Source organism: Mytilus trossulus, unplaced genomic scaffold (genome assembly GCF_036588685.1).
Source record: "Mytilus trossulus isolate FHL-02 unplaced genomic scaffold, PNRI_Mtr1.1.1.hap1 h1tg000062l___fragment_2___debris__unscaffolded, whole genome shotgun sequence".
In the NCBI taxonomy this organism is placed as follows: Eukaryota; Metazoa; Mollusca; class Bivalvia; order Mytilida; family Mytilidae; genus Mytilus; species Mytilus trossulus.
Genome location: NW_026963293.1, coordinates 249109 through 312714, shown reverse-complemented (window position 1 = coordinate 312714; position 63606 = coordinate 249109). Strand labels below are relative to the sequence as shown.

Sequence of the window (63606 nt, the reverse complement as noted above, 5' to 3'; positions counted from 1 at the left end):
TCCTTCTTTATTGCATAGGTACACCAGTTTTATTTTTAATTAATATTAAGAAATAAAAAAATGGGTTTGAATCAACCTCCAAACTATCCACGATTCTGTAATGAGGAGTACCCAAATTGCATCCATGCTTAAATTCACATCGTCAAAAGTCTAATAACCGAGCTTCTGCTTAATTTCTTCAAATGATTTGAACAATTGCATATTAGTCCCATGCTTACTCTTTATATTTTACGAAATGGATACTTATAATGTATACTTTTTGTTAATTTTAACCTCAAAAGATAACGTTTTGATGACGTCGCATGGTGACGTTTTCGTACATTTTGCTTTTTCAGTAATACCCAAGTCCCACAAGGCCACGATCGCACTACGATCTGTGAAAAAAATGCAATTTGATGATCGTAGTACGATCATGTAGATCGCAGTAAGGTCGTATCACTGTCGTGGTGAGGTCTTCAAGATCGTGATGAGCGTGGCAAACTTTGAACATGTTCAAAACAATCGGGGTGCGGTCGTGGCGAAATCAGGTCGTTGTAGAAGCGTAGCAAGAGCGCACCTAGATCGTAGTAAGATCGCAAAGGTCGATGTACCATCGTAGTGAGAGCGTAGCGAAAGCGTGATTCTATTCGGAGAAACTGCGCTATGATCTCATTGCGACGTTATTACGATCTCACTTCGACCATCACGTTCTCACCGCGACCAAACTACGCTTCCACTACGACTTTACCACGCTGTTCACGACTATAGTACGATTCTAGCACGCCCTTGCCGTCCTCGTCACGCTCTTCTTACGACCTGACTACGTTCATACTACGACCGTTATTCTCATTGTCATTTTCCCATAACATATATTAATTTTCTCCAGGTTTTGTTTGTCTATAAGTAATTGGGACTTCTTGTCCATTTTCTCTAACGGCTCAACCATAATTCTTGTTTTCATATATTGGTAGATAAGACCATTGGTTTTCCCGTTTGAATGGTTTTACACTAGTAATTTTTGGGGCCTTTTATATCTTGCTGTTTGGTGTAAGCCAAGGCTCCGTGTTGAAGGCCGTATCTTGGCCTATTTTAAAAATTGTTACTTGGATTGAGAGTTGTCTCATTGGCACTCATACCAAATCTTCTTATATCTGTTGACACATCTGTTTCATATCTGCTATCGTTCACTAAAATATCGTCATTTCAGCTTTATGAACCAGCAATAGGTTGTAATTTAGGTCGGATTGGTCGGTCCGACATCTCTACTTGATCAAGATTCGTTACTATCAGAGCTTCATTTGCCTCTTCATCAACCCTTACACCACGCCCATGTGTTCTAGTAGATTTTGGGGGCATGACTGTTTTTTTTTCTTTCGAGAAATCTACGTATTATTCAGAAATAGAACTGAAGGAATGATACTGTATTGATATGGAACACGATGTTGACGTTATTGCTGAGAGCGTAGTAAGATCGCGGTTTGAACGTAGTGTAATCGTGGTAAGAATGTGCTATAATCGCAGTAGAAGCGTGGTAAGATCGTGTTGTAATCGGATAACTCGTGGTATGGTCGTAGTGAGAACGTGATAAGCGTAGAAAGATCTTGATAAGCGTAGTAAGGTCGCAGAATAAGCACGATGAGAACGTGTTATAATCGTAGCGGGATCGTTGTAGTAGCGTAATGAGGACGTAGTAGCATCGTGAAAGCAACGAAAATTTACATTTTCATGCCGCTCATACCGCGATCTCACCACGATCTGAATTTAATTTAGATATCGCGGTGAGCGTGGTGCGATCGTGATCTAGTGGGACAGGGGCTGAAACAGCCATCTGTTGATAAATACAGTGAACGTTTTTGTGTATATCTAAATATGTTTACCTATGTTCAAAGACGTGCATATAGTATCAAATCATAAAAATACAAATTATTTAGTCTCTAGAAAATCTTGTAAGATTTCTGTTGCTATTTCAGTTTCTGAATATGTGCAATTTAGGTACTCGGTGCAATTTGGGTACCCTTACGTTATATATTATATTACATGTATTCGCCACGTTAGCGATGATCATCTTGAAGGACATTGAACAATATGGTCTGATCCACTGCCGGAAAATATTAACTACTATAGAGTTTAGAGGGGGAATAGGACCTTTATCGGGACGCCGGGGTCGGATGTTTTTAAGCTCGGGATTTCGGGATTGACGCTTTCGGGATCCGGGAATTCTTTTTTTGAATTTCGGGACCTCGGGAATTCGTGTTTTTAAGCCCGGGATTTCTGGATTTCGTGTTTTAAAGCCCGGGATTTCGGAATCAGGACCCTCCTACCCTCCCTCAGTTTAGTTAAAACATTATAAAGAAAATGTATTATGATAATAATAAACCCTAACGTTTAAAAAGAAAAGACTTTTAACTCTATGTCTGTTCCTTTGATTAAAATTCGATCTGGCAAATACAGCGTTGAAAACCCAAGTATGTATTAAAACATGAACACTTGAAGAGCTATATGTGTCGTGATTGGTAGGACACCTCAAGTACCTGCTCTTTGTTTGGAAGTGAAAAAGTTTCATCTTCTTTTTTTTGGTGTACATCACCATCATATTATTATGGATAGGAAAATTAAGGTGATCGTCGGTCTTAACCTGTCTTACGAAGTTCTGCTAATAACGTAGACAGCGTTAGTTTGCTTTTATGTTTCCTTTTATTAATTGTACCTGTTTTGTGTCGTATTTGGTAGGAAAGTGCAATAGTAAATTACTGATCTTTTTGCGACATGGGAAAAAGCTGTTAAGAATTTAAACGTGTGTAGGTAGGAAAGAGCGATCGTCAACTTATTTTTTTCCTAAGTAAGCGGTGTATGAGAGATTGACAACATTAAGCATCTTTCGTCCCTCTTTTAAGATCATTTTTGTATTCCGCCTTTTTTTCAGCTTATATCATTGATGCATATCACTATTATATTGCTATGGATAGGAAAAGGCAACCTAAGACTTTTAGAGTTTAATCGTGTGTTGGTAGGAATGAGCGATTGTCATCTTTATTTTTTGTTAGTAGTATGTGGTTAATGACGGCATGGCAACATTAAAAGATCCTTTTCCGCTTTTTTCAGCGTATTCCTTTGATGTACATCACTATCATACTGTTATTGATGGGAAAGGGTAATCGTTATTTTGGGTTTGATTTATTTGTCCGTCCTAATTTTTTTAATATAATTCTGCTTATAATGAACACAGCCATTTTTTGTTTGTTTAATGTTTCTTTGTGTTAATTGTACCCCTTTTTGTGTCGTAGATGATAGTAAACTGCAATACGAAGTTACTGGTAATTTTTACGACAATTGAAAAATGACTTTTAAAATTTAAACGTGCGTTGGTAGGAAAGAGCGATCGTCAACTTTATTTTTTGTTAGTATGGAGTTTATGACGGAATGACAACATTAGGATAATTTTCCGCCTTTTTCATCTTATTTCATTGATGTACATCACTAACATATTGTTATTGTTAGGAAAGGATAATCGTTAGTTTGTCTGTCCTAACCGGTCATATGAAGTTCTTCTTATAATGTAAACAGTGATAGTTTTTTTTTGATTTTCCTTATATTAATTGTCTTTCTGTATCGTAATTTGTAGGAAAGTGCAAAAGTAAGTTGGTAATGATTTTAAGCAAGTGAAAAATGACGTTTAGAATTTCAACCTGTGCAGGTAGAAAAGAGCGATCGTCAACTTAAATTTTTCGAAATAAGGTCTTCATGACAGAATGGCAATACTAAGATCATTTTTGTATTCCTCCTCTTTTCGGTTTATAGCTTTGAAGCACATCGCTATCATATTCTTATTGATAAGAAAAGGCGATCGAAAGATCTTGTCCGTCCTCGCCTGTCTTATGAATCTCTGCTAATGTAGATAGAGATCGATAGTTTGTTTTGATATTTCCTTATATTCATAATATTGATTGTACCTCGTTCTGTGTCGTAATTGGAAGGAAACTTTTTTTTTGGAAGTAAAACATTCTGTTCAAAAGTAAACGTGTGTAGGTAGGAAAGAGCGATCGTCAACTTATTTTTTTCGAAATAAGGTCTTCATGACAGAATGGCAATACTAAGATCATTTTTGTATTCCACCTCCTTTCGGTTTATAGCTTTGAAGCACATCGCTATCATATTCTTATTGATAAGAAAAGGCGATCGAAAGAGCTTGTCCGTCCTCGTCTGTCTTATGAATTTCTGCTTATGTAGATAAAGATAGTTTGTTTTGATATTTCTTTATATTGATTGTACCTCGTTCTGTGTCGTAATTTGTAGGAAACTATTTTTTTGAAAGTAAAACATTCTGTTCAAAATTAAACGTGTGTAGGTAGGAAAGAGCGATCGTCAACTTAAATATTTCTTAGTAAGTGGTTTATGACGGAATGACAACATTACGGTAGGATAATTTTCCGCCTTTTTCATCTTATTTCATTGATGTACATCACTAACATATTGTTATTGTTAGGAAAGGATACTCGTCAGTTTGTCTGTCCTTACCGGTCATATGAAGTTCTTCTTATAATGTAAACAGTGATAGTTTGTTTTTATTCTTCCTTTAATATATTAATTGTCTTTCTGTATCGTAATTTGTAGGAAAGTGCAAAAGTAAGTTGGTGATGATTTTTTTAGCAAGTGAAAAATGACGTTTAGAATTTAAACCTGTGTAGGTAGTAAAGAGCGATCGTCAACTTAAGATTTTCGAAAAAAGGGGTTCATGACAGAATGGCAATAAAAAGATCATTTTTTTTATTCCACCTCCTTTCGGTTTATAGCTTTGAAGCACATCGCTATCATATTCTTATTGATGAGAAGAGGCGATCGAAAGAGCTTGTCCGTCCTCGCCTGTCTTATGAATTTCTGCTAATGTAGATAAAGATAGTTTGTTTTGATATTTCTTCATATTAATTGTACCTCGTTCTGTGTCGTAATTGGTAGGAAACTATTTCTTTTTGGAAGTAAAAAATTCTGTTCAAAATTAAACGTGTGTAGGTAGGAAAGAGCGATCGTCAACTTAAATATTTCTTAGTAAATTGTTTATGGCAGAATGGCAACATTAAAATCATTATTGAATTCCGCCGTTTTCAGCTTATATATCTTTGATGTACATAACTATCATTTTGCTATTGTTAGGAATAGGCGATCACCAGTTTGTTTTGTGATCAGTTTGTTCGTCATAACCTGTCTGATGAACTTCTGCTCATAATGAAGAAAGCAATAGATTGTTGTTATGTTTCCTTATATTAATTGTACCTGTTTTTTTGTGTCGTAATTGGTAGGAAAGTGCAATAGTAAGTTACTGATATTTTTTCAACAAGGGAAAAAAAGCTGTTTAGAATTTAAACGTGTGTAGGTAGGAAAGAGCGATCATCAACTTATTTTTTTCTAAGGGGTGTATGAGAGAATGACAATATTAAGATAATTTTTGTATTCCGCCTTTTTTATGTTATATATTTGATGCATATTACTATCATATTGTTATGGATAGAAAAAGGAGATCGTTAGTTTGTGTTTGATTTAGTTTTTCCGTCCTAACCTGTCTTATGAATTTCTGCTAATAATGTAGCTAGGGATAGTTTTGTTTTATGTTTACTTGTATTGATTGTTCCTCTTTTTGTGTTGTAATTAATAGTAAACTGAAATAGTAAGTTACTGATATTCTTTCGGCACTTGAGAATGACTTTTTGAATTTAAACGTGTGTTGGTAGGAAAGAGCGATTGTCATCTTTAGTTTTTCTTAGTATGTGGTTAATGACGGCATGACGACATTTAGAGATCCTTTTCCGCATTTTTTCAGCTTATTCCTTTGATCACTATATCATATTGTTATTGATGGGAAAGGGTAATCGTTATTTTGGGTTTGATTTATTTGTCCGTCCTAATCTGTTTATATAGTTCTGTTAATAATGAAGACATACATTTTTTGTTTGTTTTATGTTTCTTTGTGTTAATTGTACCCCTTTGTGTCGTAGTTGATAGTTAATTACAAAACGTAGTTACTGGTCTTTTTTTTGGCAAGTGAAAACTGACGTTTAGAATTTAAACCTGCGTTGGTAGGAAAGAGCGATCGTCAACTTTATTTTTTGTTAGTATGGAGTTTATGACGGAATGACAACATTAAGATAATTTTCCGCCTTTTTCATCTGATTTCATTGATGTACATCACTAACATACTGTTATTGAAAAGAAATTATAATCGTTAGTTTGTGTTTGGTTTAGTTTGTCTGTCCTTACCGGGCATATGCAGTTCTGTTTATAATGTAAACAGAGATAGTTTGTTTTAATTCTTCCTTATATAAATTGTTTTTCTGTGTCGTAATTTGAAGGAAAGTGCAAAAGTAAGTTGGTGATGATTTTTAGCAAGTGAAAAATGACGTTTAGAATTTAAACCTGTGTAGGTAGTAAAGAGCGATCGTCAACTTAAGATTTTCGAAATAAGGGGTTCATGACAGAATGGCAATAATAAGATCATTTTTGTATTCCACCTCCTTTCGGTTTATAGCTTTGAAGCACATCGCTATCATATTCTTATTGATAAGAAAGGGCGATCGAAAGAGCTTGTCCGTCCTCGCCTGTCTTATGAATTTCTGCTAATGTAGATAAAGCCTTAGTTTGTTTTGATATTTCTTTATATTGATTGTACCTCGTTCTGTGTCGTAATTGGTAGGAAACTATTTTTTTGGAAGTAAAACATTCTATTCAAAATTAAACGTGTGTAGGTAGGAAAGAGCGATCGTCAACTTAAATATTTCTTAGTAAGTGGTTTATGACGGAATGACAACATTAGGATAATTTTCGGCCTTTTTTTTTTTATCTTATTTCATTGATGTACATCACTAACATATTGTTATTGTTAGGAAAGGATAATCGTCAGTTTGTCTGTCCTTACCGGTCATATGAAGTTCTTCTTATAATGTTAACAGTGATAGTTTGTTTTTATTCTTTCTTATATGAATTGTCTTTCTGTATCGTAATTTGTATGAAAGTGCAAAAGTAAGTTGGTGATGATTTTTAAGCAAGTGAAAAATGACGTTTAGAATCTAAACCTGTGTAGGTAGTAAAGAGCGATCGTCAACTTAAGATTTTCGAAATAAGGGGTTCATAACAGAATGACAATAATAAGATCATTTTTTGTATTCCACCTCATTTCGGTTTATAGCTTTGAAGCACATCGCTATCATATTCTTATTTATAAGAAAAGGCGATCGAAAGAGCTTGTCCGTCCTCGCCTGTCTTATGAATTTCTGCTAATGTAGTTAAAGATAGTTTGTTTTGATATTTCTTTATATTGATTGTACCTCGTTCTGTGTCGTAATTGGTAGCAAACTAATTTTTTGGAAGTAAAACATACTGTTCAAAATTAAACGTGTGTAGGTAGGAAAGAGCGATCGTCAACTTAAATATTTCTTAGTAAGTTGTTTATGGCAGAATGGCAACATTAAAATCATTATTGAATTCCGCCGTTTTCAGCTTATATATCTTTGATGTACATAACTATCATTTTGCTATTGTTAGGAATAGGCGATCACCAGTTTGTTTTGTGATCAGTTTGTTCGTCATAACCTGTCTGATGAACTTCTGCTTATAATTTAGAAAGCAATAGATTGTTGTTATGTTTCCTTATATTAATTGTACCTGGTTTTTTGTGTCGTAATTGGTAGGAAAGTGCAATAGTAAGTTACTGATATTTTTTCAACAAGGGAAAAAAAGCTGTTTAGAATTTAAACGTGTGTAGGTAGGAAAGAGCGATCATCAACTTATTTTTTTCTTAATTAAGGGGTGTATGAGAGAATGACAATATTAAGATAATTTTTGTATTCCGCCTTTTTTATGTTATATATTTGATGCATATTACTATCATATTGTTATGGATAGAAAGAGAGATCGTTAGTTTGTGTTTGATTTAGTTTTTCCGTCCTAACCTGTCTTATGAATTTCTGCTAATAATGTAGCTAGGGATAGTTTTGTTTTATGTTTACTTGTATTGATTGTTCCTCTTTTTGTGTTGTAATTAATTAGTTTGTCTGTCCTTACCGGTCATATGCAGTTCTGTTTATAATGTAAACAGAGATAGTTTGTTTTAATTCTTCCTTATATTAATTGTTTTTCTGTGTCGTAATTTGAAGGAAAGTGCAAAAGTAAGTTGGTGATGATTTTTTAGCAAGTGAAAATTGACGTTTAGAATTGAAACCTGTGTAGGTAGTAAAGAGCGATCGTCAACTTAAGATTTTCGAAATAAGGGGTTCATGACAGAATGGCAATAATAAGATCATTTTTGTATTCCACCTCCTTTCGGTTTAAAGCTTTGAAGCACATCGCTATCATATTCTCATTGATAAGAAAAGGCGATCGAAAGAGCTAGTCCGTCCTCGCCTGTCTTATGTATTTCTGCTAATGTAGATAAAGCCTTAGTTTGTTTTGATATTTCTTTATATTGATTGTACCTCGTTCTGTGTCGTAATTGGTAGGAAACTATTTTTTTTGGAAGTAAAAAATTTGTTCAAAATTAAACGTGTGTAGGTAGGAAAGAGCGATCGTCAACTTAATTTTTTCTTAGTAAATTGTTTATGACAGAATGGCAACATTAAAATCATTATTGAATTCCGCCGTTTTCAGCTTATATATCTTTGATGTACATAACTATCATTTTGCTATTGTTAGGAATAGGCGATCACCAGTTTGTTTTGTGATCAGTTTGTTCGTCATAACCTGTCTGATGAACTTCTGCTCATAATGAAGAAAGCAATAGATTGTTGTTATGTTTCCTTATATTAATTGTACCTGGTTTTTTGTGTCGTAATTGGTAGGAAAGTGCAATAGTAAGTTACTGATATTTTTTCAACAAGGGAAAAAAAGCTGTTTATAATTTAAACGTGTGTAGGTAGGAAAGAGCGATCATCAACTTATTTTTTTCTTAAGTAAGGGGTGTATGAGAGAATGACAATATTAAGATAATTTTTGTATTCCGCCTTTTTTATGTAATATATTTGATGCATATTACTATCATATTGTTATGGATAGAAAAAGGAGATCGTTAGTGTGTGTTTGATTTCGTTTTTCCGTCCTAACCTGTCTTATGAATTTCTGCTAATAATGTAGCTATAGGGATAGTTTTGTTCTATGTTTACTTGTATTGATTGTTCCTCTTTTTGGGTTGTAATTAATAGTAAACTGAAATAGTAAGTTACTGATATTCTTTCGGCACTTGAGAATGACTTTTTGAATTTAAACGTGTGTTGGTAGGAAAGAGCGATTGTCATCTTTAGTTTTTGTTAGTATGTGGTTAATGACGGCATGACGACATTAAGAGATCCTTTTCCGCATTTTTTCAGCTTATTCCTTTGATCACTATATCATATTGTTATTGATGGGAAAGGGTAATCGTTATTTTGGGTTTGATTTATTTGTCCGTACTAATCTGTTTATATAGTTCTGTTAATAATGAAGACATACATTTTTTGTTTGTTTTATGTTTCTTTGTGTTAATTGTACCCCTTTGTGTCGTAGTTGATAGTTAATTACAAAACGTAGTTACTGGTCTTTTTTTTGGCAAGTGAAAACTGACGTTTAGAATTTAAACCTGCGTTGGTAGGAAAGAGCGATCGTCAACTTTATTTTTTGTTAGTATGGAGTTTATGACGGAATGACAACATTAAGATAATTTTCCGCCTTTTTCATCTGATTTCATTGATGTACATCACTAACATACTATTATTGAAAAGAAATTATAATCGTTAGTTTGTGTTTGATTTAGTTTGTCTGTCCTTACCGGTCATATGCAGTTCTGTTTATAATGTAAACAGAGATAGTTTGTTTTAATTCTTCCTTATATAAATTGTTTTTCTGTGTCGTAATTTGAAGGAAAGTGCAAAAGTAATTTAGTTGGTGATGATTTTTAGCAAGTGAAAAATGACGTTTAGAATTTAAACCTGTGTAGGTAGTAAAGAGCGATCGTCAACTTAAGATTTTCGAAATAAGGGGTTCATGACAGAATGGCAATAATAAGATCATTTTTGTATTCCACCTCCTTTCGGTTTATAGCTTTGAAGCACATCGCTATCATATTCTCATTGATAAGAAAAGGCGATCGAAAGAGCTAGTCCGTCCTCGCCTGTCTTATGTATTTCTGCTAATGTAGATAAAGCCTTAGTTTGTTTTGATATTTCTTTATATTGATTGTACCTCGTTCTGTGTCGTAATTGGTAGGAAACTATTTTTTCTGGAAGTAAAACATTCTGTTCAAAATTAAACGTGTGTAGGTAGGAAAGAGCGATCGTCAACTTAAATATTTCTTAGTAAGTGGTTTATGACGGAATGACAACATTAGGATAATTTTCCGCCTTTTTTTTATCTTATTTCATTGATGTACAACACTAACATATTGTAATTGTTAGGAAAGGATAATCGTCAGTTTGTCTGTCCTTACCGGTCATATGAAGTTCTTCTTATAATGTTAACAGTGATAGTTTGTTTTTATTCTTCCTTATATTAATTGTCTTTCTGTATCGTAATTTGTATGAAAGTGCAAAAGTAAGTTGGTGATGATTTTTAAGCAAGTGAAAAATGACGTTTAGAATCTAAACCTGTGTAGGTAGTAAAGAGCGATCGTCAACTTAAGATTTTCGAAATAAGGGGTTCATGACAGAATGGCAATAATAAGATCATTTTTGTATTCCACCTCCTTTCGGTTTATAGCTTTGAAGCACATCGCTATCATATTCTCATTGATAAGAAAAGGCGATCAAAAGAGCTTGTCCGTCCTCGCCTGTCTCATGTATTTCTGCTAATGTAGATAAAGCCTTAGTTTGTTTTGATATTTCTTTATATTGATTGTACCTCGTTCTGTGTCGTAATTGGTAGGAAACTATTTTTTTTGGAAGTAAAAAATTTGTTCAAAATTAAACGTGTGTAGGTAGGAAAGAGCGATCGTCAACTTAATTTTTTCTTAGTAAGTGGTTTATGACAGAATGGCAACATTAAAATCATTATTGAATTCCGCCGTTTTCAGCTTATATCTTTGATGTACATAACAGTTACTATCATTTTGCTATTGTTAGGAAAAGGTGATCACCAGTTTGTTTTGAGATCAGTTTGTTCGTCATAACCTGTCTGATGAACTTCTGCTCATAATGAAGACAGTGATAGTTTGTTGTTTTGTTTCCTTATATTAATTGTACCTGGTTTTTTGTGTCGTAATTGGTAGGAAAGTGCAATAGTAAGTTACTGATATTTTTTCAACAAGGGAAAAAAAGCTGTTTATAATTTAAACGTGTGTAGGTAGGAAAGAGCGATCGTCAACTTATTTTTTTCTTAAGTAAGGGGTGTATGAGAGAATGACAATATTAAGATAATTTTTGTATTCTGCCTTTTTTATGTTATATATTTGATGAATATTACTATCATATTGTTATGGATAGAAAAAGGAGATCGTTAGTTTGTGTTTGATTTAGTTTTTCCGTCCTAACCTGTCTTATGAATTTCTGCTAATAATGTAGCTAGGGATAGTTCTGTTTTATGTTTACTTGTATTGATTGTTCCTCTTTTTGTGTTGTAATTAATAGTAAACTGAAATAGTAAGTTACTGATATTTATACGATAAAAGAGATGATTTCAGCTTTCCAATTGTGAACTTTCTATTTTTATGTAGCAACATTCCAGCAGCGCCTGCATATGGAGAATATATCTCACAGTTGATACGATATTCCAGAGGCTTGCGTTTCCTATGATGATTTTATTGATTGAGGGTTGCTGCTTACCAGAAAGCTACAAAACCTAGGGTTCCAAGTGGTAAAGTTAAAGTAATCCCTGCGAAAATGTTACGGACGCCATCACGAGTTGGTTGACCGTTACAAATGATATGTGATCACCTAATTTGTATATATGCATAAGCAAAACGACGGGTGTCACATGTGGAGCAGGATCTGCTTACCCTTCCGGATCACCTGCGATCACCCTTGTTTTTGTGGGGTTCGTGTGGCTTAGTCTTTAGTTTTCAATGTTTTGTTTTGTGTAGTGCATTTTGCCTTGTCGTCGTTTTTCATTTTTGTCATGACTTTGTCGGTTTGTGTTCGACTTATGAGTTTGAATGTGGCTTTGGTATCTTCTACTTCTTTTTAAATTAAGGCCAACGGGATGTTGTCTTAAGCCCACCTTTGTGTTATTCATAATGATTTTTCAAAGGAGAATCGTATGCATGCACTTATCAATTGTTCACAAATACCGCTATCCCAATGAAACTAGCACCTTGTAAACTTTTCAACATACAATTATTAAATTACATTTGATATGTCAATTAACCTACGTGTTACATAACACTTAAAATGACTAATTTGAATTTCCTAATGTTGTACATCTGCACGCTAAATGCCTAGGAATCCCAATTTAAGAGGAACTAATCGACACCCAAGGGACGTTGGAGCATTTGTTCCATATATTGAAGATTTTGTGAAATTACTGAAGTCGTCTGACATTGCAGTGAAAAGTACTGATTTAAAGCGTATTTACCTTAGATACGTAAGTGCTCGAACTGAGGCTGTAGACCTTCATCATCAAGCAAGTTCGGGATTTTATAGAAGATTCAAAAAGCTTGCAATTATACACAAGATAAAAGAATGTACAAAACCAAGGGGGTATTATGTAAACTTGCCTAGAATATCCAGAAAAACAATTCATTCGGCAACAGAATCAATTTCCGAGAGACAATTTTATGAAAGAAAATTTGTGAACAATAACGTTGGATGTGGGGTTTTCGCTCTCTGCAATATTCCATCGAATTTTCATTTAACAGAATACAAAGGACAATGGATCACACAATCCGAAAATAAAGATCGCGAGAAGGAATATGCAGATAACAATTTGCCTCCAGTAGCAGTATTTGATCCTGTAAAGAGTTTAGTGTTGGATGCTAATCGGAATAAGCTCGGAGATTTGTTTAAGGAAGAAGAAAATTTAGCACGATATTTCAACCATTCGAAACAGTTTCCGAATTGTAAACTTATATCTGTGGTGCATGATAAAGGACAAAGTTGTAAGAAACTTTTCTTAGTGTCTAAAGTTGATATACCAAAAGGTGCAGAATTGGTTTGGGACTATGGAGAGACCAAGAGAGATATGATTCTAGGGAACCCTTGGTTGACCGGATAACTATCGCCTCAAGATTACATGTGAAATCTCAATTATCAATGGGTAAGTAATTTAAGTAGTCGAGGTATAAAATAATTCATCGATTCGTTTTATATATTCAATTTCAATGTTTGGTAAAATTTGTCTAGAGGGTAGGTGGTCGAGTGGTCAGGCAAGCGCGTCGGACACAAGCTTTAAAGTTCAGTGGACAAGTTTCAGGAATTGAATTATAAGGGATGACAGGGATATTTATTTCTATCTATTTGAAGTGTGCACTACACATGTTTGATTTTATTTCGAATAGACAGAAAACAATATTTTTACATTCATTCCTAAAATAATATTAAAAAAAAAACGTGTATAAAATGTACTTAACAGTGAGTGACTATATTGAATGTTAAACAATCACGTGTATTTTTACAAAACTTCAGTTTATGTATTATCTTACTGCATAAATTGATTGAATAAAATTATTTAAATTGGTAATTAATACCAATAAAGGATTTTTGAAAAAAAATCTATATTTTTTATAAAATTTTTGTATTTAAAGGTGACATCTTTTTTTATATTTCAAAATCTGAGATAATTCCTTGGAAAAATAAAAAAAGTTATCAGCATTTTTATTTCGTCCTGGCATTGTCGATGTTGGTCCTGCCATTATCAGCGTTGAGGTCAGGTCACATTTTCTAAAGCTTCTTTGAGTCCAAATAATTATGACGTGACGTAGGACGTCCCAGAAAAAAATTCAAATAGCCGTCCCAGACGTCATAATTATTTGGACTAAAGCTTCTTTAAGAAAAAATATACAATTTTTGTCTTTAATCTATATATTTAATGATTAAATCTTATTATATTTTAAATTTGAGATTAATCCTTTGAGAAATGAAAAAGATATTAGCATTTTCATTTGGTCCTGTCATTCGTTCCGGTCATTCGGTCCAGTCATTAGTGTAACCCCGAACAGACCGGATTGAATAAAACACGCCCCAAGATTTGCTCGAAGATGGTGCCCTTCCTATGTATCCGAGGGGGACTTCTGCACAATATTACAACTAATTTAATGTTCTATGAGGGTCCACACATGTCAAGATAGACTAATACATGTATAGACAAACAAGGAATGCAGGATATAACAACCGACCGAAATTACATTGTATGTATGTATGTATGTACTGGTAAATGCCTCCGATATCCGAAGAACCCCTCGAAAGCTGCGAGGGTACAGTGGCATCCATGTACACTCCCTAACGGGATTAATGGAGATGTGTCACTAACGTATATTTATACGACAATTATTTTTACAAGGACAAACAATCCCCACCCAATTCAACACAAAGGGAGTGCTAGGACACCGGGAAGTCTGTTATTGTGGTGGAGGAAGCCGAAGTACTCGGAGAGAACCACCGGGCCACTCGGTGGAAACAGACAAACCAGAGAGATATCAGAAGATTGATCTCCAGGTCAAAGTAGGGACACTTTGACCAACCGAGGCCCCCAACGTACCCATTCTAGTTTAAACTCCGGTCTGGGTACCAGAGATGTGTGTGAGAGGGTGAAAATTACCCTTCTAATGTACTGATATTTTAAGCACCCCGAGTGAGAATCGAACTCGGGACCTTCAGCACTGTAGCCATCGGTCTTAACCACTAGACCACGAACTCACACTTGTTGTAAGTAAAATTGAAGCGACTTCGTGGTCATCCTAAAACACTAAAAGTTGGTCAAAAACATTATGTTGTCTTGTAAGGCTGTTTTAAATTTTTGGTGTGACGCCTTCCTATGTAAAGCGTAAAAGAAAAACAATATATTAGCCTTTCAAGAAGTCATTATTATTTGGTCTACCTAAAAGTAAAATATGGACAAGTGGAAAGCAAACGCAATCTAAAACGAACCCCAGTAATGATGAACACAGAAACCGGGTCCATTCCCAGATTTTGGTTCGCCCTAGTTTCTGTTCGCCCTGAAACCTGTTTGCCCTGATATTTTTTAGTATAGTGTTGCGTTGTGTGTATATAATTGAATGTGTAGAAGTCGCCGCCTATTGTTGATGTTTCATGTTAACTTGTCTGAAGCTAGTTGCTATACTGTTGTCTTGCTGCTATGAGGATACGTTTCTGTGAATTCAAAGACTACAAAGTATGTGACATAAAACAACTAAAGACTAACATGACTAAGTTATGTATATTCAACTTGAGATTTGCTTATGTACCTAGTGTAAGCGGGATACGGGAATCTGACAAAACAGTAAGCGGGATCCGGGATCAGAACCCCCCAATGAGACCCCCAATTAATGATGGGTACCAGTAATGGAATCCTGGTCCGTTGGCGCCCATTCATGTTTGCACCCTATTACATTCGCCCCCTTTCACTTTCACACCCTACACGTTCAGGACCATGAGATTTACTTTTAGTCGAGTAGCAAGTATCAAGTTGCAAAAAGCGAGTATCAAGTTATGAAAGGTGAGTATCGAGTTATAAAAAGTGAGTAGCGAGTAACAAAAAGCGAGTATCGAGTTATAAAAAGTGAGTAGCAAGTAACAAAAAGTGAGTAGCGAGTTATAAAAAGCGAGTATCGAGTTATAAAAGTGAGTAGTGAGTAACAAAAAGCAAGTATCGAGTTATAAAAAGTGAGTATCGAGTTATAAAAAGTGAGTAGCGAGTAACAAAAAGCGAGTATCGAGTTATAAAAAGTGAGTAGCGAGTAACAAAAAGTGAGTATCGAGTTATAAAAAGTGAGTATCGAGTAACAAAAGCTATCATTTATATTTTTGGTTTTTCAACGAATGATCATCTCATGGTTTGTTTCCCTTTTCATTACTTACTAATTCTGAAGGCTTTCAATACAATTTGATACCATGCTATTTTATATGAATTCATTGCAAAGGATAGTCGTTTTACTTTATTTATAAATCACTCTAAATCAGAATAAATGTTTTTATTTCGTCATCTAACCTGATTATTTGTTTATAGTTTGCTTAGTATCGACCCGATGAGTTAAAACTTAAAAGCTGTTCTCTTCAGAGTTTTACTTGGTTGTTCTTATGTTGTGCTGTACCGGTAATGCCACTGTCCTATGTTAGAGGAAAGGGACAGATACTGCACATACTTTTAACCTCCCTAAATATATATACGGTTTCCTAACTTACCTGTTCCAAGTAAGAAATCTATGATTTTTGTTGTCTCTTGTTACTTTAATTCATATATACATGTTTTAACATTGATGATTTCGTATTTAAATCTGGGTGTTGTTTAATCTCATCTGAATTGTTTTACATGTGAAGTTGGGGGATTACAGCTTACTTTGCGGCACACGCCAATGCTCCATGTTGAAGGCTGTACTGTGACCTATAATTGCTTACATTGAAGAGATTTTGTCATGGATGGAGATATGTCTCATTGGCAACCAAAGAGGGGAGCAAGTGGTTTAACTGTTATGCTGTTATGGGGCAAATTGATTCTTTGTTATCTGTTATTCTGAAAATATATTTGCTGTTAGCTGTTATTGTCTTATTCATTGTTAGCTGTTATTGGACTATTAGGGTTTTTGTTATCTGTTTTTGTGATAATATATTTGCTGTTAACTGTTATTGAAAATTGGAATGTTAGCATTTTTTTTTTGACAGCCCATATTTGGTAGAAATTGAAGACTGTTGAACATTAGGGTCTACCACTAGTAATATTGTGGTCCCGTATTCGGTGAAGGATTTCATTAACATATATACCCATCACAGATCAACACATAAACATATTAATATCAGTGAGGTCAAAGGACAATTCCAGTATAATTCATGAGGATTATCCTTTGTAATAAAATTCATCTTTTATGAACGTGTAGCTTGTTGTTCGGTGTGAACCAAGGCTCCGTGTTGAAGGCTGTTTTTTTTTTACCTACAATGATTTACCTTTATAAATTGTTACTTGGATGGAGAGTCTGTCTCATTGCACTCATATACCACATTTTCCTATATCTATGTATTTAGAATCATTTTTTTTTGTCTGGGGATAATGTTCCTTGTTTCCCGTACGTACATATTAACTTCGAGCATTTCTTTATATGACAAAAAGGAAAATATATGGCCAGGGATATCTGATGAGGATCTCAATTAAGAACTACATGTAGATCCTTACTACCAATATTAATATGCATTTTTTAACAAAACTAATACAGATATAGTGTATGTTTCCTGGATTATTGCTTAACGTTTTGATAAATATTCTCATAATTAGCTAATTTGTAAATTTATTCATAAAAATACAAAATGTAATTATGAAAAATCTTTTATTCAAACACCAATATACAAATTGAAATTAAAGCATCAGTCCTCCCCGGAGTTATGTTGTTTCGTTTTCCAATACAAAGCACTAGCATGTCAAGAAGAATACTAATTAGACTTGTATTATTTTTAATTTTTGTTTCTTGTGTACAATTAGGAGTTGAGTATGGTGTTCATTAGCACTGAACTAGTTCATGTAGTATAGATATTTGTTTATGGGCCAGCTGAAGGACGCCTCCTGGTGTGGGAATTTCTCTCTGCATTGAAGACCTGTTTGTGACCTTCTGCTGTTGTCTGTTCTTTGGTCGGGTTGTTGCCTCTTTGACACATTCCCCATTTCCATTCTCAATTTTAATTCATCTCCAAACAAGCGTTATGGTATGGTTATAAAAATATTCTTTTACAATGGAACAAGTAATGAAATTCATCACCTATATCATTACTAGAGCAAAAATTACAGTCATAGGTTTTGAATCCAAAAATTACTATTTAAAGTTCCAATTGAGGATAACATATTATAAACCTTGTCATAAGTTTACAAATTCAAAATTTAATTTGAAAAGTAAAATTCTTTCCTTGTATCTAATTTCAGTTCCTTAATTGTAAAGAAAAGGTGTATTTTACAGATAGGTTTTCACTATTATTTTCATTATTTTTTTATACTAATTGGAAATTTCAAGCTTACGTACTATTTTAATAAAGATGTCTCTGTTTATAGTTTAATATAGACACATGATCATCTAGGGATAAGGTAGTTGGCTGTGACACAACGAAATGGGCGTAAGCAAACTTAAACACACATGGGGGTCTTGCAAAGTCGTACTGCATTTATAAGAATGATATGTATTTTAGTATATTACTTTAACATTAGTTCTTTCAAATTGGCAAACAAAATATATCAATTTAAATTAATGAATTAAAATGAATATCCTTTGCAATGGACTATGATGCGCTCATATAAAAATGATAAGTACCTTTTGTTACTCGCTACTCACTTTTTATAACTCGATACTCACTTTTTATAACTCGATACTAGGTTTTTGTTACTCGCTACTCACTTTTTATAACTCGATACTCGGTTTTTGTTACTCGCTACTCACTTTTTATAACTCGCTACTCACTTTTTGTTACTCGCTACTCACTTTTTATAACTCGCTACTCACTTTTTATAACTCGCTACTCACTTTTTGTTACTCGCTACTCACCTTTTATAACTCGCTACTCATTTTTTATAACTCGATACTCACTTTTTATAACTCGATACTCACTTTTTATAACTCGATACTAGGTTTTTGTTACTCGCTACTCACTTTTTATAACTCGATACTCACTTTTTGTTACTCGCTACTCGCTTTTTGTAACTCGATACTCACTTTTTATAACTCGTTACTCACTTTTTGTTACTCGCTACTCGCTTTTTGTAACTCGATACTCACTTTTAATAACTCGTTACTCACTTTTTGTTACTCGCTACTCGCTTTTTGTAACTCGATACTCACTTTTTATAGCTCGATACTCACTTTTTGTTACTCGATACTCACTTTTTATAGCTCGATACTCACTTTTTGTTACTCGATACTTGATACTCGACAAAAAGAAATCCTCATTTTTTATTGGTTTTGTGTATTCCTGACCTCTAAGTGAAACAACAAGTTTTTTTTTATGTTGTATAAATCTTAATCTTGTTTTGGTCAAGTGTCAGATTGCTTACTTTTATTTCATTGTTTCAAAATAAAGTGAGACTATGACAACATATTTGTTTGTGTTGAATAAATTTTAATCATGTGTTGGTAAGGGCATTGCTATGATTTTTGTTCCATTTTTTCAGATCAAAGGGGCCAAGCTGTTAAAATCTTTTGTGTTTTTCATTTATAATCTTCAATGTTTTTACTCATTCCAAGCGAAATACAGTATTTATATCAAATCAATTAAAAACAACAATCTTGATTTTCTAATTATTCAACTGGAATTTTTTTTTAAATTGGGTGGGAACGGACCTTGGGTGCGAGGTGCGAATGTGTAGGGTGCAAAACTGTATTAGGCGCGGACAGACCAGATACCCCAGTAATGATGCACTGTAAACAAACCAGTATAAACCATTTGCACCTTTGACATTTTCATTCATTTTGATGATAGTAACTCAAAATTTTTAATCAATTTAATTGGCACCTATACTATATTTTTTTTTCAAATTTTAAATAAAATTGTTAAAAAATTATGAAGGAGATATATTTATTCCATTTATTTGAAGATAAATAGTAATTGCATTCATAAAACAACATTGACAATAATACATTTGTCAGTAAATACTTCATGCATTGAACATGTTGAATGAAAAAAAATCCATAAAGCATAGAAAATTATATAAGCGACAATCATATGATCTACAGTGATTCCCGCTTAAACATAAAACCATATCACATGAAAGTCACGTGATTTGAAAAACTCAAAATGGGGAAGCAGGCGGCAACATATTTTCATTGACTAAAGTGAATTTGGGCCTGATAATCATTCGGGGAAGGGTAGAATTTTTTTTAACTTAATAAGCTGGCAGAAATAAAATGGTGTTTAATAATTCAAGCAATAATAACACTTCTATGCAGAGTTTTAGGCATCTTAGTTGTGGTCAAATGACCTTTACCATCATGTTATGAATAGTAAATGTTGATTACGTCACAGCTTTTTTTTAGAATCATATCTAGTCCTTTTGAGGATTTAAAATATTTCAAAATGCAAGTTCAAATTAATGCTCTTACAGCTCTGTCGCATTTTTTCGCAATTTAACACAAACCTCGCACTAATTTCTGAATTTACAGTACATTGATCATGTTTAAAATATTGAAACAATCATTGATGCAAATAAAAATAAATCAGGTGAGCCTCATGTTTAAAGTTGACTATTTGTGGACCTCCATCAACGTCCATGGATTTTTTAGTGTCACGGTTATGTCCATATTTAATATATTAAGCTAGCCTTTGTTCAAAATACATGTATGTGCGTACCAGGTATGTAAAATAGATGTAAATGATAATACTACAGTATAGAAATTTTTTTCAGAGGCTATAAATTGTACATGTACAGTCATGACAGTGACAAATGACAACAGTGTGAATGTGAAAAATTGTGACCTCTGCACACCTTCCAACAGCAACTTTCATGTCAATGGTCATGCAGAAGAAAGTTATAGAAATAGCCTCCAAGGTAGTGTAAATGATATGAGAATGTATATATATGTAGTTTGGTATGAACTTTAAAGTTAGACCGAATTCTTCTGTTCCTAAAATGCATATATATCTACTAATTTACATTTGCTTTTTATTGATTTTGCTATTTTCTAATTTAAAAAAAATATTTTGCAATATACTGACATGACTGATATTTAAAAAAATAATTAAAAAATAGCAAAATCTATAAAAAGCAAATGTAAATTAGTAAATATATGCATTATAGTGACAAAAGAATTCGGTCTATTTTAAAGTATTCTTGCACTAATCTTGGAAATGAAAGAGCTGGAAATTGACTACAAATTGATCTCAAAATGTGTGTACACCTAAATAATACATGTATATTTGTAATGGCCTCAGGAAAGAACAGTCCTACATGTACAGCTTACTGTGTTAACCTCTTAATAAAAAAAACCCTATTATTTGTATGTCAATGTATAGAGGAAATTGTGTTATAATATGTACATGTACCATTTACAGGGTAAAGAACAGAAATACTAAAATAAATGTATTTTTTCAAATCTATATCTTAAAGCTCAAAATTATGAAAAAAATCATACAAGAGAAGAATAGCATTCATTTTAAGGAAATGAACATTGCATTATTTTTATTATCAAAAATTAAAAAATTAAAAAACTTTCTCACAAATTCTGTTGATAAACTTCACATTTTATGTTATGCTGGACTTCAACAATATTTTATTTTCTCAGATGATTTGCATGATGATCAAATTACAAGGATGTAACTTGTAAGTGTTATCTATAACATGTATAAATTTGTATGCAGGTTTAAAGGAATGAAAGAGGAAACCCAACATCACTATTAAACATAAGACTTCTAAAGATCTACATCAAGTCATAACAACATGAACAATCATAATAATGTTTGTTCCATTTTACATTTATAAATAGTTTGATTTTTTTTTCCATTTTATATTAAAGATCTAAATTTATTTGTAGAAAAGAAATCATCAGAAATTCACATAAAAAGGAACCCCCCTGAAAGAAGAGGCAATTTTGAAACGAAATCAATTAATGTTCAAAAGATTGATGAAACTCATCAACAAAGGACAAACTTAACAAAAACCTTTCTATGTTGTCCCAAAGATACATCAGAGCAAGGAGAGAAATTTACTAAAGGCGACTTTTCAAAGTTAATGCTGGATATAAGCAATATGCATCTAGATATTTTGAAATATATTCAAAATTGTTCAAAAACCATTAAATTAATGCCAAAAATAGGAGATCCCTTGGATAGTTGTGAGGACTACAATGATGAAACTAGGAGTTTGACTGAGGAGCAAAGAACATCACTCACAAAATATTTATGTGACAATTTTAAACAAATCACCTTGCAACACCCTGATGTACCAAGTCTAATTCATGGCACTATTACATTTATTTTGACACACAGACCTTCCAACTTAGATTCAGGTAGGTCTGTTTTTGCTTCTCTTTTATATCTGTCAAAAGAATAGAGATGATTTACATTTCATGCATTTATTTTGGTGCAAATCATGTGTATGGTGCATATGGTATTACTTAGTCTATATATTCAGCTATATAAAAAATTGACACCATACATTCCTTAATCATGTTAATGTATGTAGTGTCATCGGACAAGAAAAACAGACTTGTTTAGGGGATATACATTTTTATGGCCCCTCAACAAAGTTGTTAGTGCCATAAAGTTTTACCCTTGTCCATAATTCCTTCTTTCTGTCATTCCGCAACAAACCATTATACAGAGTTTTTTTCTAAACGCCTTCAGATATTTGGCTAATTTCTGGTATGTGAGTTAACCATGATTAGTAACTGATGAATTTTAGGTTTCGTTCCGCTCCACTAATTTTTGCTAAAATTACGGGCTTTGGACTTTAAGAAATTATTGAAAATCACAGTAATACAGACTTTTTCTCTTTTCCCCTCCAGATTTTGAGCTGATTTTTGATATAGTTATGTGAGGCTACCATCATGTTTAAAATCAATGTCTTTTGACCTTTTTTTACTTTGTCATGTTTGTACAAGATGCCTTATGTTAAAAACATCCCTTCTGTCATATGTCAATTGTGCCTGACCTAATTTAAATGGTTTCATTGACCACTTGAAAAAAAGTTAAAATTTTCTGTAATGTTAATGTTCATGTTATCATGAGCAGTAGGATACTTTACTAGCTATTTGCATACATGTGTCTTACATGATCCATTCTTTTTGAAGATATAAAGAGAAGTGGTACTCTGACTTAATGTACATTGAAAGAAGTAAATTGCGAACGTATAGAATGTTTAAGCAATGTTTTAATAGAGAAAAATATTTATGTATTAATATGCCTGGAAAATATAAGAGTGCATATGCTAAATTTAGATGTGGTGTTGCACCTCTGAGAATAGAAACTGGCCAATATAAATAGGTGTAATACCACCATTGATTTTTCCCTATTAGTCTTTGTTAAATTGGTACTTTTAAAAAAAATGTACAGAATTTACCTTTATTTCAACCAAAGAAATACTTTGCATGAATAAAGTTTAATCCTTTCCAGTGCTACAGTGAAAATTTCACACTACATTTCATTGCATATAAGAAAGTAACCTGCACCGGAAGTAAACAATCACATTTTTACCAGGTTATTTACTGGTTACCTGCTTTGGCAACTATGTAACCTTAACTTTCCAAAATATTTTATAAGACCATCAAATAAAAAAAGAATGATGCTTTCAGACACCCAACATACATGTTTATGACTCAGAAAAATTTAAGTGCATTGAAATGCAGGGTTAATTTTCTACAACTGTCAAATTCAAGGGAATATTTTTTTAGACCTACTTTCGTATGCAACCGGATGTGGCGTATCATGATTTGGTGGTATTACACCTAAAGAACACCTAAATGTCAAATAAACTTAATCTAATTTTTTTCCCTCCAATTGCAAGTTATTTCAAGCATAACTGCCAAGTTTTGTCTCAGTCAGATCTATAGTTTCAGAGAAAATCACTATAATGTAAGGCCATATCCTACGGCAATTTCAGTCTAATTTCTTCGACAAATCCAAATTTCAGTGTATCATTATAAAATGCAGTGTTGACTAATATCTGATCAAAAACTCATGATCTATGCATTCAAACAATTAAATAGAATACAAAAGACAACTTTTAGATGATAAACAATTTTATTGCACCTTTTAGAGTTCATTTGAAGGTCTGTTTTGGTCTGTTTTGGTCCATTTTTCCTCCTTCCTTCCTTTTCATCAAAACTTGATATCTTTTGTCTAAAAAATAAAACAAATGTGATTATTTCCACACAAAAATGATATAAATGTAATGTTTAATCAATAATTAAAGTGTTTTAGCTGAAAGAACTGTCTCTATAAATGTTAACAGTCTACACGGAAGTTTCTAGAAGCCCTTATGTGTAACTCGAGTTTTTAGTCTGTTCGCCTAGTGTGACAAATAACGGTTCCCTTTCAGTCAACCATTTATTGTTACTGGTATCAAAGTCTTTTTATTTACTCATAACAGTATATTTCTAATAGATTTACACATAGTGTCCACTTTCTTGTATTTTACATTAGAAAATGGGGAGAAAGAGTAATAAAAAATACCTCAAAATGTTTTTAAAAAGGGTTATGTCCCTTGGAATGCTGGTACAAAAAATAATTGGTAAGAATTATAAAGTTTAAGTATGTGAGACTGGATTCTGATGTGTATAAATCCAGGGCAAATAAGTGTTTAGATGATTTATTGTCTGTGCAAAATGTAGATGGCACAATGGCAAATTGTAAACTTTTGCGGCCCAAAAAAACACAAAAAAACATGATGATAGTTGATACTTACTTTAATGCTGAAGTGTCATCTGCAGACCAATTCACATATAAGATTTGTCAGCAGAATGCTCTTCAGAACATGTGAACACTGCAATAAAAAATTCACATGTTGTATAAACAAAACTGTTAGGGTATTATTTAAAATTTAACACAGTAAACTAAATACAGCTTTGTCTGTCCACCCATTTGACTTAGAAAACACCCTTAAACCCCTATTTCAAGGCAATTTTACCTCAAACGTGCTTTCTGTGTCTCAATCCATTCCGAATAGTCCATGTTTACAATGTATGAACTGGTTTATTAATAACTTTTAAAAATGAAAGTACAATAAGGTCACGAGTGCACATGTAGTTTCCCTAAATAGGTGTAATACCACCATTGATTTTTCCCTATTAGTCTTTGTTAAATTGGTACTTTTAAAAAAAATGTACAGAATTTACCTTTATTTCAACCAAAGAAATACTTTGCATGAATAAAGTTTAATCCTTTCCAGTGCTACAGTGAAAATTTCACACTACATTTCATTGCATATAAGAAAGTAACCTGCACCGGAAGTAAACAATCACATTTTTACCAGGTTATTTACTGGTTACCTGCTTTGGCAACTATGTAACCTTAACTTTCCAAAATATTTTATAAGACCATCAAATAAAAAAAGAATGATGCTTTCAGACACCCAACATACATGTTTATGACTCAGAAAAATTTAAGTGCATTGAAATGCAGGGTTAATTTTCTACAACTGTCAAATTCAATGGAATATTTTTTTAGACCTACTTTCGTATGCAACCGGATGTGGCGTATCATGATTTGGTGGTATTACACCTGAAGGCATTATGGTTGACAATAGATTATGTTTTAATGAGCAATGTAAGAAAAATAACATTATTGAGGATGAGAAACATGTCTTAATTCACTGCCCAGTATATGCAGATTTACGAGCTATTTTATTTAGACATGCTAGCTCTTTTAATTGTGATTTTGTTAATTTGTCTGATGATGATAAATTCAAACTTTTATTCACTGATGAAAATGTGTGTTACTCTTTAGCCAAAATCTGCTATGATGTATTATTAAAAAGAAAAGGTATTTTATATAATTGTAGATAATAATGTGTTTTGTAGAAATTTTATAGTCTCTCACAACTCTTTTTAGAGTGGCTCATGTTGTTTTAAATATTACTGTAATTTTATAAATGTATGTCAATTTTGAGGTGAGACTCTAATAAAGTATTTGTCTTGTCTTGTCTTGTCTTGTCCATAATAAGGCCTGTCAGACAGTTTTCATTTGGCCTATTCCTACATCATGTATATGCAAATATATCTACAATACCAAAATCACGAAAAATAAGTACCCTGGAAAAAGTATGTGATGTACTGATTAAGATTTTAAAATTGTATTGTATATATTTACAGGACAAGGATTTGATTTAACTCCATTTTTGGAATCTGATGATAATGATGGCACAGATTCGGATTCAGGAAAAATTGAGAATGATGAATTTTCAAATGGTAATTAGCAAAATGATTAGTGTTATTTTACTCTGATTGAAAGTTAGCATGGTTAGTACATGTGTATAATTACATTACATGCATGTTTCTTAGTATGACATGTATGGTGTTTTATTTTAATAGAAAATTCATACAGACCCAGAAACCAGTGTTTGGTTAGCATTTGTAGAAAGAAGTGAGAAACCTAGTATTCATAAGAATACATGTATAAAGCTAGAATTTAGGTTTAATCATTATTAAGATAAGTGTTATAGTTCACACATTTTAACTAAATTGCATAGTCAGCATCATGATAGTTGTACACTGAAACAGGAAGATAAACTGACATGGCTAGAGAATTACTTTTATACTAATGTTGTAATATGTACACAAATGATGTAGTGTGTTGAAAATTATCAACTTTAAGCAATAGGTCAACTCTATTTAGTTTTTTGAATGATTGTAAGGTGTACATGTATTTCTCTTGGTATATATTACCAGTGTTTTCCATTCGGCATTTAAGCCGGGTGTGCCGACCACTTTCTTTTCAAATCTGACCACCTTTCCATTTGAGGAGGTGGTCGGCCTTTTTTTCAAATTCCGGACTTTTTTCGGTTCCGCACCGTAAACATTTAAATACTAATCGCGCCTCGCAGTTTGTTTTCATTGACAAAAAATGGCGGATCGTTAAATTTCAATGTTTTCTTTTTATCAATCGGGGGAATGGAAAGGCGGATGACGATGGTGATTAGGAAATTCTAAGCCATATAAGTCAACTAAAACGGATAGTTGAATTGAAATTGAAAAAAAAAGTATCAAAACAACAGAAAAGGCACACAGGCGATCACGAAGATAAACAGGTTGGGAACAATCCCAAAATCACGAAAAATAAGTACCCTGGAAAAAGTATGTGATGTACTGATTAAGATTTTAAAATTGTATTGTATATATTTACAGGACAAGGATTTGATTTAACTCCATTTTTGGAATCTGATGATAATGATGGCACAGATTCGGATTCAGGAAAAATTGAGAATGATGAATTTTCAAATGGTAATTAGCAAAATGATTAGTGTTATTTTACTCTGATTGAAAGTTAGCATGGTTAGTACATGTGTATAATTACATTACATGCATGTTTCTTAGTATGACATGTATGGTGTTTTATTTTAATAGAAAATTCATACAGACCCAGAAACCAGTGTTTGGTTAGCATTTGTAGAAAGAAGTGAGAAACCTAGTATTCATAAGAATACATGTATAAAGCTAGAATTTAGGTTTAATCATTATTAAGATAAGTGTTATAGTTCACACATTTTAACTAAATTGCATAGTCAGCATCATGATAGTTGTACACTGAAACAGGAAGATAAACTGACATGGCTAGAGAATTACTTTTATACTAATGTTGTAATATGTACACAAATGATGTAGTGTGTTGAAAATTATCAACTTTAAGCAATAGGTCAACTCTATTTAGTTTTTTGAATGATTGTAAGGTGTACATGTATTTCTCTTGGTATATATTACCAGTGTTTTCCATTCGGCATTTAAGCCGGGTGTGCCGACCACTTTCTTTTCAAATCTGACCACCTTTCCATTTGAGGAGGTGGTCGGCCTTTTTTTCAAATTCCGGACTTTTTTCGGTTCCGCACCGTAAACATTTAAATACTAATCGCGCCTCGCAGTTTGTTTTCATTGACAAAAAATGGCGGATCGTTAAATTTCAATGTTTTCTTTTTATCAATCGGGGGAATGGAAAGGCGGATGACGATGGTGATTAGGAAATTCTAAGCCATATAAGTCAACTAAAACGGATAGTTGAATTGAAATTGAAAAAAAAAGTATCAAAACAACAGAAAAGGCACACAGGCGATCACGAAGATAAACAGGTTGGGAACAATCCCAAAATCACGAAAAATAAGTACCCTGGAAAAAGTATGTGATGTACTGATTAAGATTTTAAAATTGTATTGTATATATTTACAGGACAAGGATTTGATTTAACTCCATTTTTGGAATCTGATGATAATGATGGCACAGATTCGGATTCAGGAAAAATTGAGAATGATGAATTTTCAAATGGTAATTAGCAAAATGATTAGTGTTATTTTACTCTGATTGAAAGTTAGCATGGTTAGTACATGTGTATAATTACATTACATGCATGTTTCTTAGTATGACATGTATGGTGTTTTATTTTAATAGAAAATTCATACAGACCCAGAAACCAGTGTTTGGTTAGCATTTGTAGAAAGAAGTGAGAAACCTAGTATTCATAAGAATACATGTATAAAGCTAGAATTTAGGTTTAATCATTATTAAGATAAGTGTTATAGTTCACACATTTTAACTAAATTGCATAGTCAGCATCATGATAGTTGTACACTGAAACAGGAAGATAAACTGACATGGCTAGAGAATTACTTTTATACTAATGTTGTAATATGTACACAAATGATGTAGTGTGTTGAAAATTATCAACTTTAAGCAATAGGTCAACTCTATTTAGTTTTTTGAATGATTGTAAGGTGTACATGTATTTCTCTTGGTATATATTACCAGTGTTTTCCATTCGGCATTTAAGCCGGGTGTGCCGACCACTTTCTTTTCAAATCTGACCACCTTTCCATTTGAGGAGGTGGTCGGCCTTTTTTTCAAATTCCGGACTTTTTTCGGTTCCGCACCGTAAACATTTAAATACTAATCGCGCCTCGCAGTTTGTTTTCATTGACAAAAAATGGCGGATCGTTAAATTTCAATGTTTTCTTTTTATCAATCGGGGGAATGGAAAGGCGGATGACGATGGTGATTAGGAAATTCTAAGCCATATAAGTCAACTAAAACGGATAGTTGAATTGAAATTGAAAAAAAAAGTATCAAAACAACAGAAAAGGCACACAGGCGATCGCGAAGATAAACAGGTTGGGAACAATCCCAAAATGAGGGATATCCCTTAAATAAGGGACTCTCCATCAGGCAAGGGGTCATATTACTGTTGAAGAAGAAAATAGAAAAACTTAGATGTATTAATTAGCTTAAAAGGGGGAAATCGTTTTATTTAGTAAACTTTTCTAAAAGAGTGTCCATGATAATAAAAAGGTCAGAAACAAATATGTCCTCGTTTGTTTCTCTTTAAATGTACCCTACATAAAAGGGATAGTCATTACATGGAGAGGTAACCCCTCATTTGAGGGGTGGTGATAAATATGAACAGGACTTTAAATCATGGATAATCGTCACAGAAGGATATTACTGTTCTTTCTGCCAAAAATACAGCACTAAAGCAAGGAACACAAGAGAAACTTGGTTCGAAAGGCCATGCATGAGCAGACTTCGTCAGAGGAGGGAGTCTTGCAAAAGCCATTATGATCTGCTATCCGAGATGCACAAAACTAATTTGTCAAATCATTTAATGAAAGGCTAGCAGCGATAGCAGAAGAATGGTTCAATTCCATTAAATGTGAATACAATACTAATCCTTCTATTTGTAACACCAACCCACAGTAAAACTGAAAAAAAATAAAACCCGGTTGAAAATGTTAAAAAAAATCACCCGGTTGCAAGTGTTTTTTTCAAAACACCCACCTTACCTTAGTGAAAAAAGGAGAACACTGATTACTATGACCTCATTTTCTTGGATCATGTTAAGTTTATGTGATTGTTGTAGTAAAGCTTTATATTTATATAATTAGGACTATCAACTTTATATCAATGGTTAGATGGTTAGTAAAGAAGGTGAGACATTTCAGTGTGTGCACACATTTGTGTCATGATCAATGAAAACAAAGTTGTTTTAATGAACTTTTTTGTTTTATTTACAGGACAGGTATTTGATTTAACTCCATTTTTGGACTCTGATGATAACATTGGTAATGATGATAATGATGACACAGATTCAGCAATGATTGAGAATGGTGGATTATCAAATGGTAAGTGTGGTATTATTTTATGTTGATGAAAATGTGATATTATCATGATTATGCAAAATTGACACACTTGTTATTGTTTACTGTGTTTTCTTATATCTTAGAATAGAATGGTATATAATGGCATGAATGGTATGTTCTTTATGTTTTGCCTTCAGAAAAAAAGTTTCAAAGTTGCTAATCAGCCTGTCATGCCTGTGGCATTGAAAGCTCCTTTGCATAAACTTTTATATATCAATTGCAGATCCAGAGCTTGCGGTTGGGGTGGTGTCCAACATGGAACTTTCCCTACATATGGTTTGTTACAGTTAAACAGACATTTGCCTGACACCACCTATAGTTAATTCATGATTTTTTGTTAAATACATAAGTTTATTCTTTGTTAAAAGTCCATGTAAATGTAGAGCTTTTGTATGTTGTATTAATGACAAGAATATTGCCAAAGTATGTTGAGGGGAGACAGTTGAAAAGAAATATTTCAACTATATTTGGTGTAGGGGAATATTTTATGATGTGCATGTCAGTTTGGCAGGTTTTATTTGACCTTGACCTCATATTCACGGTTCATTGCTTTGTGTTAAGTTTTTGTATTTTGGTCTGTTTTTTTAAACTATAAGTAACTATAAGTTAACTATATTTGTTGTATGGAAGAATTGTAAGCTGCTCTGGTCTGCCCGGCATGTTTCATCTGACCTTGACCCTAATTTTATGGTTCATTAATCAATGTTTAGTTTTCATGGTTAAGTCTGTTTCTAAGAAACTATAAGTAATAGGTCAACTATCACATGTATCAGGACTATACTTAGTGTATTGAATGATTGTAAGGTGTACATGTATTTCTTGTTTGATTTATATAACTTTGATCTCATTTTTTTGGATCATGTTAAGTTTATATGATAGTTGTAGTAAAGGTTTATATTTTGGACTACCAACATGATATCAATGATTAGTAGAGAAGGCAAGACATTTCAGCATGTGCACTCTCTTGTTATTAATATGACAAAATAATTAGATGAGTTCCATCATAGGAGACTGAATTAAAAATGAGGACCAACAGGTTTTCATTAAGGACATGAAGGACCACTAGGGAAAAGAGATTTCCAGAAACTCTGTCAAATGGTACTTCATACATGTATCTTGTGTACAGGTGCTTTATAATAAGACATTTCTGCTGGCATCTATGACCTTTGTTCTTGGCCTTTATGCTTCACTGATTGTTTTAAAAATGTTTTTATATACATGAATTTTAGCTCACTACTCCCAAATGATATTTTCTGAAAGTCTATAAGAGGATGAATAACTATACAGATACACGTTGATCTCGAAGACTTTAAAAAACACTAGAATTTAATAAAGTTTAGCATAGCAGGACAGGCATCTTAGTGTCTGCACTCTTTGTTTGGTTTTATAGCAATGTAATGTTTAGATTCTACAAATAAATTCATATCCCTAAGCTTTATAATATATTTGTTTAATTGTATGTCATATTTTGAGAAAAGCTGCATTGAAGTGACTATTCTACTATTATATATTTATTTTACAATGTAGAAAATGAATATTACTCAATATCTTGTCTATATCATGGCATAATGGAAATTTTGCTTACTTATTCATGTCACTTTAAACAGAATGGTTAAATTGTAAGTTTTTTATTTTTCTTTATTTACAAGTATTTGATTTAACTCCATTTTTGGACTCTGATGATAACATTGGTAATGATGATAATGATGACACAGATTCAGCATGTTCAGCAATGATAGAGGATGGTGGATTATCAAATGGTAAGTATTATATATACCAAACTATTTACGAGTTAACATATTTAAACAATGAATTCGCAGGATGAGTTTGTTTAAATATATGTTAATGAGTAAGGCCTGGTGTATATGTTTTGTAACATCATTCAAAAGTGGCCTGGTGATTTTTTATCCTATTTTTAGCCCGCTGCTTAGCACGCGCAAGAGGAAACAGATCCAGTTGGGAATACAGCACATCCGTTATGACAAAAAGTTAGTTTTTTGAATTGAGCAACTAGGGTTCTTCTAAGGCACATACCATCTGATTTTTTGGGGGCCTGTGAAATTTTAGAGCAAATTATTCCGGCTCTGATTTGTCATAAAAAAATCTTTAAAAAAAAAAGATTTTCCCCGACAAAATTTAATTGCAATACTAATATTTGTATTAACCGCCGCCCCCTACCCACCCGAGTTGTAAGAGGTGTGTCTAAAAATTTTGTTAAAATTATTAAGTCAGTGACGGAAAGTAGAAATCCTATTTGTAAAATAAGCGTAATTCTTGTCCTTGTGCATTTAAATTGTCAATCACATGGAGACGTAACAAAATAGCGGAGTTTAAATCATGGTTTAACATACAAAATATCAGATTAAACCTCAGTCAAAGCTCTACCTATCTACATGAAGTTGGAAGGACAAAGTACGTCATGATTGTTTTTAATGGAATAACATATCAATCTTTTTATTAAACTATGTATTTTCAAAAAACGAACTATTAAGCAAATTATCACATAAAAAATTCAAAGGAAAAATGCTTTATTATGTTACAATTAGTATTATTTTATCAAATAGAAATACAGTATGATAAACTAATTAACTTAAATTCTTATGGTTATCTTGCATGTCTTGTCCACCGGCAATCAAAACAAATAGTTGTTATGAATAAGTTTCATATTTATATAAAAAGCACTCATTATTGGTCCAGTGACTTTGAACTTATAAGCAATGTTGATGTCCATCAGATTGTCTTTCTCTGATTTTCATGTGGACAGGCAAACATTGAAATCTCTATAAAATTAAAAATGGAAATTGGGAATGTGTCAAATAGACAACAACCCAACCAAAGAGCAGACAACAGCCAAGGGCCACTAATGGGTCTTTAATGCAGCAAGAAACTCCCCCACCTAGAGGAGTGCTTTAGTGGGCCCCTAAACAAAATGTATACTAGTTTAGTTATAATGAAAATCATACTAAACTCGAAAATATTTACAAGAAACTAAAAGTATAAATCGTAGAAGACTAAGAAAATGCCATTAAGCTCCTGACTTGGTACAGACGCAAAAATTATGTTGGGTTAAATGTGTTTTTTTGAGATCTCAACCCTCCCCTATACCTCTTCCCAATGTAGAAAAACCGAAACACAACAATACACACAGTAAAACTCAGTTCAAAAGAAGACCGTTGAGACAAATGTCAGAATATAGGTAACAAAAGAAACTAAACAAAATGATAATGATACATAAATTAACAAAAGAATACTAGCAGTTACTGACATGCCAGCTCCAGACCTCAACTGATTCAAAAATAATGTATATTTTTTTCTATATATATATTAAACGGTCTTGTCACAGTACAATTAGACTTTGCAATTCTTCCATTTCTCTGTTCTCTGTCCACTCAATAATTAAGGTTCGACACTTTGGTCACCCTGCAGTGATAAGTCTATCCTTCCATAAAATATTGTGTCTTCACATGTTTATTCACTTACACCAGAAGGTGTGTCAATATGTATGCAGACAGAGGCAGATTTAAAGGGTTTGTCAGGGGTCATGCCCCCCTTTTTGTGGTAAAAACTTGGTTGATTATAAAGGGAATCATTGAAGCATGACTGGAGGGTTCCCCTTTTAAGCAGTCAGTGGGACCCCATTTATGAACATTTCTGGATCTGCCACTATACAGAACTCTGAAGATCATAGGTCAAGGTAAAAAACTTAGGTCAGTTGAGAACCCCATGTCCTATGGAAAAGATAGTGTTAAAAACTGAATTGTTCTGTACACTTTAAAACGATAGAGTCAACTTTTCAGTTTAATCAAGTATAAAATGTACTTTGATGTTCTTAGATATTTTTTTTTAAATAGTTGGACAAATTCCTGTTCCATTAGTTCAAAACAATTTGGAAGGATTTAAAAATTAGTTTTTTTACATGATAATGTAAGCTACAACTATGCCTTTTGAAACTCTTTTCAATACACCTTTCTTCATGTTCTTTAAGTTCTCTTCTGAGGGTGACCATAATTTACAGGTTTGACTGTAAACTATTCATAACTCTTTTTAGGATGAAATAATTCAATCCTTCTGTTCACTTCAGAATTTTCATTAAAATACTTTTCACAAACATATTAAAACTATTATCTTGTACTGTCACATCACTAGGATAATTTCAAAGAACAACTGAATTTTAACACAGTGACCATGGATATGTAAAACAGTTTTGTCAATCTACACATTCTTACCTTCTTTTCATGTATGTAATTAATGTAATTTTCTTAAATACAAATAGATTTCTTCTAAAATATATTTTTTGTATTTCATTACCATTTACAGATAATAGCATTGATGAGAATAACGATGATGACATGGATGATGATGATGAGGATGATAGTAATACATCTTCTTGTGTGCAGTCTTATGTAGATGGTAAGACATCCATTTTGTAATAATGTCATGATCTTTTCTGGATTTATAGCTTTACCAATTTTTAGCTCACCTTTCCTAAAAGGAAATGTGAGCTTTTCTGATCACTTGGCGTCCGTCGTCATCGTTGTATGTCGTCGTTAACAATTTTTCAAACATCTTCTCCTCTGAAACTACTGAATGAATTTGGATGAAACTTAGCATGATTGTTCCTTAGTTTGTGCTTCGATTTTTGATCCTTCAAAAAACATGGCCACCGTTACTTAAAATAGAACATAGGGGTCAAATGCAGTTTTTGGTTTATATCTCAAAAACGAAAGCATTTAGAGGAAATCTGACATGGGGTTTAAGCGTTCATTAGATCAAGATCTATCAGCCCTGAAATTTTCAGATGAATCAAAACAATGGGTTGCTGCCACTTAATTGGTAATTTTAAGGAAATTTTGCAGTTTTTGGTCATTATCTTGAATATTATTATAGATAAAGATAAACTGTTAACAGCAAAAATGATCAGCAAAGTAAGATCTACAAATAAGTTAATATGACCAAAATTGTCAATTGACCCTTTAAGGTTTTTTTGTCCTTTAAAGACAATTTTTCACAATTTGTTCATCATATTTGCTAACTTTAAAAAATCTTCTCCTCTAAAACTACTCAACCAAATTCAACCAAACTTCAACTGAATGATCAGTAGGGTGTATAAAATAAAGTTTGTGTTTTATTATCTATTTCGTCAAAAAACATTGCCGTCATGGCTAAAAATAGAACACAGGGTAAAATGCAGTTTTTGGCTTATATCTCAAAAACTCCAGCATTTAGAGCAAATAAGACAAGAAGTTAAAGTATTTATTAGGCCAGGGTCTACCTGTCTTGAAATTTTCAGCCGAATTGGCTAACTGGTTTTTCAGGTATAATGCCCTTGAAATGATGATTTAAAAAAAAAATTGCAGTTTTTGGTTATTATCTTGAATATTATTATAGGTACAGATAAACTGTTAATAGCAAAAATGTTAAGCAAAGTAAGATCTACAAATAAGTCAATTTGACTAAAATTGTCAATTGACCCCTTAAGAAGTTATTGCCCTTTTAAGACTTTTTTCACAATTTGTTCATCATGTTGACTTACTTTAAAAAATCTTCTCCTTTGAAACTGCTGTATCAATTTCAGCTAAACTTAGGCTAAATGAGTTTCAGAGTATCTAGTATAAATTTTATATTTCATTTCCTTGTATGTCAAGAAACATAGCTCCTATGGCTAAAATAGAACATAGGAGAACATTTTTTTTTTTTGCTTTTGAAGAAAATAGGACGATTCAAAGAACATTTAAATAAATTGAAAAGCCAAAATAATCATTGATGAGAGATTTAACCAAAAAAATTAAGGTGAGCCATTCAGGCTCTTGAGAGCCTCTTGTTTATACTCAGCCTAAAATAGAACATGGAAACCATGGTTCTTAAGTCTTTGTGTCTATCTGCTCGTCCGATCGTCCTTCTATCCATCCATACTCATGATCCTTAATCAAGTTAATGTTTTTGGCGAAGGTAGATTAGGGTGAAGCTGAAGTCACAAAACTTTGATCATAGTAAACATGTTGCTTATGATATGATCTTTCTAATTTGCATGCAAAATTAGGGTTTTGACCCCATTTGCATTGTTTAGTAAACATTAAAAATGATACTGAAAGAAGGGCATCAGTGTACTGTGGACACATTTTCTTGTTAAAAAATGAATTGATTTGGTTCTTATTATGTATAAAAGATAATTGGATGAAACATTTATTGGTTACTTTCTTTAGCTTATATATATAATAAAGGCCAATTAAAATTAATTGCACTCCATTCAAATATTTGGCATATCCAAAAAGTGACCCATTCCACATATCTGTGTATGCCTTGATATAGAAAGAGACATTCCTTCTCTTGTGATCATGGTGATATTATGATTAGCATTGTTAAAATTAAACTGTTTTACATTTAAGATTGCACTTCTTTTGAATCTTGATGAAAGGATGGATATTGACATTATGAATACTTTATAAATTGACTTTTGTGACTTTGCAGAAATTCCAGTTAACAGAGAAGCTTATCAACTTTTTCCTGACAAAATCAGAGGCGACCTTATAAGTCCATGTTTATGTAAACAGCAGTGCAGTGAAGCACTTTTTCAAGATGAAAATATCATTTATAGAGTCCAACATATAAGATCTGATTTACAAGGTTATAGACAAGGTGAAAAACGATCAACAAAGATCCTTGAATTAATGAGGAATACCATGTATAAAGATAAAAAAAAGGATAGGAAACACCATTTCCATGGAAAAATAATTTGTATGTAAGTTGATAATTAAGAAATAATTCCTTTATGTCACGCTCTAAGCTAATTTAAAAATGGGTAGGCTTTATATTTGTCCATTTTACTCAAATTACTCTGAACATTCATTTGACATTAGTGGTGTGTAAATATTATAAAATATAATGTCTTCCCATGTTAAATGAACATTAAGCATGATGTGAAGGGATTATTTTATTTCTAGTGGGACAAATATGATATCTTTATAGGTTGAAGTATACAAAATTCCTTAGATATGTTTGGCTGTTCCTGTTTCCTCCCTAAATGCCCTAATGAATAATGCACATATTATTTTCATATTAATCAAATTTAGCTAATTTATTTCTAGTAGGATTTATTTATTAGGATACAAATGAAAAAACCCCCAGATAGAACAGTAAGTTTGTGTGCATTTGTCGATCTATGTTTTGCCAATTAGAACACAGCATTGTTTACAAAACAAACTAATTATGTCATTATATGAATAACACAGAGCTGAGAGGATGATAGAGCAGATTGCTACCTCAAGAAAACATTGTCAACCACAGCGAAGCCAAAATTGACAATGCTTTTTAAGGGGTAAAAATGTAACAGGTATTAGAAATATCAACAGAAGTGGAGCAAAATGTTTCGTTTTTTTAAATTTTTACAGTCAAATAATAAAATCTGTGCCAAAATGTAGAACTTAGGCATTGTCTTTAGTTACTTGAAGTAAATTCAATTCATTGTCCTTTGAATTGTCGATTTTTGATTGGTCTAGACAAAAGGGTGACATTTAAAAAATTGTCACCCGCTCAGCCATGTGATAGAGTCAATTAACACCCTTGTATTAGCCAATCAAACTATGGCATTTTAATGTTAAATATAATAAATTATAATGTAGAAGAACAGATTATTGATCTGAAGATATTCCATGTCAGAGGAGTTCAGATGTTCAAATGACTTTTTACAATCCAATCAACACTTGCTTCCAAAAGCTTTTGTATGTCTTACTATGGACTATTTATGAAGTTGCCATGTAATCTGCATTTATTTCTGGATAAAGTCCTAAATACTATTATTCTAACTGTTTAATTTACTAACATTTCAATATTAGGCCCCAACCTGTTTATTTTTATGATCCAAATGAATATGTTTTTCTATGGACTATTAATAAAGTTGCCATGTAATCTGCATTTATTTATGGATAAAGTCCTAAATACTATTATTCTAACTGTTTAATATACTAACATTTCAATTTTAGGACCTAACCTGTTTGTTTTTATATTGGGGTATCCCTTGGCTAATTTTTTAGACTTCCTCATTGTTTTTATTTGAAGCAGAGGTGTTATTTAGTATTGAGCTGCAGGGTAAAACTTGTTGTATAAAAGCACAAATAAAGGATAACATTTCCTTCGGATACTGATTCCATTAACATGACAGATACAGAACTGTGGTTGAAATAAAAAAATATATTAAAGTATTAGTTGATTATTGTATCAGCTTTTTATATGGTGATTTTTTTTTACAGGAGGAAATGGACTGATCTGTTGGGTATTAGTCTTGCCACTTACTACAGGATATTTAAACTTTTGAAGAAAGACATAATGGTGGTAGAGAAAGTGAGGAAAACCCATTATCATAATGTCAAAGGTTTGATTTTGTGTATATAGCATGTATAGTTATTTTTAGCTCACCTGGCCTAAAAGGCCATGTGAGCTTTTCTCATCACTTGGCGTCCGTCGTCGTCGTCGTAGTCAACGTCGTTGTCGTCTGTCGTTAACAATTTTTCAAACATCTTCTCCTCTGAAACTACCGAATGGATTTGAATGAAACTTAGCATGATTGTTCCTTAGATTATCCTGCACAAAGTGTGTGCTTCGATTTTTGATCCTTCAAAAAACATGGCCGTCGTTACTTAAAATAGAACATAGGGGTCAAATGCAGTCAAATTTTGGTCTATGATGTAAAGATCCATGCTAACCTTTTTGAATTTTTCTGAAGATTTCTATATCGATTTGTCCATTGTAAATTATTGATTAAAAGTAATAAATAAAACAATTTACTAGTTGAATATTGCTTTTTGGATTAATACTTAAAATAGATATATCAATTTTTCAACAATTTGTATTTTATTTTATTATAGGTCTTCACGCTGTAGCATTTATGGACAATTTTATAGATGAGTATGGAGATCCAAGCCCTGAAAGAGATGTAATGCTATTGCCAGATTGCATTAATATAAAGTATATGTATGATGAGTACAGAACTATACCTGGACTTTGCATAAAAGAAAGACGTTTTTATCAACTTTTTTCAGAAAATTTTGAGAAAATTGTTAGTTTTGTTAAGGTAAATAATTGATCTTTTATTCATAAACTGGAAGGAAAGCATATTTGAACCTTTTTAAAAAAAAAGAATTGATTGTTCTATTGATAAAGTAAAGTTACAAACTGTCATATACATGTATATGCCTCATATTTAAACTGAGTTATTATGATTTTTGTCGCGCCTGCCAGAAAGCTCGACATAGGGATAGTGATCCAGCAGCGGCTACAGCAGCTGTGTTAGCTAATTTCTTAAAAGCTTTATATTTTAGAAGGTGGAAGACCTGGGTGCGTCATAGTCATACTTTGTATATGGATGCCTCATGTTGAGAAGTTTCCGTCAGTCACATGTCCAATGTCCTTGACCTCATTTTCATGGTTCAGTAACTACTTGAAAAAAAAGTTAATATTTTTTGTAATGTTGAATTCTCTCTTATTATAAGTAATAGGGTGACTATATTTGGTATTTGAGTACCTTGCAAGGTCCTCATGGCCGTCAGACAGTTTTCACTTGACCTCGACTTCATTTAATGGATCAGTGAACAAGGTTAAGTTTTGGTAGTCAAGTCCATATCTCAGATACTATAAGCAATATATCTTGTATATTTGGTGTATGGAAGGACTTTAAGGTGTATATGTCCAGCTAGCAGGTTTCATCTGACTTTGACCTCATTTTCATGGTTCAGTGGTTATAGTTAAGTTTTTGTGTTTTGGTCTGTTTTTCTTATACTGTATGCAATAGGTCTACTATATTTGGTGTATGGAATGATTGTAAGGGGTACATGTGTAGCTGGCAGATATCATTGAACAGTGTATTGAAGGCTAATTATAAAAAAACAACTAAAAACTATAATTTTAAGAAAATAAAAATAGCGTGTGCATATTTGTTATCATTAAAATAGCAAAAAAATAATCATTGATATACAAAATATTACAGTTGAGTGATTCAGTATCTTTTAATTCCAAAACTTGGACATATCTGATCGAATAATCTCATCTACTTTAAGAATACTTTTATCTTTTTAGACAAAGAATATAAATCCTTGTGACATATGCATGAAGGTTAAAATGGAGATGCATAAATTAAAAGATGCTGTTAAAAAAGATCAGCTGAAAAAAGATTTAAAAGTTCACCTTGATAGACAAAGGTAATGTTATTCAACTGAACATTGAATCTGAATCCCTTGAACCAAAACTTATGTGATACAATTCACATTTCTTTTTATAGGAATATAGGAAGATGTGGTGTGAGTGCCAATGAGACAACTCTCCATCCAAATAACAATTTAAAAAGTAAATAAAAAAAGGGGGTATACTGTTTTACCTCTGTCTGTCCATCCTTCCGTCAGTTCGTAAGTCCGTCCGTCCCATGTATATTTTTTGTAGCATTTTTCTCAGGAACTACAATACAAGGATTTCTGAAATTTGGTTTCAGGGTTTATATAAGTCAGCTATACTGTGTGATGAGTTTTCAGATTCATTGCTCGACAACTTCCTGTTTACCGAACACTTGTTTGATTTTACACATGATAGCCAAGTTGAAAATTTTGTCACATTTTTCTCAGGAACTACAATACAAGGATTTCTGAAATTTGGTCTCAGGGTTTATATAACATGTATAAGTCAGCTATACCGTGTGATGCTTTTTCAGATTCATCACTAGATAACTTCCTGTTTACTGAACATTTGCATATTTTTAACTATTAATAATATTCACTTGCGGTGGGGGTATCATCAGTGAGCAGTAGTTCGCAGTTTCACCTGTGTTAGTTTAAAAACAAAATGAATAGTTTAAGTATATAAATGTCTCTTAAATTGGACTACATTTGACAAAAAAAACTTTTTAAAAAATGTTGCTACTGATGACAAAATGGATGTCAAGTTAAATATAGGCTATTTCCACTTTAACAGTTCATGAGTTATGGTCTTTGTGATATTGAGAATGACAGGACACAAGAAATTGTTAAAACATTTGCTTTGCTGTCATTCTGACAGCCTCTTTTTTTTTTTTTGCTCGATTTTTAATGAGAACACTTTACAATCAATCACACATTTATAGACATAAGTCAACACGGCGGAGCCTCTACTTTAATTTGATTTCACATGACATTTGTGATTTCCTCTCCAATATTTAAGAAATAATTCGATCATGCCATGCTCTATGCTCATTTTAACATTGGTAGGCATTATATTTGTTAATATCTTAATGCCGAGCGTAAGCCAGGTATTAAATGTTTACAAATACAATGCCTACCCATTTTAAAATGAGCATAGAGCATGGCATGATAGAATTATTTCGATTCTAATAGTAATATTTTAAATTTTTGTACTTTGAAGCGGACCTACAGTAGACGCTCGAAATGTCACCATTTTGATTTGATGATCAAAAACTTTATAGAAAAATCCACAGTTTATCAATAAAAAAAGAACAGAAACATTTAAACTTACTCTTAGAATGTTTTTATCTAAAAGAGGGACGAAAGATACCAAAGGGACAGTCAAACTCATAAATCTAAAACAAACTGACAACGCCATGGCTAAAAATGAAAAAGACAAACAGAAAACAATAGTACACATGACACAACATAGAAAACTAAAGAATAAACAACACGAACCCCCTAATTTCCTAGCGAGCAGCACCAACGCAGCACCATTTTGATCTCTGATGTTGTTCAAAATTCATCTGACGTTTCAATTTCAATTGTGACGTCAATCATGTGCAGCCCATGTTCTATTCGAATAAGAACATGCCTTTGTACCCAAAGCTAAAGAAGAACGTCATATTAAAATTTGTTATAGATGTGTTTAAGCAATATATTTGTATGCCACCATCAATTTTGTAGTACATTCCCTTGATTCCACTTTCAACTACAGCATACAAACCAAACTAAATGCAAAAATAGTTAAGATCCAATATCATGAATATATAACTGATTTTGAAGCAAATGCTTATTTTTTTATAGGAGTGAAAGAAGAGACTATTACAAGAAGAAAGACGAAGCATGTATGAAGTCAAAGGAAGTGATGAGTATTATCATTGATGGAATGGATCAGTCAAAGACTAACATTCCACACTTTAAGGGATGGACAAGACCAAAGGTATACAGTTGTACATTGTCAATTATCCAAGTAATAAGATATGAGATGATCAGTAAGTCATGATCAAGTTTTAATCAGGTTTTTTTCTTTTAAAATCCCATAAGTATGAATTTTAAATTTGGCTTGATAATTGTTAGGTAAAGGTAAAAGGTAAAACATTGAATTCACCAAAGTGATTGTTATGGTCTACAATAATGTTCAATATTTCTACCAAATTGCCAAAACTAAAAAATATATCAAATTAAACAATATTGATCATTTGATAAGGCATGCACAACTTTAAAAAGTTATTTACATATATCTGTAAGTAGTGTGACATCTGGAAAGGGTAATTGCGTCAAAAATGATAATACTGAATTGATGTTCATAATAATGATTATTATCCATTTTTCAATTGTTTTATAATGTAGATACAGATTGTACAAATGTGTAGGATTAAGATCAATATATTTGAAAAGTTGAAATTCCAAAATGTCCATTAGTATTGCAGATATGAGCTAGTTAATTGACATTAGAATAGAGTCCTTTTTGCAGATTTTCAGAGGTTGAATAAGCTTTATATTTTAGAAACAACATATAATTTAGTATTCTCTTGATATAGAGGATAACACAAATGAACAGATTGACTATAAAAATCAGTACTGATGCAATATTCTCTCTCTCTCTAGAGATACATTTGAAACCTCTACACTTTGTCTTCAATAGTAGTGATTAAGACACTTGTTCTGTAAAGGAATCTGGCTTAAAAGTTGTTTTTATGCCCCATTTATGAGCATTATGTTTTCTGGTCTGTGTGTTTGTTCATCCATCTGTCCCACTTAAGGGTTAAATTTCTGGTTAAGGTAGTTGTTGATGAAGATGAAGTCTTATCAACTTGAAATGTAATAAACATGTTACTTATGATAGGATCTTTCTACATGTATTTGTAATGCCAAATTGGAGTCGACAACAATTTCACAGTCCACTGAACATAGAAAATGATAATGTGGTTGGGGAATCCATGTACTATAGATACATTCTTTTTAATTTTTTAGCTTTGATTATAGGATTCACATATGTACAGAAGTTCAATATGTCCATGCACTAAATCCAAACATTTTTTTTGAAGTGTGGAGCTGCAGCTTTAAAAACCCACATCACTGGATGCTTAGTTCATGGCAGTCAACTCTATCTATATACAGATTTACTACAATGGCCACATGATCCTAACTTAACTATTACCTGCCTTGTTAATGCTATAACCAGTAATACAAATGTGCTACCTCCAAAACTATATGTACAATGTGACAATTGTGGAAGAGAAAATAAAAACAAGTATGTGATAGGATTCCTTGGTTACCTTTGCTTAAGTGGATATGTCAAAGAGGTACTTATATATGTTTATATGTATGTATGTACAGTTAAGACAATGTTGCCAATATTAAACATATCTTTGCTTCCCGTCCCCGACTGAGATTATCAGGGTATGGGTAGGTAGGTAGGCAAATTATTTTATTTTATTTCTTGATATAATTTTTTCTATATTGAATTTTTACAAAATTCAACAGGTAAGACAAGTCAAGAAAAGTTGGGTTTTCCCTGATTTCAGTGTACATCCCAGTTTTTTGGTGTTAAAAATTGTATATAGATATAGGAAGATGGATTCATTTTTTTCCCCTATTTATTTTATGCTATGAAATCTTCAAAAGCACACGTTCTTCATGTGATAACAATGTTTAATGAAAGCAAGTGTTTAATTAGTTAAAAATTAAGCTTATTTCAAGTCTAATTTCATGCATAACTCAGAACAAAACAATTCCTGTGTTCACCAATTCATACCTGGATCATCAATTATGAGATGACACAAAGATATGTTAATGACTTGGGAATTAAAATTCAATGAATAAGATTTTTCAATAGAAGGGAACATAATCAAGTTCAGTTATGTTCAGTTACACCTGGATCATGCAGCTTGGTCAATTAATTCCTAAACAAAAGATTTGTATGTTTTTTTCGAGTTCTAGAAAAAAACAAGGCTTCACTTATTCATGTTTTGTTGTTCCTAGAATACTTTGAGTATTTACAAATTCAACTGATGCAGTTATAACACAAAACGTGCCCTTTGGTAAATTTCATGCCATAATCTGAAACAAAAAAAACATATTTAAACTGGTCTTGTTTACACCAGAAATCAGGGAGGTTCCCTGAAAGCAGGGAATTTACATATCCAACATTTTCTGACTTGTGCCCAACCTGTCCGAAGTAAAGACAAAGGAGATTGATTTCAAAGCATGATTCAATGATTTAGACCTTTTTTACTCAAAGATTTCATCCCTTAAACAGGAACAGAGGTAACAGACAAAGCAATCAATGTGCACTCAGTGGGTTGAAACATTCTTCAGATTTTTTATTTTCAAACATCACCCTTGGACACAACACAAATCGTGTGATGTTTGTTTTCCTTGATTCCGTATCATATAGACGCTTCAATGCAAAAATGTCTTGATTTAAAACACTTGTTGACTACAGCATCCATAAAGTATGACAAAAAAACAACGCAGGTTTACTACAGCATCGGAAAGATATCAACAAAAACCAACATAGCAAAAAAAAATTTTGGACAAGAATGGCCAATTGAATTTTTTGAGTCCTGGCGATTTTACCTGGTCGTTGGTGGGAGGGGAAACAAACAATATTTTATTTTTGGTGTGAATTATCAAACTAAATTTCCTCAACCTGAGAAAAAAATGCCACACTCTTTGAATTTGTATCCTAATAAAATGTGGAAAATACACTACTGAAATAGATCTATGAAATATTAAAACAAGTTTGAAAAGAATTTTGGAGAAAAGTTCATGAAAGGATGTGTGTAAATTACTTAGATTTGTGTACAATCAGGTAAATGTAGCAGTTCATTGCAAATTGTTAGTCTGTCTGTCTATATGTATGATATGCACATTTTAACACTGTGTATTCAGGCAAATGTCATGCAGATAAACCAAGGCAAATATTTTTGATAGTCTGATACAAAAAGATTAAATATTTGTTGGCCCATTTAGAAAAAAAAATATGTTCAATGATTTGCTGTTAGTTCTGGTTTGCTGACACTATAATTTGCAATAACTTTAAAATGGTATGTTTAAATGCACATTCATACTTCCAAAATAACTAATAATAGTGATTAACACAAAATATTAGTGGTGAGTGATTTATGCTCTTGTGTGCCTCTTGCTATATATACCAGTAATTGCTATTGGTGCATTCCATAATCATGATAATAGAAAAATTATATGACCATACTAAACTTATTGCACACAACATGCTTGTAACAGTGTTCCAGCTAGGATTTCAAAAGGGCAGGGTGCCAATCCTGAAAAAGGGCATTTAACGCGTGAAATGATATGAAAAGGGAATGTTTTAATAAAAGATATTAATCAATCAAATTTATTCGTTCATTGTGTAATCATACGTTTTTTGATTGAGTTAAGTCTGCCAATTGATATTTTATCATATGTTTTTCTATGTTGTGATGTTATGCTATTGTTTCAGAAAAAGGGAGAAGGTTAAGATCCATTAAAACGTTCAATCCCGCTGCAAATGTTTGCACCTGTCCTAAGTCAGGAATCTGATGTACAGTAGTTGTCGTTTGTTTATGTAATATATACATGTTTCTCGTTTTTATTTATATAGATTAGACCGTTGGTTTTCCCGTTTGAATGGTTTTACACTAGTAATTTTGGGGCCCTTTATAGCTTGTTGTTCGGTGTGAGCCAAGACTCTGTGTTGAAGGCGGTACTTTAACCTATAATGGTTTACTTTTTAAATTGTTATTTGGATGGAGAGTTGTCTCATTGGCACTCACACCACATCTTCCTATATCTATTGTGTTTATTCGTTGAATCACAGGTTATGCAAGAACAACATCATTAGCCCATATAGAACTCTATCTTTCCACTTCGTAGGCTGAAAAAATTGTCAAGCAGCTTGTCACATAAGTTTTTAGATTATTGCTTGGCACAGTTGAGCTTTATATGCAGTATGTTTTGAAAGGTGCCCTGTTTCATTCTATTTCCATGGTCTGACACATTTTACCAGTTTCTCCTTTCTTCCCTGCTGTGCTTAATGGCACAAAACAGCTGTGCTCAGTAAATGCACAATGTTAGGATACATAGCAACAGTGAAAAATTGTATCAAAGATAAAGAATACAGAAAAAGATGACCAAGGCACCCTACCAACACTGCTACTAAGACCCTCTTTAATTTTTCCCATAAATAAAAATACCTAAACATATATATTCTTAAGCAAGAAGTATGTAGACATATTTTAGAATATGTAAGTGGGTTACTCAATGCTAGGAAAAAATCAGATTTAGTTATCTTTATTTATTTGGGTGTGCTCCTTCTTTGGAGGATTATAAACAGTACGTAAATATGATGTAAAAACAATTTTGTCATTTTCGTATAAAAAATGAGAGGAGTCAATGACAAATACATCTGAATTTGCTGTTTATTTCACGGAAAACAAGTAAAACAATGTCTTCAACGAGTTTATTATGGTTTTCCACTTTCTGACATTACGTTTCCTCCATGAAACTACGGTAAACATTGCAAATTGTGCTCAAGTTGTTGTATGCACATTTCTTCAAAGATAATTGCAGACTGACCGATTCTATTTGAATGAATTAATGTTGATGATCATTAATGACCCATCCGATAAAAGGATTACCTATAACAACAGATTGTGACACCAGTTGTACCCATTGATTAGCTTGGGGTCGTAAACAAAGTCCCCAGGTAAAATTTAGTAATTAGTGTATCATATCAATACGAACAAATTAATATATACAATCGATCTTCAAAAAAGGCAGGGCCCTGGAAACTGTACAAAGGGCACATGGCGGCACTTGGGAAAGGGCGGGCACGGTACCTTCTGAAAACAGCCTAGCTGGAACACTGTGTAAGAACAATTATATCTATGCCAAGTCCAAAAATATCTGACGATCAAATAGGATAAGCATGCAGCAGTACAACATAAATTTAAAATTTCTGTTTAATTTAGCCTATAGATCCTTGAATTCAAAAACTTGTATATGGTGCGCTGTAAGGTTTGTTGAGTCACTAGGAAAAGTAGCTTGTTTGTGATTTGATTATTTGTTGCTGGGTTGCTGTCTATAGACAAATATTCCCTTCTTCTATATATATATATGTAGAATATGTCATAGTTCTTGATAAATTTCAATTTATTGTTCTTGTGTTCGGCATACTTTTAGGCTTATCTGTCCTTCCTTCTGAAGGGACATACACATGAGGACATTGATCAGCGATTTTCAGTAATTTCACACAGATTACGACGGGTTAATGCCATGACACTTCCTCAGCTACAAAAGGAAATAGAATCAAGTTTTCATGATAAACCACACCAGGAAGTGTTAGCATGTGTACGAGATGTCAAATCATGGTTAGACAATTCTCTTTGTGAGATGTCATTCCATTCCTTCCAACATCAGTTTTGGTATGTATTTTATAGTGACATACAGCTTAGAGCCTCTTTTATAAATAAATTAATCATATTTAAAATGTAACAGTTCATATCAAGAAAAACATGAGCAAAAGTAACAAACTATTTAGAAATGATTGTACATTTCTCACACTTATCACTTGGATAAATTTCAAAAACTGATTACTAATACTTATAGAGCATTTTTGATAAGATTTTCTTCAAATGAGCTGCAAGAATAAGGGAAACAACAGACAAAATCAGATAAAAAAAATATGAAGGACACCGTTAAGTTGGAGAAGATCATATTAGAATATCCCTTACTTGTATTGATTAAGGTTCCAACGTATTGATACCTTGGCCAAGTGTGATGAATTAAAGAAATTATTGTATTCCATGGAAAAGAGTCTCAGATTCCAAGATAATAGAATGTTAATCTACTGAAAGTGATGGTTCATAGCTTTTATTCCAGTAGGCAGCAGATCTGCATGCTTAATACCTTATATAAAGATGCCTTGTAAGAGGTGTCCATTTGTCACATGTGACATGACCTTGACTATAATTTCATCATGTTCATAGCTTAGTGAAATGCCTAGAAAATCAACCTAGTAAAGTAAAGGTCCATGAAACCTTTACTTTTCACTCTAACTTCATACTTCTAGGATATGTATTTACCTGAAATAATGTAATATAAACTAATAGGATCCAGAAACGAGCAACATTTGTTTAGTTTGTTTTACTCATGTGATATTTGTTTTTTTTTTACTTTAGGCTCTATTGTGACCGTCCTAACCATGTTACTTTGAAATATAGGAAGTTTTCAACTGATTCTTGGTTGCCTGAGGCTGGACAAAACCAAATAGAATTGTTTGATTTAGATATGACAGGATATAACACTATTCCTCAGGGTAAGTTTCAACCTAGGTGGTTTTAAAAAAAGGATGTTTGAACCAAACAGCACAAATATATATATATAGAAAGATGTGGTATGAGTGTCAATTAGACAACTCTCCATCCAAGTCGCAATTTATAAATACATTGTAGGTCAAGGTGTGGTCTTAAACACAGTACCTTGCTCACACCATACAACAAGCTATAAAGGGCCCCAAAAATTACTAGTGTAAAACCATTCAAACGGGAACCCCAACGATCTAATCTATATAAAATACGAGAAACGAGAAACACTTATGAACCACATAAACAAACAACAACCACTGAACATCAGATTCCTTACTTAGGACAGGTGCAAACAATTGCATCGGGATTAAACGTTTTAATGGTACCAAACCTTCTCCCTTTTCTGAAACAGTAGTATAACATCACATCATAGACAAACAAACTATAAATTATCAATTTGAAAGACTTAACTCAATCAAAATAGAAAAACATCAAATTGGGAGAAAAAAAATTACATTATATAATACAAAGGTAAATGAAAATAATTTGTATTGTTAAGTATACTTCTTCTTTTGTTTTTATAATCATTCGGTTAGGAATATCAAGAAATATGTTGGACTCTTAGATGTTATAAAACAATAGGTTTACTAGTGTAAATTATAATTAAATTGTGAGCATTCCCCTGACAGCTTCAGCTTGTACACATTATAATCTGCATTATACTTAACATCCAATAAAATTTAAGTATCAAGTATACAAACTGAAGAAGTCCTGCCTATCTATTGATTGCAGATGTCAATCTATAATTACAATGCCTCAACAAACAATTATGAACAAAGCAATCAAGCCAACCAAACATTGAAACTAAAAGCATTATAAAAATAGCTCTAAGGTTATAAAACTAATGGTATAATTTCATCGAATAGGTATACCTAAAATATGCAAACAGCACTACGATGATAGCAGGATTGAAATGGTCAGACATAACGTCATGAAAATGAAGAATTTTTTGAATTTCCAAGAATATACATGGTGGATGGAATTTCTTAACAATCCAACTAAATCCACTCCCAAAATAACCAGATGGCCATTGACAAATTTACTGAAAATGCACAAGATTATAGATATACCAATACAGCTGGTGCAAACAGACGATCCTGAACCTTCATGCATTTCTGAAATGCTAGAAAATGAAGGCTTAATAAGAGAAGTATGATATCCTTTGCATTCACTTCTTAAAAGTACATTAATCTAAGTGTCTCTAATTTTTGTGATATTTTCATGTATCTTGGCAAATTTAAAGGACTGGTCGAAATTTTATTATGATGTAACATTTTCTTGGTTTCTTATGAATTTTTGTATTTGTGGCGTCATGTTAAAAGATGACCATGTCTGATAATGTTGCATATAAAAAACACAACTTTCTACAAATCTTTTGAAATGGAAGGATAAAAATCATAAGAAAAACAGACTTCCCTTCTTTAAATGGTGTATTATGATATTTGTCCACTTGCAACAGTTGAATTGTAATTATAAAGAAATCTCTTCAGACCTCATTTTTCCGTCCTCATCGTCGTCTGTCATTAGCTTTTACAAAAATCTCATCCTCTGAAACTAATGGGCCAAATTAAACCAAACTTGGCCACAATCATCTTTGGGGTATGTAGTTTAAAAAATGTGTGTCGTGATCCAGCCAACCAACCAAAATGGCCGCCATGGCTAAAAATAAAGCATAGGGGTAAAATGTAGATTTTGGCTTATAACTCTGAAATCAAAGCATTTAGAGCAAATCCTACGTGGGGTTAAATTGTTTATCAGGTAAAGATCTATCTGCCCTTAAATTTTCAGACGAATCGGACAACCGTTTGTTGGGTTGCTGCCCCTGAACTGGCAATTTTAAGGAAATAATACTTTTTTTGGCTATTATCTTGAATATTATTATAGATAGAGATTAACTGTAATAAGCAATAATGTTCAGCAAAGTAAGACCTACAAATAAGTCAACATGACTTAAATGGTCAGTTGACCCCTTAAGGAGTTATTGCCCTTTATAGTAATTTTTTACCAGTTTTTTTGTAAATTTTTGTAATCTTTTTTTGTAGTCAAGATCTATCTGCCCTGAAATTTTCAGATGAATCCAACAACTGGTCTTTGGGGTTGCTGCCCCTGAATTGGAAATTTTGCTGTTTTTTGTTACTATCTTGAATATTATTATAGATAGAAATAAACTTTCAACAGCAATAATGTTTGCAAAGTATGATCCACAAATAAGTCAACATGACCAAAAAGGTCAGCTGACACCTTCAGGAGTTATTACCCTTTATCGTCAATTTTTAATAATTTTGTAAATTTTTGTAAATTTTTGTAAATTTTAACAAAATATTTTCCTCTGTAACTTATGGGCCAAGTTCATAATAAATGGAGATAATGGTATGGTGTCAGAGGAGTTGTGGCTCAACGGAATAGGTCTCCTCTTTCAGTATTATAGATGGAAAGTTACATTCTTTGTGCTCTCTTGCCAGAGTTTTTCTAAAGCTTATATCATAGTTTCATATGAGCAATGTCTAGATCAACTTGAAAAATCATTGCATATAAAATATTTTCAAACGAGTTTAAGGCCACTTGAAAATGTTTATTTTTTCCCAAAATACATAGCATTATATGTCAAGCCTTCATTTCTCAAAGATATTTATGAAAATTATGTTCCTTTAACCATTGTAATTTTTTTGGTTTAACATTGTTTTCGTGAGATAGTAATTTACTGGATATTCTATTTTAAGATTAAGACAAAGGAAAAAAAAAGAAAGAGAAAGGATTAAACTGATGACGAATTCTATATTCATCTGTAACTTATGCAGTATTGCTGGTTTACAGAGATGCTTAAAGTGACTAAAGCAGGATTTCCCACTGAAATCAGGATTGAAGATGATGTACAGCTTTTATATGTTTTTCTTGGAAACAATAGAGCTAATAGAAATGCATGATGCATCCTTTTATACTTAAGAAAAGAGGAACTGCAGTATACCAGATCAAAGAACAAATGAAGGCATTTAGATTTAAGAGATTATCTTTTGAATTATGTAACTGTTGAATTGTATCAACATGCTATTATTATTGTTGTTGGCTTTTGGTCATTAACAAGGAATAAGGTTAATATTGGATCGAATAGAATATAGATATAAGGCTTGTGATGTTGTTCATACTGTTAGCGTTCAGCCAGTATGGAGCAATTGCACTCTGCATTTGCAAGAAATGAATATAGGCTTTTTTGTGAACCTTCAGAATTTGTGGATAATCTTGTGCAACATAAATGTAAAAATATTCATGCATCATGCATCTTTAATTTTCTTTTTCTTTGCATAATATGTACCATAATGTATATAGAGATAATCTTTTTACCTAATCATTCTGCTCGGATATACAAGTTGTCAAATTATTGAATTGAATAAAAGACAAATATTGGTGTGTAACGATCTTCATACTGTTAGCGTTCAGCCAGGATGAAGAGGTTATGCTCCAAATCGTCTCTTGTTGATTATTGATTAACCCTTAAGGGTAAAGACCAAATGTTTGGACATTCAAAGAGTGTTTTGAAAACAATATCCACATGATTGTCTGAAGGTTTGCTATGGTGTAGAAGCATCTTGAAAACATATCTGCTTTTATCCTTTTTCCTTTTTGGGGTGGGTAAGAATATAATTCTTAATAGGGAACTATAATTAAATAGTTGGGAAAAAAGGAAAAAGGATATCGCAATTCTATCATGAATAAGCTAATTCTTCATTTAAACTTTGGTCATGATGGTGAACCCAGTGTGGTTACCATTGCGCCCCAGGCCAAAGTTAATTTAGCACTAAAAAGGAGTGAGTTTTTATTAGATGTTGTTAATAATTATATGCAAATGCAAAATGAAAATGATATTGTAGAAATAGAAATTATTTTATCAGAGTATAATCACAATTTTACATTAGGCTTTTTATTTAAACAATTATTAAATGACAATAATGAAGTAAAAAGATGTAGAGAGGGCAAAACAGGTCATCTTGTTCCACTGATTGAAAAGTTCAAACTTGAAACAGACTTTGTTAAACTGCTTCTGCCACGAAAAATCAGAGCAAAAAATGCTGTTGCCATTCATTCACTTTATATCAAACCAATGTATCGTTCTGTCATTAATGAGTTTTATTTACTTAATTTACATGGAGTAAATTCACAGGGACATATAAGTGCAGAAGATTTTATGAGGTTATTGCACGAACTTAAAACCTGTCATGCTCATTATTTGGTGCACATTTTACCAGTTTGCATTTGTTTGAGATGCACTGAATATAGACATGAAAGACTTAATCAACTTTCAGAATGTACCTATGCAACACCTTACCATGGTCCTATTACAAATAGCCCTTTCCGTAATTTACCAGTAGGACAACAACAATTAACAGGTGGCAGACCTGGATAATGTTATTCTGTTATTCCATAGTATTACATCTTTCACATTGTTATTTGTTTATTATGCTAATAAATGATTAGTACACAATTGAATATTATTTGTTTTTATTTTAATCATATATTAGTTACTAGTAGTTGTTGATTTATTCATAGACGAAACATACTGAAAAATAATAAGCAGAAAAAAAAAGATTTGAAGAGGCCATATTTTGAATGAACATTCAAAATATTGTAGCATTTAAGGTCTCAAGGTCTATTGATTATTTAATATTTCATGGGAATGTGTTTTTTAATTTTTTAATAAATTTCCAAATATAGGCAACCAATGTTCAACAGTCATAATTTGATAAAAAGAAAACAAATCAAGGCTGCAAACAAAAACTGTTGGGGTATTTTAAAGTTTCTCAAAGTAACAGTTTTATTTCTTATTTTCCTCCTTACAAAGTCATTAACCATAGACATGGAATAACTTCTATGTTTAGGTAATTAGTTTTCATGATTGCCAATGTTCTACCATAATGTTCTAGCCAAAGACACAAGGATATGAATATTACAGTATAGTCTTCATCATGAAAAAACTCTTTGATTGTATTTAAAGCAACAGAAGTATACCGCTGTTCAATAGTCATTAATCTAATCAAACAATAAAACAAATTTGGGTTACAAACCAAAACAGAACAATCAATTATAAGATGAAAACAACATCAAAAGCACTGAACTACAACGAAAACAAACGCCAAGTTGAACATACCTGAAGCTGTATAGTCAGGAATAGCATTTAGCCTCCCAAACAGTTCAAAGAGATTATTCAAAAGCAGAGATCAAGTTTAGTGTAAATGATTAAGATTCTAGCATATCAAATCACACAAAATATCAGAACCCTATAATTTCTGTCATCAATACAAGTGTTCTCTAGAAATTTCAACGAGTAAATAAGCCATATGGTACTAGCATTAAACATCAGCTCACTTTACAAACCTTCACACAGAATTAAAAGCATTGGCCGAAAATTGAAGGGTTTGTTAGCATTTATAGCATGGAGAACTTGCATTACAATTCATAAACAATGCGTGTTCGGAGTACTTTTGTGAATGCTTCTTCAGCGGCTTCTGCTTGATCTCTGATTTTGAAATGTCGACTTATTTTTTTTGTTTTGTTTCGGACTTTTCTCTAATGATTGACATTCTTCCTACACCAATGAATGAGAAAGTTAGCTTAACATGCTTAAGTGGAAGAATCGGAATTACAAATAAATAATCATGCATATTATATATACATACTGAAGCATCGGTATTTCCTTCCAAAAATCACGACTTTGCACGAGTTAACACATACCACTGTATCAATTTGTCCACTATTGCAATTGCTATTGTGACTATGTTGAACGCATCCATCCCATCGAACACGAGATAAAGGATACAACAGATACAGTTAAGTCGGCCTCATATATTGACTTACATCTACACATTGACAATGAGGATCTAAGTAGCAACATTCCAGCAGCGCCTGCATACGGAGTATATATCTTCAAATTGATACGATATCAAGAGCTGGTTAATAACCGCTATTGATGAACAGTTTCACAGATGATATCAGATATGTTCCTTACGTGGTTACTACAACCCCCTTCCCTTTTCATGAATGTGACCTACCGAATGAGACTATTTACCAGGTTTGTTGAAATAACATAAGCAACACGACGGGTGCCACATGTGGAGGAGGATCTGCGTACCCTTCCGGAGCAAATGATACCCCCCAGTTTTTGGTGGGGTTTGTGTTGCTTAGTCTTTAGTTTTCTATGTTGTGTCTTGTGTACTATTGTTTGTCTGTTTGTCTTTTTCGTTTTTTAGCCATTGCGATGTCAGTAAATGCAGTTTATTTTCGATCTATGAGTTTGACTGTCCCTCTAGTATCTTTCGCCCCTCTTTTGCCAAACAAAGTTTACCTTATATCCTCTTCTGCGTTGTGTCATATATTTCATATAACAGCACTAATAAAAAACAGTTTGAGACTGAGGTCAGACTAAGATAACTGTTGACAACAAAAATTTCTGCATTAGTTAGAAAAAATTAAAATACGGTATATATCGCATGCGTCCAAAGCTCTTAAGGGTTAATCTTAATCATTTACGCCCAGAGCCTCAGATTTGAAAGACGAGGATGTAAAAAAAACCCAACAGAAACAGTTAAAGAGCTATTCGACCAAAAGAACCAAAAAATAAGACAACATAGTTGACGGTCAGCTGCACCTGGTGGACTTGAAATCTTAGGTTTTTTTAATTTAAATATTAATAATTGGACAATTGAAGGGAATTTGAAGGAATTGCATAATCAAAACTCCTTTTTTTGCTGGCATGGTTTATAAAAAAAGTCGATATAATATATGTTATTTCCAATGTAATTTCAACTGATCTTACGCTTTAATTTGGATATGGACATAACATTGAGAATGAAAATGCGGAATATGTCAAAGAGAACAACCCGACCAAATAAAAAAACACAACAGCAGAAGGTCACCAACAGGTCTTCAATGTAGCGAGAAATTCCCGCACCGGAGCCGTCCTTCAGCTGGTCCCTAAACAAATATATACTAGTTCAGTGATAATGAACGCCATACTAATTTCAAAATTGTACACAAGAAACTAAAATTAAATACAAAGGCCAGAGGCTCCTAATTTGGGATAGGCGCAAAAAATGCGGCGGGGTTAAACATAAAACAGTCTTTTTGAAGATGTGTGCAATAAGGATGATTTCCGTTACAATTATAATTGATTCCTAATTATTATCAGTGTCACAAAACGGATATACAAAAGAGCGGACGGTATGATACTAGTATGGGCCAAATAGCTGAACACTAATCGAAGAATTTATCCAAAAACACCTGTATATATACGGATAGTCCAAATAATTGGAGCAGGTGGGAGCAGGACTGGCTCATGCATTTTCATCCTGATAAGTGCAACATTCTCAGTGTAACTCAAAAACGCAAACCTTTAGACTTCACTTATAAATTACACAATCACTCTCTAGAAAAAGTTGACTCTACAAAATATTTAGGCCTAACTCTTCAATCAAATTTAAAATGGGACAAACATATAGATAACATGACATCAAAAGCAAATATCAGTCCCTTGGATTTATTCGTAGAAACCTAAAAATAGCCTCTCCAAAAGTTAAAGCACATGCATATAAAGCTCTTGTACGACCAAAATTAGAGTACTGCTCAACAATCTGGGATCCGCATCAAAAACAACAAATTACACAAATCGAAAAAGTTCAGAGAAGAGCAGCACGCTTCTCATGTAATCGCTTCCATAACACCAGCTCAGTTACTGAAATGATGACAGACCTAAAATGGTACCCACTTGAAATTAGGCGCTTTCTTTACAGACTTGGTTTCTTCTACAAAATTATTCATGAAATTGTTGCAGTCCCTACACATAACCTTTTGATACCACTAGACAATAGAACCAGACATAGCAATCCGCACTCATTTAGGCAAATACAAACATCTAAAGACAGTTATAAATATTCTTTTTATCCACGAACAATTATAAATTGGAACTATCTGCCACAACAAATAGTATCATGCAGTACAGTAGAGGGATTTAAGAGTATGATCACAGAATCTGCTCTCATCCCCATATTCTATCCCTAACTATTCTGTTATCAAATGTATATAGTTTTATCAAAATTTTTTTTTTTTGAATGTACATACGTTATTTTGGTTTTTTTTCTTGATATTGTTATTTTTGATTTTTTCCTGCTAAAATGTAAATTCTAAATTTTATAGTCGACGCCCGGCGAATAATCTTCAATAATTGAAGGATCGCTAGAAACCTACAGAAGAAGAAGAAGAAGATTATGCCGTCTAGAAAGGCTATTTTTGATTTTCCTGTTACACCTTCCTGCAAACCGGTTAAACTCCGCCAGTCAAGTGAAATAAATCAAGTATTAACATCAGAACAGTTATTAAAAATTAAATTGGAAATATATTATAATTGCTTTCTTTGTTGAAACACCATTTAAAAACAAATAATATAAAGGTCATACAATTATTCAAGCATTTAGGAGACAAAAGTCAAAACATAAAAGCGCTTTAAATGCTGAACTCACCTGAACGTTTGAAAAGTCCTTGATTTATCCCTTGTCTAAAGCGTTTGAAAGATAAAGAATTTTGAAGACTTCAAAATGGCGCAAATTTATATTTTATTTATTGTTAAATGGCAAAAACATCAAATTTGTCTGTTTTATAAATTGCAATGAGAATTTTATTTATAGAAAGAATAATATCAAAACAGGAGGAAACATCAGGAATCTTTTACGTGAGTATTTCCTTATATTTGACTTGTTTATCTAGTTTTTGTTTGTATAAGAAAATGTAAACAAAGTATCTACTGGACCCATATGCTCATGTACAAGTTCTATAGCTGATATATATGTTCAAACAGCTCAGTCAATTGTTGATTGTTATACATTTTTTTCAAGTATTCTTTTATTCATATTTTGGACATCTTCAATCGCCTGTCCAAAGCCAAACGGACTCCTCGTTAGGTTTGTCTTGTCTTGACTTAATCTTAATGGTTTATATATTGTTTTTAAAACAAACAACGTATAACATATGTGGACACAACATATAATAAACAGTACTGCCTAGTATACAATATGAATTTGAAGTATACAAAAGGAGGATGATAACAAACATTTAGCGATAATACCGTGTCACAAATATGCAAATGCAGCTATTGTGTTTCTTTGAAACCTACATGTAAATAAGTATCTGTTACTTAGTATTCTTTAATCAAGATACAGGGGCAGATCCAGCCATTTTCATAAGGGGGAACGGGGGTCAAAGCATAAGTTCCAGGAATATACCCCCTCCCTTATCCGCCGCCGAGACATAATATACATAACACCTCATATGTGAAATATTTTACATGTAATGAATCATCATACAATTTCGTGAAAAAACTAAAACTTTAGCATTTTATATCATGTAACTTTACTATTATAAGAACTTGTTCAAATTTCGAAGAATGCTAAAATTTTAGTTTCATAAAGTGAATCTTTTTTTTTTGGCAGCTAAAATTTTAGCCGTAAGAGTTTTGAATTAAAATTTTTGGTAGGCTAAAAATTTAGTTTTAATATATAAATGTATTGTGTATTATATATAAAAAGGGACTGCTAAATTTATAGCAAAGATGTTATTTCTTTTCTTTTTATTGCAGGATGATACTAAACCAGTTCGGAATTTTCTTATCTTATTTCTTTAATAGATAAATTGTATTCAGCTGAATAATTGAAAAGCTGAATGCAGTATCTCTGGCTCAAAAGAAATTAAGGTTTTTCAACATGGCTGCGAATTGTTTCTCTCCATGAAATGGTTATTTAAAAAGATATATGTAAGTAATCATATATTAAATTTAAAACACTGGTTTTTAGCGAAAAAACCTAAACTTTTAGCCATTTTGCAATGATTCAAAACAATCCATTTTGAGAATGAAAATTGCAGTGAATCAAAATTTATTGCAGTCCGTTCTTAAAAGTTTATTTTCGCTATAATCACACGATTACTCTAAAGCATTTCTTTTATTTACCTGTGCACTTTATTGTGGAAACGTGTGTCATCATGTATGTTATAATTCATGCAATTCACTTTAAAATAAAGAATGACGTGAAATTGCTGTTGGCCGATCAAAATAACATATATAATAATGAAACATTCATCTAATGTTATCACTGTGTCTAAACCACACCGGCAGAATTTGATCGGACTCGATGGTATCTAACGTCCGGCACAATGACGGAACATCAATAGACAGAAGAAAGATAGGTTTCTTCTTATTTTCTTATTTTTTTCAATGATATCGAAGAATATATATACATATACAACTATTTTCTATTGAGAGATGCAATATTTTCTACAACCGTTCTATATTAACGGAGAAATAAGTCAAAATGCATGTCAAAATGACGAATTGAGTGAACCTTGCCTCGAAATTGTTTAATTTCTCTTTAAATTGTTCACATTGTACGGAAAGAAAAGTACGGGAAGATAGATATTGACACGGCGATTGCAAATTTAGTTATTATGAGCATCTCAATAATTGTAACTCTGTGTATGGAACGAAAGAAATGGGTCATGTCAAAATGGAACTGGCCGGTTTCGTCAATGTATATAACCCGGTTTCGTCATAGATTTCAAAATGCATAACCCGGTTTTGTCAAATAAAAAAAATCATAATCGCATTACATTATAATTGATTATTTAATTTCAGAGTTCAAAAGGAGTTTTGTGGGTCGTTCGAAAACAAGTTCGTTCACCGGACAGCGGCTTATTATTTATATGAGTCTCAGATTCAAATAAATAATAAGCAAATTCCTACTCTTATAGAACTCAAATATTTTAATTTTACTTTGCATTCAGAACTTTTTTAACAGCATATTGAGATTAAAGCTCTTTAAATATGCGTTTTCTATATGAGTTATGGGAAAATATGTTGAACATGTTTAAACTTGAAATTACAGTTTACGGTCTTAAAAATCGAAACACACAATTGATATGTGATTTTCTCGCACGAAAGAATGGACACCTTTATAAGTAATCTAATCATTCCATGTATGTAATCTTTTCTACTATCGTTAAAAATAAATCTTCTTAAGGATAAACGTTGATGATAAGACAAATGTATATGCATGCATAATCGACATAGAATGTAGGATTACAACTACCATGCAATAAAATAAAATTTATTTATCACTAATTGTAACTATACTGCTATGTACAAATTAGTATAATAGTCTCAGGTCATCGATAAAATTCAATAATAATTATTTTGTTAACATTATTAAAAAAAACGAGTCTGTACTGTCGCCATTGTGTTATGATGATCGTTGGTCAATATATTTTGACAATATATACGGACAGACGGATTCAGTTTATTTCAAAGTGGGCGTATTACGAACAACTTGTACATACCGCCGAGCGTAGCGAGTCGAACAATATTTTGATTATTTTTTGCTTTACAAAATCGTTAAATACAGGAATCAATATAGTTTTGGCAACCGAAGGTGGGGTCGGGGCGTGCAACCTATACGTCATCTAGATTCGCCACTTATCTTATAAAGAGTATAACGAATTAAAATATTGTAAGAAATGAGAAAACAGGGACACCCGGGAAATCGGATTATGTGAGTTGGAGAATGTTTATTATAATAAATGCCGAATATCAAGTTCTTTTTATCGATTTCTATACATTTTTCTCAAATATATATAAAATGTATATAGGAAAATGATAAGTCAGACAAATATACAAATAAATCGACTCGGCCGATATCCTAATAAAACTTATTGACCTTTAATTACGATTTTTTTTTCATTTCTTTGCGTTTTTACACGCCCATCCCAATTTTGACAGGACGTATTATTGTATACACCCGTCTGTCCATCCCTCCTTCCCCCCGTCCGCTCCCTCATCTATCAGTCATTCGGTCCGTCCGTCCGTCTAGCTATCCGTCTATCTTTCTGTCCAGCGTAAACATGTCGCACAGTAACTTGAGAACAGCTTATCTAGTTTTCATGAAACTTAACAAAGTTATTTCTTGAAATGGTCAAACGATTTGTAAACCTTTTAGTGAAAATCAAATTAAATCTTTTTGAGTTACAGAACTTTGTAAGTAAAACAGGAGTGTGGGTTTTTTTAACATGTCGCGCCATATCTCAAAATGGTTAATCATTATTGCATCAAACTTTACACACTTCTTAGTAATATAAATCTTAACTTCTGCATACTTTAAGGTGATGTTTTAAATTTTGTTTTTTAAGCGTTAATTAGGTTTTCTTTGTAAAAAAAAAAGGGGGGGGGTCACATACTGCGATGTATCTCAAAACCTATATAAAAAAAATATCATAATGTTAATGTTAAAAAAATAATTAGATATCAGTGTTTGCTATTGAGTATTTATATTCCATTTAAAATTAGTTTGAAGATCAGTGAAATAACGGATACGACTTTCATTAGGAAAATGTGTAGTACTATAATTACCTATGTAAATAAATGTAAACACGCCAAGTTTACTTTATAATACATATATATTTAAATTCTTTCGAAAGACAATGTTCAGATCCGTGTTAACGTTGCTTTTCATAAATTGTTGGTTTTAAAAAAATATAAAAAACCGGGTGATATATATAGACGAAACCGGGTGTTGTGTAGTAAACAACAATGACGAAACCGGTGTAGTTTTATTTGACATGACCCATTTCTTTCGATCCATACACATAAATACAAGTATTGAGATGCTCATAATGACTAGTTTTGCAATCTCTGTGTCAGTATCTATCTTCCCGTACCTTTCTTTCCGTACAATGTGAACAATTTAAAGAGAAATTAAACAATTTCGAGGCAAGGTTCACTCAATTCGTCATTTTGACATGCATTTTGACTTATTTCTCCGTTAATATAGAACGGTTGTAGAAAATATTGCATCTCACAATAGAAAATAGTTGTATATGTATATATATTCTTCGATATCATTAAAAAAAATAAAAAAATAAGGAGAAAACTATCTTTCTTCTGTCTATTGATGTTCCGTCATTGTGCCGGACGTTAGATACCATCGAGTCCGATCAAATTCTGCCGGTGTGGTTTAGACACAGTGGTTATTATTGTCAAATAAATGTGGACAAATTCAATTGGAAAATTTTTCCAAGTGCATGCGCTTCTGTTATTGTTTTGAGGATCTACTTTTCATTCTACGACTTCAGGATAAACACAATAATCAACAATACTACAACAACTGTTTAAACAACTTTATTTGAATACAACAAGGTGTAGAGTACATATCAGTAACCTAATATCGAAGAGCATCAAAGAGTTATGAAATCAACATACAGTCCATTTTCTACCCTACATTCAACAAATGCCACTTTTACATTTCAAGATGATATACATGTATTGTCTTCTTTTAAACTATTGCATAATGTTTTCTTCTTACTTATTATGTTATCGTCATCTGAGGATTTCAAAGATATTTCTTAAACGTTGTTACTTGAACTGGTGCTGTATGATCTGCTAACAGTAACGCGTCGTTTGGTTTGTCCAAATGTTTCTACACTCAGTTGAAGACTTGGACACGGTGAACTCTCACAATCCAAATCTTCAACTGTCACTTGCATATCCCCTTTGTAATCACTCAGCGTAACGGATAGTCTTGAAAATGATGCGTTCCTTCTTCTGAATACTAGCAATGAATTAATTTCATTGTCGGCGTCTTTTGTTTGAATATCATTTATGTCATTGTTCTCCTTATGCTGTTTCCCTTCTGAATTTGGGCGATTATCTCCATTGTTTTCTTTTCCTAAAATAATGCTGAGGGCATTGGCTATTTCTTCTTCTCTTCCATGTACGTCTTGATCTTGTGAGCGTGTTGGTGGGTTAAGAGCATTTTTGAACTCGGATCTGCTGTAAGCGTATATGAATGGATTTAACACAATGTTTATTGATGTAAGTAAAACAAGATAGAAATGAACTTTCTTGTCTGTGTCTACAAAAAATCTGCATACTTGTCCTGGAAGAGTAGAAAGTAAAAATGGGACCAGCATCAAAGTTAAAGAACGCACATACTTCAAGCTTCGTTGAACACGATGACCTGGATAGTTATAAATAACTGATCTGTCTACAGCTTGTATTGACCTGTAATGGTAGCTTGCTATTCTGAAAATTCGACTGTAAGACCCCAATATGATTATGATGCATGGAAAATACAGCAGGCACACAGATAATTTATCTACTAATGTATCTCTCGCCATAATGGTCTTCCATTTATCAACACAATCATCATCGTCGTCGTTAAAGAGGATTTTAAATGGCAAAGGTAACACAGTTATTATTATGGAGTAGAACCAACAGCAAAACGTTACGACTATAACTTTACTACCTGTCATCCTGGAGGAATAGTGTAGAGAATATTTAAGACTGGCAAAACGGTCCACTGCAATCGCCGCCGCCAACATTATAGTTACACCGTTTGAAATGCAAAACATTTTCTCTGATATTAGTTCAAGGAAAGAGTTCCAGGCTATCCATGAAGATGTTCTACCAATCAACGATAATATACAGAGAAGATCGGTAATACAAAGACTTGCTACAAATCCATTTGCATATGTCTGTAATGTAGTGTGTGTCAAAATTGCGTGCAAGACGTATGCGTTTAAGCCGAATCCAGCGAATGTCATTAAAAATGTCCAAAAGATGTATACTATCATATGATATAATTCAACCTCAATGTTTTCATGAGTACAACTTGTCATCGACAGATTGTTATCCATTTCCATGCGTCTTTCCCATTAATAAGTCTTCAAGAAAGTGTTAGAAAAAACTCCTAGTCACATATATATTAACTTTTTACAGCCCACATTTCTGAATGTGTTAATCAGTATCTTCGATATGATTAATATAACACCTACATTGTCACCAAGCAGGAAAATGTCAGATTTCAGTATGGAAAAGGAAACGAGAAGTAAAACAGTACAAATAAAACCGTTAGGCTTCAATCTTTTAAATTTCATTAACAAAACGAATTTATAATAAACCTTCAACACTGTCCAACGAGTCACAATGGTTGAATGCATTGAACAATTTGTACAGGCCACCTTGCGATGGTTTTGAGAGAGTTCATCCGAAGATCGAGTATTGTTGACAGACAAATGTGAAGTAAGTGACCCAATGAGAACTAACCCTATATAAATGGATATCAGTATTATTTATT

General features: G+C 32.6%; 1 protein-coding gene and 1 long non-coding RNA gene across 2 annotated transcripts; one reads left to right on the top strand and one right to left on the bottom strand.

Moving 5' to 3' along the window:
- Positions 1 to 13061: 13061 nt before the first annotated feature.
- Positions 13062 to 52930, top strand: LOC134699393 (uncharacterized). The gene is made up of 19 exons (XM_063560996.1): positions 13062 to 13179; positions 20449 to 20592; positions 21575 to 22048; positions 25850 to 25945; positions 26882 to 26977; positions 27914 to 28009; positions 29749 to 29856; positions 31524 to 31634; positions 34192 to 34284; positions 36343 to 36613; positions 38121 to 38242; positions 38736 to 38941; positions 39943 to 40064; positions 41880 to 42015; positions 43124 to 43381; positions 47265 to 47506; positions 48263 to 48399; positions 49315 to 49598; positions 51169 to 52930. Exons 1-19 carry the CDS (start codon positions 13176 to 13178, stop codon positions 51205 to 51207), a joined length of 3039 nt encoding a protein of 1012 aa, XP_063417066.1. The 5' UTR covers positions 13062 to 13175; the 3' UTR covers positions 51208 to 52930.
- Positions 23773 to 25157, bottom strand: LOC134699409 (uncharacterized). The gene is made up of 3 exons (XR_010103576.1): positions 24875 to 25157; positions 24445 to 24522; positions 23773 to 23879 (listed from the first exon to the last, which is right to left on the bottom strand). It is a non-coding gene; the product is annotated as an uncharacterized LOC134699409 (long non-coding RNA).
- Positions 52931 to 63606: the final 10676 nt, after the last annotated feature.

Excerpts from the sequence above, each read along its gene's own strand:
- LOC134699393 (XM_063560996.1), top strand. Across the intron at positions 22,049-25,849 it reads ACCTTCCAACTTAGATTCAG|GACAAGGATTTGATTTAACT; the intron begins GTAGGTCTGTTT and ends ATATATTTACAG. Across the intron at positions 36,614-38,120 it reads CATGGAAAAATAATTTGTAT|GAGGAAATGGACTGATCTGT; the intron begins GTAAGTTGATAA and ends TTTTTTTTACAG.